Raw genomic sequence first — 72,089 nt, 5'->3', positions numbered from 1 at the left:
CCTGCAGAGTTTGCATGTACAGCTTATGGATACTAAAGGTATGCTTTTATTTCACTGAATGCTTTCATAAAGAAACCAAATCAACAGTAAGATTTTTCTACAGCTTCAGGAAGCTTAGGTGCATGAACTTCTTTTGGCCACATCACATCCACATCTAAGACTTTGCAGAATTGAAAATTTAAGGTAATTCATGCTTTCCTCCCAAGCTGAGAAAAACAAATAGAGGAATTAGTAATACTATCTTGTCTAAATTCTCTATTTAGGAGAAAAATAATCTTTGTTACAGTTTCCTGTACTTTAACATTCTTACCAATGAATTACCGGATTTGGTCCTGAAACATTCTGCAGCAAGATTTGGAAAATTTGTGCATACCTTATGAAATGAAACCAAGTTACACATGGTTTCTGAAGAAATAAAATAATAATTAAAAAAAAATAATTAAAGCTTGTACAGAATCAAAAGAGGCAGCATGGGTTATGGAGAAAAAAATGCACCTCAGCATACTACAAGAGTAGGCAATATCACCAACACATCACTTTCTCATACATATTTATAAAGGTCCATACATAGAAGCACCTGCCCACAAATACACAACACACAAATCCACAGCTCTTTGGGAAATGGACTTTGTATAATCTGATAGAAAAACTTTACTGCAGCATGCTTGAAAATAGATTGAAAATTATTGCCCCACTTTGAACATTTCCTGAAATACACTGTAATATCAGTACAAAGCTGACTGCATCAATCAGGTATCTTCAGATGCTTCATTTGATTTTTCAGAGAGATGAGAAAGCAACAAAGTGACTAGACCAAGCAATTCCAGGTACTTATAGCACATTAATCAATTTGAAATGAACTCCTTTTGTCTGCTGCTGCAATGGTTTAGAAGATATTTCCTAAACAAATAGATAATACTTTCTTTTCTATTACAAGTGATCAAACTCTGAGACTTATATAAGAATTTTTTTAAACCCACAACACAATACTAGTGCTTTTCTTTTTTTATTAAAGAGCATGCTTACAATTGTGAAATCATGGTTACAGAAGTTCAAATAAAGCTTATTTTTTAAATTCTATCTGACCTTGGATTTGACAAAATTGTATATGGGTCAAGATTATGAAAGGGCTTTCATTACATGAAGTTATCTAAGTATTGTTCAGACTGGTTTTAAGGATGAAATACTAGCTGAAGTTTGTATTTACTTCATGTGCAATCACTTTAACCTTGCTATTTGCACAGCAGATGTCTTCTTCACAAGACTACAGAAGCTATTGACTATAAATCTTGATAAGATAAGCTGTTCATTCCTTCCTTGTCAGAGCACTCTAAAAAGTAGCATAAAAGAAAACAATTACTGAACTGAGGCAAATAGCAACCGTTGATCCTAGAGTTCTTATGGGGTCTTCTATACAGCAGCTTCTGACCAAGTCAAACCAGCAGAATTAGAATCCTTGCAGGAAGGTCATTAAACAGAATTTAACTCATTTGTGACATTTCATTCATATGAACGCCAAGACTGCAGTTACAATTTTTCCAATTGCCACTATTCCTGAAATCTCAATAGTTAAAAGAAGATTAAATAAGCATAGTAATTCAGCTACTTCCTTTATCCTTGCATCTTAGCCATTCAGTCATCAGTGACACAATGTGTGGTTATAGCAGGAATGGAAAAGCTTATATTCCCCATCCTAGTGGGGAAGAGAGTGGCCAAGGCTGCCAACTCCACAGTTTAAATTAACAACAGCCTCCACTGAGTGCTTTCCACTATCTCTGGAAATAGTTTTGGAAAGCAGGTTCCATCCATTTTTCTGGTTTACTGATTTAAAAAGTTTGTTCCACTTACAAAAACAACATCAAATCAGCATAAGAAAGTCTGAGGACCCCAGCTTCCTAGTGAGAGCAGAAAGGTAAGAAAAATACACAGCTGGTGATATCTTGGCCATGAGTGTCTTCACCAATAATGGTTAAAAAAAAAAATGGATAAGGTGAACTGCCCTGTGGAGAAGGGAAGATTGTTCCTTCATTGGAGAGCTATTAACATGTTCTAGGAAAAGTTGCTAATTCAACCCAAAAACTTTGGCATTTTTGAATTGAAATTAGTGGCCTTCAGAGAACTCACTGTAAGGACAAAAGTATTATCTTTTTAATCTACCTACATAAGGTGAAACAAAAAACCACCACTCCTGTTATTTCAATTATCTTCTACAAATGAACTTTCTTGAAATACAAACCTGATTACGCTTTTAGTTACATGATGCTAATGAGCTAATTAACAGCCAGGTTATTTCCTATTGACTTTCTGTGGGCTGCCAACTCATTGATGCTAAGCAGCAAAAGATGCATTATGACTGAAGTCTTTTTTTTAGATAGGATTCCATGCTTTGACATAAAATATTCTACAGCCTTTAGACATCTGGGAATCTCAGAACAAACAGGAAAGTTATCTGCAACCCTACCTTCAAAGATGACTTAATGGATGAAATAAAAAATAATTGGCAAAGCACACAAGAATGCCGTAAGATAGTCCCATCTTTAAAGCACATGTGCAAAGGGACAGGCCTCGAGAAACAACAATAGCATTACTATACATAAATTAGTCAGATAATCTGTGTATACTCAGCCTAATAAACTGGATTTACTCAATTCAAACAGGATTCTGCAGTGGTAAGACCATAGTCACTATTTGCATGCAGTGCAGCCTCCTTTGCCTGTGTGCTGTTGTTAAATCTTTCTGAAAAGCAGAGATTCCCTACTGCACTTTCTGAATTAAATGAAACAGAAATTGCAAAGGTATACAACCCTTTAATACTTAATTAGCTTTCCAATCAAGGAGTGAAACCAAGCAAGATTATATGATTATATACTGATGATATGACTGATCCATTTGGATTGTTATTTGTCACATTATTCTTCTCCAAGTGACCACAGAGACTTAACACAAGTAATGAGGAGAGCTATCCTTTGGTTGCTTAGAATCAGTTTAACACATTTGCTGGTGATTTTCCTGGCTTCCCCGTCAGCCCTGCCAAATTTCTTTTCAGCAAACTAATACCCAGTTATTTTTGCCAAGTCTTCAAGCTTTTAACTCAGTTAGAAAAGTATGATCTATCTGTTTTCAGAGGCTGTGAATCCACAATTTCCCATATCCTCACATGAGTGGCAGACCCTGCTATTTGAGCACCATAACCCCAGTGTTCTTTCCTAACTGCCACACACAGTAAAGCAATTGTTTTAGGTCATTTCAAAGTCACCTCTTGTGTGGAAGAAAAGAAAATAGTCATAAGATCAGATATGCAGCCTTGTGAGGATGGCAAGTTACATGGTGACAAGGTGGGTGAGCTGTAGAATTAAGTCTGTAACTGGGAAGCACTTCAATAGCCCTAGAAGCAGCAAACAATAAATGTGATGGTGCACAGGAAATTCATGATGCAGACCTATTTGCAGGAGAACATGCAGAGAGTGATTACTTCTTACAGCAAACATGACATAATACTATGTTTAAAGGAGGCAAATTTCAAACTAAGTTCAACATAATCTATCTATTCTTTTTAGCAAAACATCCTTGCACCTTAGGAAACAATCTCATTGCTAGAAAGCCACAGATGTTGTTTCTGTTTCTCAGTAAGTCGGGTGCATTTTCTATAGCCTTGTGGGACACTGCATCCTCCTACAGTTTTGTAATGTAACACAGGCCTGTTACCTCTTCACACATACAAAATTGTATGATCCAGATGCATCAGCCTTCCAGACTCTACATTTGCTCAAATACAGTAACTACCAACTTTTAATTTTGGTTTGCACAAGACATTCCGATACATATAGCAGCTACATCTGCACATATATCTCAGCTCAATTCCCACAAGAACTTTTTTGGGACCTTTAGTCAGAGATTGAATTACTTGTCTTGCTTGTTGTGGGCACAATATACAGACTTTTTCCAGAAAAGCGTTGTTAAATAAGATCTATGTGCTTCAGGAGGACATCCTGTCTTTCTGTTGGAGCTTTCTACAATGTCCAGTTCTATACTCCAACACACAAATCTAATGCTAAACCCAGAAAGCAGACTGAAAAATGCTACTTCTAGGGAATGTTTGCCTCCATTGCAATCCCTTATTCTTGCATTCTTACAATTTGCAAATCACCTTGCATATCGCAACCCACTTCTTACTCACAGGAGAGGAGGGAAAACTTAAACCTCACAATTCTACTTTAGGAGAGTAACAGGACAAAATTCAGTTTAGAAACACAGAAGAAAAAAAAAAAAGGAAAAAATAAGAGAAGCAATTGAAAAGATAAGAGAGATTTAGAAGTCCTTGAACACCAAAATTTTTCCCTGCTATGCCTGGTTCATATCTCCAGCTGCCAGGCTGTCAAGTCTGAGAATAGCTGCTGTGACTGGAATCTGATAAGAAAATAGGATGCTCTGAGCAGCCATGTTTAATTAAACAGTGGGAAGTTCACATTAGCAATAAACAGGGGAAGTATCAGAAGTCTTGGCAAAAGCCAAGCACAGTGTCACTTCTCTGCTCTGTACCTAAGTGGTCCTTTTTACTGCTTGTCTTTACAAGAGAGCAGAGACAGTCAGGACTTCTACATAAGGATTCTTAGGTATGCTAATGAAATCCCATGTGACTCCACCTGTCCAGAATAAGAATGCCTAATTCTGCTTCAGATGTTCTGCTTCTAAAGCTTTGATTCACAATTTCACAGAAACATGGATGCAGACATGGAGAGCTTGATGGACTGAAAAAATGCCTCTCTGTCAACTTCTGCTTTGGTGGCAGTAAATCTACAAAGAAGCACCCAAATAGTCCACTATCTGTTCTGCAGTCATTAAAGAGATGGAATTAAAATAATTTCAGATTAGCTACAATAACAGGACTGAAATTATTCCTGAAGATCATATGGTATCAGAGGTTAAAAGCCCAAACCTGAGTAGAACAACTGAGTAGAATGTTTTTTTACCTGTCAGCATGGAAATATGCAGAAACAAGAAGCCACATGCTGGTTTTCTTTTTCACAGTACATGCCACTAAAACAGACACTAGTTTTGATTAGAGGGGAATGTGAAAATCAGTTAATTTCAATCAGCTAAGAGAAGGCCAACCATGGAAATACCACAGAAGTTAGAATATGATAATAAGAATCATAAGAAAGAAAGTTTAAGAAGGAGTTAAACCTGAATGAACTACAAAAATCATCAATGGTAAGAATATACTGAAAACAAACCAACCAAAAGAAAAGAAAAAAGTGTGGCATTTATTTCTTTCAGGGAGTTAACATCTGTATGATCAAAAAGGGTTGAATAATCATTAAGATTAGATTTCATTACAATCCACAATTAAAGAGGTCATCCATGCTTGGAGATCTAGAAGCACTTTTTGATGAAAGAGAATAAGTTGTTTGCCCAATTAAGTCATACAATCCAGCACTAAGCTTATGAAATAAGCAATCTCATACAGTAAACAACGTAAAATGCAAAATGCCACAAGACAGATTGACAGAATTAAAACTTCATGGCATTGGTCTAATGAAGAGGGTGCACAAGACCAAAATTTCAGAAACTTGGAAGAAAAGCAAGCTCTTCAAGTCCAGGACAATGCCAAAAAACTCCAACAGTCCAGGATAATGCCAAAAACCCAACAACTCTGCAGGTCCTGCACTGTCCTATGGAAGTTGTTCAGGGAAAAGGCTCAGATCAGATGGATCAGCACCAGTACTCTCAGTAACCTGCAAAAAGACAAACACGCTCACCATTTTTGTATCCATCCATAACATTTTTAAAAATACATACTCTGCTAGAAACCAAGGAAGTTTACAGCAGCAGAAGCAAAGATGAAGCCTAAAGAAAAAGTGGTCAATGCCAAATATTTATTTACACTGCATGTCGATAACAGCCAGGTTCTGATGAGTACATCTTGAAAAAAAATTGAGGAGTATACATCAAGTACTGCCTCCCTCAGTGCACATGCTGACTGTTTCCTGGGACTGCTGCTGTTTGGCTCAGGCTTGAAACAATTATGTTTCATTACAAAAACAAGGCCTTTTCGATGGGATGAGAAATAAAATGGTAAAGATGTTTTCCAATATCAAAATCACTACAAAGACACAACAAAGCAAACCTAGAGAGGAGCAGAACTGAACCAGTACAAATCATCACAAGGCATACTCTCACAATGTATCTGCCTCAGAAAACAAGAAAGATTTCATATATGTATTTTTAATTAATTCAAAGAAAATTTCCACTGCTTTAAGATAAAGCACCATTCCATTTCACAGCAATTAATTATTTCTTCATGCACTGTTATCAGGATGTGCTACCTTGTATTTCAAACTTTGAAAGTTAAGCCAAAAGTACAACAGCTGAGGTTAAAATGCACACTGCAAGGAAACTTTACTTAGCATGTAGGGAAGTTACACAATTGTGATATTCAGTGGCCTGGGAAAGGAAGATAGGAATAGCAATCTGCAATTTTAAGTGACCAAGCTAATTGGGAAGAGGAAGTCTGGAAAAGTGCACTACAAGGTCTATGTTCCATTATTCAAGTGAATAATAAAAACAACAACAGTCTTGGAATACAATGCAACTCTTCTAGACTTTCAGAGCATTTTCTTAATATTAAAGGAGTATTTAGACATGAAACGAGGAGAGAATTCATTTACTAGGAAATTAAAGGTAGCAGATTAACCAAAACTGAAAAATTAATGACAAAAGTAAAGGACAGGGCAGTAAGCAAGTCCAATGCACCTGTTACATTTTCAAGAACAGGCAACTTTCTTTTGAAAAATCTAATACTTAAAATTTGGACTTAAATTATTTTAGTTATCCCTTTTTCTTGCTTTTCATTTTTAAATGTTTTTTGTGTTCTGCAGGACTTCAGCTGCTGGTTGCACAATTTTGGGCTCTATTCAGAAACTGAAAAACAATACCAATCACCCTGAAAGTGATTCATTGTTCTATGATTTTGCTTTCTTAAGCACCTCAGTTCCCGTTAAAGCCAGCTGCATAAGGGATGACAGCCATGGGCAGCAAGAAATTTGCAGGTCTCCTCAAGAACTTCCTCTTTTTTGCTTTTTCTATTTTGTCTTTTCAAGGTGTTCAAAGGAAGAAAGCATCAGACATGTCTGGATTAAATCTTTTCTTGAACATTTTTCTTTTGAATTTTTTCCTGTTTTCATAGCTGGGAAACACAGGTATTTTCACTTTGATTGGCATAAGAATTCCAGTTGCTTACAAAGTATATTGACATTAACAAATCATTCAATTATTCATTATTATTATTATCAAAAGTACAGCATCAGTGCTAGTTAAGGCATTTGGATGAAACAATCTGCAACTGGTATTTCTCTCATGTTAAGACACGAGAGGCATCTCACTATGTATCACTATGCATCTCACCGTGGACCGGACTCAGTACATAATTCACTGGGTATTTTGTGTATTTTAACTCCTTGACAAAGAATCAGAGACTTCATCCTTATTGTACTATTTATGCAATCCAGCTTCTCTATTTTCCCCAAAAAAACCCAGTAAGGCACTAAAACCAAGATTTCAAAAGCAGTTGAGACATTTGGACACCTAAGGCTTGCTTCCATTGAAGTAAACAGTACAAATCATCAGAAGAAACTGGAAAGAAAATCCAAGTTTGTACCTTGTCACATGTGCAGTTCCCTTGGTAGAGAGCTTCCTATGTAAAAGAAGAATTCAATCTTAAATTCTTAAGAGGCATAATTGTTACTAAAGAGTAAGAATCACTAAAGAAAAATGTCAGTTTTAGAAGATAGCCACTAGATGGAGCAATTTAATATTAAGATTCCATTTATAAAGATTCTTTTACCTTTCCCATTACCGATTGATTTTTTCCTTTTTATGCTAAGGACACTTAGAAATACTGTGTCCTTGCATATTATGCAAGTAAAAGGAAAATTGCATATGAATAAACACTAATGTTTCTGTGTTTTGCCTGTATTGAAGCAAAGACTGGAACCAGTGGAAGGTAAAGTGGAATTCTAAACTACTTCTGTTAAACTGTTAATTAATCCACCAATCTACATTTCCTAATCTTGAGAAACATTAGGCATTAAGAAATATTAAGCAGTTTATCAGAATACTATGCTCTCTATTCACCAGACACCTGAACTTTTTGCCAGCAGACATCATTCTATCCTATCCTGAACTTTGGCCAAACTACTATATAGTTAGAATTCTTCTATATTTGAGTATCAAACTCAGAATTAAGAATATTTTGTACTGACACAAAAGGAAAAGAGACTTGACCTCATTAGCTTGAGTCCCAATTTACATCAGTTGTATCTAAGATGGCTGTAGAACTACAGTGCCTTCTGTCAGTGTAAGATCAAAAGTTGAACCTTTGTCTATTTATATTTCTAATGTTCTTTTCAAGCAACAATTTACAGTTGTTACTATCCAAAGTACCTCCTGATAGCATCTATCTGTCCCTTGTGAAGGCAATATGTATGTTTAAAAACAGAATAATGGTGTTGTTGCTGAATGCCGCTCTGAGGCACCAAGAAAGTAAATCCTCAATGATTACATGGGTCTTACAATCCTTCTTTAATACTGGATTTGCTGGGAAAAGGGGAAGGAATAAACACAGTTAAGGACAGCCTGTGAACAGCAATCCCCAACTGGCCTCTGCTTTCTTCTTTTAAAAGACTTCTGTTATACCATACTTACAAAATATTCATATTTCTGATTGATAAGTATGATAATCTAAGCATCATGAACGGTCTACAGCATCTAAAGTCTGCAAACATACAGTATACCTTTTAATATCCTTCCTATTAATGAACTTTTCTAATGTTAAATCAACCTCTACCTGCATAGCAGGTGCAATTAGCAGGTCCATGGTGAAAGTCCATGCTTTTATTGTCTAGATGTGGTGCTTTCTTCCAAGAACTGTTACTATGATCTATGATTAATGATACACAAAATCCAAACACCAGGCTGTTTATACAACTATTAAGGCAATTGTGCATCTCTCTTAGAGAAGTCAGCCATGGTTCTAAGGTTTCTGAAGATGTATCATTGATATATCCCCATCATTTCCATCATTATCATGACCACATTTAGCACAGGTTCAATTAATCTAATCTCTTATCTCGCTTATCTCAATCAAATAGTCATTAAGGACATTGCTGTTCCATGGCTTACTAGATGGACCTCAGAATGAAGAGAAAGCATTTAGGACAGGAGGAGGGTAAACCTTATTATTTTGTTTTGAGATTACTACACTTCATTTTTATGCCTTGCTCCATCACTGCACTACTTCCAGGGAGGAAGAGGGGTGTATGCAGGCAAGAGAAGAAAGCAAAGAGCAAGCCAAGAATGAGCATGCTGCATTAGCTGGAGACACTTCTGGCATTTGTGTAAAAGCTGCCTTCATTAAAACTGACATGTTAACACTGCAGCACACAAAAACATAAATGAACATAAACAACATCCACATAATCACATTTCAAATATCAAACCAGTATACTTCAGACCTCTCCTCCATTAAGTCCACCTCAGCGATTGCCTCTGGCTGACTGCTCCTTGACAGGGTAGTGACAGAAAACAGATCAAGGCCCCAAAACATTTTCCCCCACATTTTCCAGTGGCTTCTATGCTCATTTTTCTTATAAAGAACAAACAAGTTCACTAACTGCAAACTACCTACTAGAAAAATCAACTTGAAAGTGGTTTAGATTTCATTATGTGATGATAATAAACAATTCAAAGCCAAGGCCAGACTGACAGTGTGGGATTTCAGTGAATCCATTTCAAGCAACTTAACCCAAACTGATTCAGCTTAGTCCTTGAGACCTCCAGGGTTAGCCTAGAACAGAAGAGCCACGACATAAAATCCTCACAAGAAAACACTTCACACTTTAAGAAAACACTGGCACCTATGTATCTAAGCATATTAAGAGAAGCACAAGAATTTCATTAATCTCTTAAATGCCAAATCACTTCACTTTCCAGTCAGAAGAGTCACTCCACAAGTAACTTTGTAACTAGGCTTCAGTACAGAAATCTAACCTAAGAAATCTCACCTAAGCCTTTCCACCTTGTGTTTTTTTTCAGAAAACATGAAAACGCCAGCAGATGCTCTCACACAAGAGAAAACACCTTTGAAGAACTTGAAATGTGTGGAAATTACAGCTAGTTCAAAAGGTGATAAGTGTAATTAACTTCCCTGCTCACTTGTGTTACAACCATCCCTCTCCAGGGATGGGGGAGAAAGAAGAAAGAAAAAGAAGGAAAAAAAGAAGAAAAAAAAGAAGGGAGAGAGAGAGAGAGAGAGAGATTAGTCTGACTTCCCCTTATGTTTAAATAACACTTAATTAAGGGGAATGCATTGTAACAAGCCATCTCTGAACCACAGGGCTCATAAGCAGAACATTAATGAAAGCAATGTAAAGTTGCACTAAATTACATGACAGCAAGTTTGCTACAGCCTAAGAATAAAAAGAAATTGAAGGTGAGGGATATAAGACAAGGAAGAGTGAGGGGGAAGTTCTAACATATTTGGTAGCAAAACTTTTTGGAATGTTTTTCTCTTTATATTGTTTGATGCAATTGTGATTTTCTCAGAAAGTTTTTAAGCTCTCTTCTCTCCTGGGGATGTCCATCCCAGCAGAGCAAGAATGCAATTAGAGCCAGCTACAAACCTGCCAGGTAACTCTTGTTCTAAGTGCTCATTAGATGAAGATAGACCTGCCCTTTTAATTCAGAGACATTGCCTACTAAGTACAAGTTAATAACTACTTAGGACTTCAGTCCCTGACAGAGTTACATATGTGGGCTACTGTCTCTGAGAAGAGATAAAGACATGCAGGAAAAAAACAGCCGTCAGGTTAATCATGACCAGAAATCATTACCATCTAAGCCTGAGTGTCTGATGAAGTCTGTTTCAGGACTATTCAACACAGTTATTTATGTGTCCACAAACATATTAGAGCTGAGAAAACACTGGTGTATAGATGCTGTACCACCAGACACGTCATGCAATGGACTCACTTCCTGGTTTTGTCAGTCTTTGCTGCAGATTTCAAAACAGCAAGTTCAAATTGGTTGAGGACTTCCAGAACACGAGGTGAGACAAGTCTGTTGATAGCACGGTGCAGAAGGAAATGGACACAATCTTCTGACTTCTTTATACCCTGCTGTAAGCTGCTAGCAAATCTGCAGTGTCATATTTCTGAAAGCAACAGACTGCCCATAGGCAGGTCAAACCCCACATCACTAACATGCCAGAGACATCCCTGCAGCAGCCTTTCAAGCACAGACCTCTTTTGTAAAGATTTCTCTGGGTAAGCCATGTCTGACTCATCCCTTGTAACACATTTCCCTTTCCTCCAAATGCAGACTGGGATTTCAGCTGAAGTTGTAAAACTTTTTTATTTGAAAAGCTTTTTAGAGGACTTGATTTTCCTAGAATCACAGGAAGTTGCACACCTTACTGCTGCACAAGAAAGTCCTTCGATTATCTCCTGAGCCTGAATTTTCTGATGTTTATTCATAACAACTTTAGGTCACAGTCAGCCACCTACATTCCTTCAGGAAATCAGCCTTCTTCATAACAGGATGACATATTTGTCATCTTGCCTTGTTTTTGTAACAAACTAAGATATTTTCCCCTAGTCACCATTTGAAGTAATGTGCTTGCAATTTACAGAAATAAAGCAACGAGACCAGGAACTACCCAGAGGTACAGCTACCTTGTTTGGACTGATTTCTTATCTACATTGTTGAAAATAAGGTCTTGATGTTACCAGTGATGCACCAGGCCCTATTCACTTCAGCAGAGTCAATGAAAGCACAAGAGTCCATCTGGGCAGCTCATTTGCAGAAACAACAGCAAGTATAATAAGCTGGATCCTACAATCAAGATTAATTAGAACCACTGGGACTTAGCATAGGTGTAGAGATCAATAATGTTCATCCACTTGTGGGCTCATAGCCTTAATGTAATGACATAATGCATTTTGTTATTACTTCAAATAATCCAAGCTGATCTCCTCTAGGGAAATGAGGTCTGATCTCAACAGCTGGTTGTGCACAGGTAGGGCTCTCCTCTCCCCAAGGTACCAGTGACACTAGCTGGCATAAGGCAGACTTCTCCTCCTAAGAGAAGGATAGAAAAGAAAAACAGCAGGCCATAATGAACAGGAAAGAACCTCCTTCCCCTGGAGCACTCTTTTATCACTGACTGTAAGTCTTCCCAGGGTCCAGAATTAATAAAACAGATAGTAGGATAAAGTTTGTTGCACTCCACACCTCATAACATATGCCTACACTTAGCCCTGGGTAATAGTATGTAAACATAGAAGACAAATTTTAAGCAGAAAGTGTGCAGCAATTGCTAGGAGGGTTATGATTACATCACAGTAATCCACACAGAAGTTGTAAGATTAGTTGTGCAATTAAAAGAGTAATAAAGGAATAGTTTACGTATACAAGAAATCTGCAAGCACCACAAAAGCTAAATAAATGTAGGTAATCATTTTAGTTTTCTGTTTGTGATGTGCCATAAACTCATCCCCTTCACTGGCACTGGTACATCAACATGCTCTCATGCTCTCAGGAGCCTTTTCTTACACAGATTTCCCTTGGAGAAATCTGAGGGAAAGGCAGGTAATTAACTCCTGAGAAGTGCTATGAAAGAAGCGAGTTTTCAAAAAAACAAAATTATCCACACTTTAAATTTTTTTAAATTTTTTATTTTCTCCTTTATGGCATTTTCTTTAATAAACACCTGGAAATTGTTGATCTAAGAAATATTATTATATACATTTATTTTTTTGTCTCAAGTTTTAACCTGGCCTAGACATATTTATTCCTAAATCTATTGGAAAATGTAATATTGGAAGCTTTATAAAACCAAGATTACTCCTATTCCCACAATTATTTGCGAAGCAGAACAAGAACATGGAAAGTACTATTCTTCACTAATATGCTATTTTTTCAACACCGTTGGGCTGAAGTAAACAAATAAAGGCAAAGATGTATACATTCTCCATCTCATTTTTCTGTGCCTCATAGTTCCAGAATTTTGTTTTTAAAAGATCCAACTTCAAGGGTTAACTATGCAAGAGTAACATTGCTTTGTCTAGAAGTCAGGGACAATTAATGGTTACATTATTAAAAATCTGTTGTGGTGGTGGTAGTGGTTTGAAGTTGTTTTCATTTAACTAATGTTGGGGCTACATTTGTTTTATATAGTTAGTTGCCTTTATTCCTAAGTGAAAGAACTTAATTCTATCCCAAAGCTGACTTGAAGCGTGAATTTTAGCATTCCTGCTTCATGAGACAAGGGATTCCTTTAACAGGTATCAATATTACTTGCAAAATCAAATAACCTTTACCCCACTCCATTAACAAGGTTACCAATTCTTAGAGCTTGTCCTGTGCTTAGAAAGGTGGTGAGCTGGCCTAGTATTGCTCTGCCCCACTCATCTATTAAGAGCATATGTAGCATCACATCCAATTTCTCCTTTCCAAGAGTTTAAATTTGCCCATATCTAGGCACATCTCTACATTGTTGTCCCTCTAGACCTACATCACTAATTTAAACAAGCAAGATTAACCAAAAGCCTAAAAAAGAAATTACATTTCTTTCCTGGTAGAGTTTTGCCAGTAGTAAGTATAAGCATATAATTAACACCTATCTGGTGCTCTTCACATGTCAATCCTCATTTCTATATGCATCACTAAGTGAAAGTAACTCTTTCTTAGGTGATACATTGGACTAGTTAGAACTATCCTAAAAATACCCTTGATTTTGCTTACAGTATCCCAAACATTTACATAAAGTGTTCTGTACTGTGCTTAAGGGTTCATAAGGTGTGTTTTGTACCAGGAACACTGAAAGTCTCAGCTATTCATTTTTCCAGGTCTTTGTGACAAAACTTTAATAACACAACATGAAGAAACAATTAAAGGGTTTAGCCAATACATTGACATCCATTTCATTCAGTTTGCTTTCCTAGCTTGCTAATTGACTGCAGGGATGAGCTAACAGAATAATGGCTGAAGAGATTGGTCTCAGATATTTTAAGGCACAGGCTGGACTCAGGATTCCATATAATGCTAAATTCTCAGAGTTACGTATTTAACTGCCTTCTATTTCGGGACTCACTCGGAATGTTCCCTCTTGCTCAGCAATTCACTGCCACAGCACTTAAGTGCAGAGCTACAGTTTTCAGGACTGCCTCATACGTTCCAGACTCCAAAGGAAGAATTCTTAAGAATCAGAGCTTTAGCTAAGCTAATATGTTTTACCAAACCAGTTTCTCTTTAGATTCCTGTGCCACTACACTTCCATCAAAGAATCTAGGACTGTGTCCTCCCAAGCTGTGCAAGTAACATTTGGAATACAAAAAAGGATTACACGCCTTGTCTTGACAGGAGCAATAACATGCTCTAGGCTACACTCAACAGGCAGCTAGGCCAAGCATGAACCAAAGCCAGCTGCCTGTTTTACAGAGAACCTCAAAGCTTCACTAACTTTGCTGACACCCACTCATATATCTATGAATTTTCTCTGGTGCACAATCTGTGTTTCCCTCTGACCACATCTTGTAAATGAGACATGCAAGCATATTGATTCTTTTTCCTTTGCAATGGGACCAGGCAAGGTGAGCTGCAGTAATGGAGCACATACGTGCTGACAAGTATATGAAGTCACCAAGTCACAGAATCCAGTGATTTCTGATTACCTCTTTATATCCTTAAACATTTATTCTCAAAACCAGTTCAAATGAAGTTTAAACATTAGGAATCATTCTATCATGGTCAAAATGAGAAATTATTATATAATAAGTCTTTCTTTCCCCATCCCACCCATCCCATTTGTACGCACTGTGTGCCACAAGTCATGGCATGGCTGTGGACAGGGGCCCAGGGAAACAGCACTGATTCATCCCACTGGCACTGAAGCTGGGCCGGCACACATCTCACTGGACAAGAGCCTTTCCAAAATAGTGACTTTTACACAATCAGCAAGTCAAGTTTTCCTCTGAGCCTGTAATTGCCTGGCCACACAGGACAGAAATTAAGCCATTGGCTTCACATGGACTAAGTCTAGACATAAATTTGTGTATGTGAAAGATTATGAACTGTATCAAACAGCTACTTACATGCAAGTCAGCGAAACTGTCACTTCAGTAAATATATGCATTGTTACTGTAGAATTATCTTAATATTTCTTTTATGTGAAACTGTGTGCATGTGTTCATAAATTCTTTTCTACTGCATGGTAGTACCTCAGATTGCCAGGCTTATTTGGTGCTCAACAGTGGAAGTATAAGCACACTTAAAATGCTTCAAATTTGCTAGGAGCAGTAGTGATAATTTAATGTTGACTTCTGCCATTCTTAGTTCCTCAAGAAAACAAAACAAGCCAACGCTCCAAATGCATTAACTTGCATTCCTAGAGCAAACAGACTACTATTGGTCTGTAGCCATACAGAGATGCAGTAGCATATACAGAGCCAATGCTGATGATGCTTGCATGAAATTGAATCTATTGAAAATGTCTCAGCTTATAAATTTTACATGAACTGCATAGAGGAAAAAAATACAAAAAAAAAAAAAAAAAAAAAAACAAAAAACAAACAAACAAACAAAAAAACCCACCAAACAGCTATAATTGCTTCCACAGAGCATTTTGCATTAGTCCAATCAGCCGAATCAAATATTAGGGTGAAATGAGAAAGTGCGTGGGTACAGAGTCGCCAACAGAAAGCACACGTTTAATGGATAGGTGAAGAAAACCACCAACCCTCGGCACAGGCAGGAAGCCGAAAAGAAACGGTCTTGTCACATGGCGCCACGAGGAAAGAGAAACCATTTCCTCCAGACACTCTAACCGATTTTGAAGCTCTGAGAAGCTTATTACTCTGCACATTAACTGAACAATGCCAACCCCCCAAAAAACTCACCAAGCATCCCAAGTACAAATGTTTAGCCCTTTAAACTGTTAAAAACGGCATTTACAGCCCCCACTCACCACAAGCTCCTGGGCCACTGCTCCAGGTCCCTAGGGCGGCAGGTGGCTGCTTGAGACAAGCGTGAACTCTCCTTCCTGAGCTACCTGCCTTCGCTACCCAACAAACTGAGGGCTTCACCTGTCTCCTGGGCCCGGGAGAGCCGAGCCCCTGCAGCCCCCAACATCAGGAATGTGCCACACGCCCCCAAAACCCCACCACCACTGAAGGAAAAGACATGATTCCCAGAGCTGGAGCCTGCCGGATGGGGAAGCGCAACTAGCGGAGCGTGCAAGGAGAGAGGGGCGAGGCGGCCGCGGGGCTGAGGGGAGTGGGGGGAGCGAGGGGCTGAGGGCAGTGAGGGGCTGAGTGGCCTCGCGCCCGCCTTCCCGCGCTCGGCGCCTCGCGCCGCTCGGCCCGCGCGGGGCAGGTGGGGCGGGGGGCGCGCGCCGCTCTCCGCCTCCGAGGGAGCCCGCTCTTCCTCCCCGCTCAGTCACGTGCTCCGGGAGCCGCAAAGCGGCGACGCCTTTGCGACAGGGTGACAGCCAAATGGTGCGACATCGGCGGCGGCCGCAGGCGCAGCAGCCGCGGCGGCCCCAGCGCTGCCAGGGCCGAGCGCCGCGCCCGGGCGGGGAGCGCACGGCGGGCACCGCTCGGCGGGGAACGCACCGCGTCGCTCCGCGCCGCTCCGAGCGCGCCGCGCCGCACCGCCCCGCGGGGAACGCGCCGCACCGCGCCCCACAGCCCACCGCGACCCCCATGAGAGTAGAGGGGTCGGCGGCGGCCCCCCCGCGCACCCCCGCCCGCCTGCCCGAGCACGGAGCGCTCCCCCCGCCCCCGATGCGCCCTTAGTCCCGGCCCCGGACCCGCCTCCCTCGCTCCCCTCCCCGCCGGCGGCGGCGGCAGCGGCAGCAGTAGCGCCCAGGTGCGGACTTCAAACCCCGGCGAAATGGCGTCCAACGCGGCCGAAAGGGAGATCCTCTTCACCGAGCTGCAGGTAAGCGGCGAGGGGCGCCGCCCCAGCCCCGCTCCCCTCCCCTCCCTTCCTGGCGGGGAGGACGGAGGAGCCGCCGCGCCCCGCCGCCCCCTGCCCGCCGCTCGGCGCGGGACGCCCACCCCAGCCCAGCCCGGGCCGGGGGGCCGGCGGAAGCCCGTGCCCACCCCGGGCCTCTTCCCGCTGCTCTCCCCCGGGAGCGGAGGCGCCGCCGCCCGGTCACGGCCCCACCCCGCCGCCGGCCGCGACCCGCTTTTGTCTGCGCTCGGCTCCCTCCTTCCCCCGCCGAGCGGCCGCGTCCCTCCGGCGGGGCCTGCCCGGGCCGCGCCCCCGGCCCCGCCGCGGCCCCGCCGGGATCTCCGTCCGCCCGCCCCGAGGCTGCCCGCGCCCGGAGCCCCTACGGAGGCCGGAGCTCTCGCCCTCTCCCCGCCCGGGGCACGGCGCTCGTCCGGGCCGGGCCCAGAGGGCTCCCGGTGGCCACCCCACGCCCGCGTCAGGGTCAGGCAAAGAGCCTCTCTCTCCTCTGGACACGGCACCGCGCAGGGGCCGAGCAGCTTCCTTCTTGTAGGCCTTGAACGCTGAGCTTGGGAAGAGGAGAAAATGGTGCGATCGACTTGATTTGTCACACGGCAAGGGTTCTTGTCACTACGAAAAAACAATCCCAAAAGACCCCGCAACACTGTTAAAGGTTGAAAGCTCCAGGCTTAGAGGTTTCCATCGCTGTAATTTGACCGGGTTTGGTTCCCTGTGCAACTGTTACTTTTCTTCTTGCCAGCTGCAAGGTTAGATGCAATTCCGGAGCTTCATTTTTGTGCCCTTATCTTTAAATGTCAGCACAACCTGCTACCTCTTCAGCTTCCTTGTTCTGAAGAAAGCTTGCTTTTCTTTTTTCTTTTTTTTTATTTTAATTGTACATCACTTAATCCGTGCAAATTGTTATGTTTACCCAGGCAAATAATGTGTCTCTGAATTTATTAGTTGGACAATGAACCAAAGTAAGAAGTCCATAAATGGAAAGTATTGAATTTAATGGTCAAATAAAAATTAGAAAGGCATGTCTTAAAGAAAAGTAATTTTATTTATGTAATGCTGTTAAGTTCTCCTGTAGTTCTGAATGTTGAAGGTGTGCTCACTTGAATAGCAAAGGAAGAGAAGGCACAATAGATGTAGGAGTCTTTTTAATATTGTAGCACATGAGATGGCTGAAGGCTAAGAATCCATCTAAAATGCTGAACTTTAATCAGTGGCTCAAAAGTGCCTAGGAAGAATCAGTATGTTAATACAAACTTGATACGATGATATATAAGCTTGTAAACCTGTTTGAAGTGGAGAGCTGTGTGAATAACTAACCATAGCAGTGTTTCAAGTAGGCTAAATGGAAACAGCATTTCTGTAGAAGTACACAAAGCAGGATTCCAATTACTTTAAACAGAAATGAGTGGAGATTTTTCTTTGGGGGGCATTGGAAAGTTGGTTTTGTTTTTGTTTTGTTACTTTTTTTCTTGAAAGATGAGATTGACAGTGATACTAATTAAAAAAACCCCAAAACTAAAATACCCCCAAAAATTCAGCCAAACAAAAAACCCACCAACCAACCAACCAAAAAGCCTAGGATGAATTAGATTCTTGGGTTGCACTATCTGTTCCATTATATATGAAACTTCTGTATTAATAAATACAGCTTCTTGCACACGACAGAAAGGTTAAGTTAACATGGGAATGCCAGTAGTGTTTAAGGTTTGTGAACTGCTAACTTTAAGGTATTTTTGAGAAGAACTTTCATATCAGAAAGAACTGCTGTAAAGATACTGTTGTTTGCCATGCTGTATATTAGCAGTGAAATACAAAGGCATCAATGTCGTTCTGCTTGGGAATACCTCAAAACAAATTGCTTTTCATATACCTGTACATAAACAAATTGCTTTTCAAATACCTGTACATCAAAGTTGCTTTAGTGGTATGGTCTGAAAGTAAAGGGAACTACAGTGGGGTGTGAGATACGCCATTTCACTCATGTTTCTTCAGGAGGGAACTTCCTCAGTCATAAGAACTCTAACTTTAAAAGTGCCTATATGTGAAACAGACTTTTGCTTGCATATTGCAATCCTGCACAGAAAGAAGAGGAAGTTGAAGAATTCATGGCTACAGTAAAAGTTTAAAGGGTCAAGTCCATAGGTTGATCTAGATCATGGGTGATGTGTGGTCTAAGTGTTTTCTTAATAGACGTGAAAACTTACTGAAAACAAGCTAAACCCAGTGTAAATGGCAAGCTTGTTCCTGCCACGGGCTCTAAAGCATCAGTCGGTGATCAATATAACACGTTGCTTTGTGCTGTGCTAAGGGCTGTGTGCTCCTGGTTATGACAGCCCTGTGCACTCCAGCGTGCTGTAAGGAAACTGTTAGCTTGGGGTGAAGTTGATAGAGGCAGATCAGTAGTTATGAATCAATTGAATGCTCCTGGCAGAAAGATTAGCAGACTGGCACAATTACTGACTAACAGGATGTGAAGTGGATTCTGAGAAAATACGAAAAACGAAAGAACAAAGTAACTAGTTGCTAATAAGCAAGTGGTGAAACATAGATGCAGTACGTGTCCTTGTTTCAAAGGCTTAATTAAACAGGCCTTAAATAGACCCTAGATCTCAATTCTCACAATGAAAGTTTTGTATTTTAAATAAGTGATGCCATATCAGAGCAATTGCTTATAAATCTCTGCTAGCAAATATCCACTTCATATTTCTGTTCTGCTTTTTCTACAAAATATTGTATCCATTCTTGTATATTTTATTTTGCTTTAAACATTTTCCAGACTGATAGTGGTATGTAGAAAGTATATCTTGCCACTTAGCAAGTTTTAAACTTAAGCCTGTTCAGGGTGAAAAATGCAACGCTTATTTCTCAGTAGCTAGCAAATGCAAAGTACAAGGTAAACTTTGCAATAAGCAAATCCTCTTTTTAGTTTGTTCTGGTAGCTTCACCAACGAAATTGCCTGATTACTAAAGATTGAAAGATTACATAAAACCAGATTACCCTTTTTTACCTCCTTTTATCTCTAGTACAGGTTCTTTAGTAGGAGGAGGAGTGAGCTTGGGTAAGAACCAGTATTGCTGATGTTGCCTTCCCTTCCAAAATTCTGCTGTCCTTCTGTGGGCTTGCATCCCTTAGAACTTTGAACACCAGGTAAACTAGCCTCTCCAGTGCTGGCTCTCAGGTTAATTGCACAGTCTTTAACTCTTTGCTTCCTGGTGGAAGTGCCAACTCTGTTTCTTCAAAGAAATTAAGCTCTAACATATGGTGCTATAGTTTGTTAAATAAGGCATCCACAAAATAAAATATTTTCAATTTTTTTATCGAAAAAGGTTTGGTTTGTTTTTTTCAAATCATTATTAATATTTTTTTTGTGAAAAAAATATGTATGCTTTCTTGGCAGTGATGGTAGATGTCAGCATAGTAAATTGGTATGGCTGGGTTGACAGAAATTATTGCTTAGAGTATTTAAATGAAACCAGTGTGTATGCACAGTGATTACACTTGTGTACTTCTAGGTGTTCACTACCACTTCTTTTCTAGACAGTACTGTGAATCTTCTAAACTTGGGGCATTTATGGTTAATGTTACTGGATTTATTTTACAAAAAATTTCACTTCACTTAAAGTTGTGTTTTGTAAAGCAATACTTGTTTAATATCAGGAAAAAAGTACATTACTTGTGTTTATTTGCTTATATGAAATTGTTTGGTCAAGATAGAGAACTTGGGCTATGCCTTGAAATGAATAAGCATGTAACAAACCCTCCATTACTTCAAATGGAAATATTAAAGTCTCTTCCTAGAGTTAATTTTTCAAACTCAACCATCCTACATATTTTTGATATTACCAAACATTGTGAAAAATGTCTTTATACTGGTCAGCATAAAGGGACCTTTTTAATGGATATTTTGTTTTAATACCCTAGTCACCTAATTTCCTGAGGTGCTGCACTTAGCGATCATAAAGCATAAATTTCCTGACAGAATCATGTTCAAAGGCCATGGTATTTTTTTTTTTAATAGTGATGAACAGTATCACAACTGAAATGTGTAAATTACGATTATATGATGGTACATCCAGTATAAGTTTTGGTTTGTTTTATTTTTCCATATCATATCTAGGGCAAGAATATATGTTAAATTAATGTGACTGAGCAATGCTTAGTATTTTATTGGTCTGCATGATACAAATTGGACAGTTGAGTCTGAGGTTGTACAACTATGTTTTGTATATAAATGTGTATAAAATTGGATGCTTGTACTTGTTAAACTATTAGCTGGGACTCTGAAAACCTGTATTTCATTCCTGGCTTCTCTGCTCTCAGCTAGGTGACATTAGGCAGATGGCTTTGCTTACTCATGTCTCCATTTCCTCATCTTTAGAATAGAGGTAATGATGCCTGCTTTTTTTAGAGTTAGAAAGTACTGGGTATTTATTATTAGCTGTGGTCAAGTGCCTAAGGACACCGTAAAAAGGTATAAGTAACCTAATTAATCTGTTTTGAAAAAACATTGTAATTGGGCTGAACACTGAGCAGTAAGACTGCCTTCAAATAATATTCAGCTAGGACAGATTAGCTTTAAATAATTTTGAATTACTCTTGTTTCTTCCGGAGGAAAGAATGTCACATTCAGGTGAAAATATCCTGAACTAGTCAGTTGCAGTTTAGAAAGGATGTACAGCTGCTTGGGACTTCTTAGGTCCCTACAAATATTTTCACAATTGGTGGATTTAGAAAAGTACTTCAGGTTTTTTTTTTCCATTTGTGGATGTATATACTCTTTAAACATTCCTGTGTTCAAATATTACATTAGCAAAATATGCATCCTGTTCTCACTGGAACATAAACAGTCCTTAAAATACCTTTTGGTAGGTGGATGGGTGGAGTTTTTTGTTTTGTTTTGGGGTTTGTTTTTTTTTTTTCTTTTTTTGAATTCTGTTCATCTTCCTGTTAACACAGGAACTTGTATATCATTTAGACTTGTATACATTTGACTGAATTTTCTTTATCAGAGTAGCTGTCTTTTTGGGACCTAGATCTGTTACTTTAACTCAAGATAAATTATTAGTGATGGCTAGTAGAAAAGTATTTTGTTAACTATATGTAATAGCTCTTCTGGAAGAGTTTTATACATTGTGAAGGTCATTCATTACAGTGTAACCTAAAGCCTGCAGTAGAATAACTAGATAAATATGTCCTTGACATTGGCAAACAGTGGTTTGAGGGTTTCATGTTGGGATTAGGATTTCTTCATCAGTGCCTCAGTGCTGAATTAGAGACTAAGACCTCTACATGGATTCAGAGTAACAAAGTCTCCCACGTGCAGTGGAGGGCTCAGGATTTTTTTTGTACATACTTGTACAGCTGGTACAAATTGGTTGATGGTAGGCTTTTTGTTTTGTTTTTTCACTACATGGGTCCAGTAAGTGAAAGGGTTCAGGAACAGACTGAGCTGAAGCATCTCTTATGAGACTTTACTGTAGCATGGACAAAGCATTTGTATGGTACTTTGAAGCTTTAATTATTAATGCTTGGTCTGCAGTTCCTGACACAAGCAAAAGAGCATCTTTGCTAGTGTTTGGTGTGGGTGGGGGAGGTTCTTTTTAAGGAAATGAGATTTATGTTGTAAAATTGAATCCATGGCTTCTGTTACTTTGAGATATGATTGAGAAGTAGCACATCAAAACAGAAACTAATAATACCATTAGCTAACAAAATGCTTTAGGCCTGTCCTTACAAGTACCAGCAGATATGATATGTTTGTTTATTTGAACTGCAGCAATACAGTTATGTCACAGTTACACAAATCAACACAATTTTTGTTACTGCCATTTTACAGCTACCACTTACTTACTGTTTGACACCTTACCAGTGAATTAAACTACTTGCATGGCAGTCTGGGAGTACATCCTTTGGAGCAAAGTACTGCTCGGTTTTCTCATGATTTTGTGGGATGATTTTCCAAACTTTCAGGAATTTGGTGACTGTATGTCAAACTAAGGAAGTTTTGTGGCATCCATCAGAATTTCCATGCAAATTCTGGTATCTGGTGAGGATGAGATGGCTGAGGTTTCTGTGGTGAGGAGACACATGAACAGGATAGTAGTGCACATTTGCAGGCTTATGTTCAGCTCAATGACCAGCTTTGCTGGGAGTTCTGCTGCTGTTCTGCTCTGCTTAGTGGAAGAGGCTGAAATGAGGCTGTTCGAGGTAGTGCATTCAACCTCATCCGTAGGGTGAGCTGAGAGGGTTCATGTGATCAGTTACCATGGCTCACAAGTGGGACCACCAGCTGGGTAGTGGTGAGCTGGTTGTTTTTTAGAGCAGGCCACGCCTTACTTTTTCTTGATGTTAGGTATAGATACAGTTTCCTATGCTTTGTATCAGCATTATGCCCACTGTGGCTGTACTTCCTGTTTACTGCTGCTGCAGTGTACAGAGCACTTCTGGAGGGAATGCACGGAGATGGCAAGGCTGTGGTCTCAGTAATTGAATTTGTTACTTCCACTGGACAGGGAAAAATAGGAATATTAGCAGATGTGTATTTTCCTAGGCTAAGTATATCCCTACTGAAAGCCTTTGTTATTTTACTGTAGATACATAGCTAGCTATCAGACAGGTACCAAATAAGAAATGATAACTGGAAAAGGCTGGGCTGTGAAAGTTTGGTATATGCAGCATTTCCCTGTTCTTTTTTGTGTCATGAAGAAAGGCTGATATGTGACAAGACCCAGGGACAGTGTGCTCTGGCCCAACATACAAATCAGGGTTAGTAAAAACCTTAATGTGGATGTGACTAAATTAGTTTGCTTTTTCTACCTCCAATTCCTATGGATTCCTTTAAGCCTTGTTTTCTTCACTGGGGATGTATTGCTTTTTAAATTATAGGGAGTTTCTGACTCCTTCTCTAAATAAGTGCAGATCAGAGAGCTTGAATCAGAAGCCTTTAATACCTGGCTCCTGTCTTAGTGCTATGTGTGGGAGTCTAGTGTTGAAGAAAACTCTTTTTATTCTCTTGAGGTTTTTCTGACATTTGTTACCTTGCAACATGGTAGTAGGGTTGATACATTTTAAGTTTCCATTAAATACAAGAACATATTAGCCTGAAAATTAAAGTAGCAGAATCAGTTCTGTTTCTATTGAGAAGAACCATGGAGTTTTCCACTAACTTTCCACACTTGTTATTAGGATGTAACAAAATGCAATAGGCAGCAAATCTATAGCCAGGAGAAGGCATAATTAAGTCTGCAATACCAAGGAACTAATAGATTGTACTAAGTTATAAGATAAATCTCAGGAATACTGTGGAACTCTGTTTGTTACTGTGATGAAACACTTCCAAGCAGATCAGGTCAGAAGGGAGACCTTTTCTTGTGGGTAAATACAACAGTAGTAGTTTTCTGAGCCCTAAACCCAGAGAATATTACTCAGTTCTTGGAATGTGGGTGCCAATACACCTTGTGGTTGGCTTTTTTTTTTTTAGCTCCTAATACTCAAAGTACTTGAACATCTCTACCACATAAATTTTCTCTAATGCAACTTAAGAAGTAAATACACATATGTGAACTTCATAAATACATATGCACTCTCCTGTGTACTCATATTTGTTAGACTGTTGAAATAAATAGGCTATTTAAATTAATAAGAAGTAATAGTAATTTTAATTGTTATTAACCTGAAATAGTACTTGTAAATAATAGCAGTACATAGGTGTTTTGAAATTATTCTTCTATTCAGCTGTATGTATGTATATAATTTTTTTATACAAACTTCATGTAACTTTTGAAGAGAAACTGAGAGTTGATGTTTAAAACATCAGAAAAAATGTCCTTTTTTTGTTTTTCATTTCAAAGTCCAAAACACAAACCATCTAATTAACCAGGTAATAGTGATGTTGTTTAGTATATCACTGGTGCCATACTCGGCCTGTGAACTTAGGAACTTTAACGTATGTATTTTTGAAAACTGTTAAAAGTATATTCAGTTTAGTTTTCTTCGTTGCAGTAAGATGTAAGACAGGTCCATAAATTTATGATGGAAAAGTTCTAGTTGGTTCATTGATGATGTCTTGTGCTAGAGTTGGAAGCTTTGCCCATACAGAATTGAGTCTGTTGCTCAAAGAAAGTGTCAGACTCTGTCAGCTGGTACCACTGCTGAAAGTGAGCATGTGCCATATTATGTTGCTATACATTTGCACAGGCAGCTATATGGTGAACAGATTTTGTTGGGTTGTTTTGGTGGGATTTTTTCACCCTTAGATTAGTTTTCAGCCAGATCAGGTTCAAAATTGCAGTTCACTGTGTGGCCATATAAAAGTTTGTACTGCATATATCAGTGAGTGGTCTGGAACAGGAACAAACTGTTAGGGGAGGTCAGGACTGCTTGTTCTTTAGGATGCTTTTTATTGCCTGCAGTGGTGGTTCATGCAGTAAAATGTTTATGGGAATACAGATTCACAGCTAAGGACTGTGTGGAGTCCAATTCTGCTGCAGGTGAATGTGCTGATAATGAGCAGTCCAAGACTGTCTGTGGCAATTCTCTTCTAGCTTGACGTTCTTCAAGCAGAAAGTCTCACAATATGCCTGTGACAGTGAAAACCTGTTTGTCTGAAAAGGCATTAAAAATAGAATTGGTTTGGACATCATGCCTGGATGGAAGATATAGTTACATTTAGTTTGATGTTGAAGGCTGCGAACAGTGGTAAGGTTTGGTAGCAGTACGAGGCCAGTGTAGGGCTATAAGCCCGAATTTATTAGCTAACTTTTAGAAGTGCTAAGTCTTTGCTGTTAAATCTTTCATGCACTCAAATGCAAGAAGAAATTTTGTAGAATCTTGAGTCTTTTTGTTATTTCTCTAACTGAAGTGGAAGAAAAAGTGAGTGTACAATTGAAATGGATGGGATTGAATTTTGGAGTGAAGACAAAGTACTGTGCAAGTAATACTAGAAATGTACTGCCCATAAAGGTAATGAAGAGGCTGAGGTATTATATACAGCTTGGTATGAATACATTTGTCAGTTAATGAGTAGCTCGATAAGTGTGAGACATTTGAATATTCAATAGGGAAATCAATCCCCTACAGTGATGAGTTGAATGTTTGCAATAGGAAAATATCTCTGAATGGTCACATGAGCATCAATTAAAGCACCACTTAGAGGACTTTGAACTACTGTGTACAAGATTGATTCTGTGTTTCAGAGGTCTAGCCAAATTTGGGGGAGAAGAGGCCTAAAAATCTTGTGCAGAAGTAAGAAGTTTGAGGTAACAAAGTGATTATATGTTTTCAATGTTCTTGTGTTGAATTAATTCCAAAATTACAAATTCTTATTCTCCTTGTACTTGCTAACCCTGAATGTATTCTTTTGTATTTGTGCTGTTGAGGTGAAAGATTATGTTTAAAATAAACAAGGAGATTGTTTTTGGTGATTCCAGGTGTTCCAGAGCTCTCTAGTAACAACAAGCTAATTTATGTAATGTAGGCAAGAAACTTTATGCCAGTCCTTAGAGAAATGGAAAAACACTTGCTTGGTTCTGTTTTTTACCTTTCTTACTTCTCTTCTGCAGGAAGAGGAACATAACCACTTCCTTTTATGATAGATTTTAGGACTTGCCCTATTTGCATCACTGAGCTTACTAGATATGAGATTGAAGTTTCTTTTTCATCATTGTAATACATGTTATCACTTGGATTTTTGAGTAACATAAGCCCAAAAGCATCCAAATCTATTGCTGAGAATTTAGAAGGAATGCAAATTGACTGTGTGGCTTGTTGCTTTTTACAAGCACAATATGTAAAACCATCCACTGCTTTTCAACTCTGTATGTTTATTTATATGGGAAGACACTGCAAAACAATGAAATGGAATATATTTTAAGAGGATGTTTCCTTCATAGATGGATCTGCTTATGGCATGACAAGATTCTTTCTTTCCTAATACTCAAATTGTGGAAGCTAAAATTATAAGATAAATTATGACAAGGAAGTGTCAGTTTTTCTGACAAGTGTTATTAACCTCTGCAGTTGTAAGGGTGTGTGCTGCCTGCAACCCATCCAGAGCATGTCGGGAATTCCATGGGCACAATCGGATGGGGAGACCCAATAGAGTAAAGCAGATTCTAGCAAAAGGTTACAGAAGCCAAAGTCCAAGTTCCAGAGACTTGTATGGAAAAATACAAAAACAAGCATACAGATCTACAGAAGACTTAAAATCAGCAAGGCCTTTTTGTAGACATATTCTAAACTTAGTGACAGCAGTAGAAAAGTAAAAGTACTGTAAATCGTACATGGCTGACTACTCATGTAGCATTCTTGAACTGCTGCCCATTTGGGACTCAGCAATCTCCTTTAATGGAAGCATGTTTTCTTCAATATTTGAGTTTGTTTGTTGCTTATTTATAAGCTCATATGAAGCCGTTGTTTTAGGCTGAAAATGCCTGGATGTCAAAAGTTATGAGTTGCAAATTATAATATCCATAACTAGGGGTCCTCAGAAAGATTATTTAAATTTTGTTATTGAAACTTAACTCATTATTGAGGGAGTTTTCTTCAAGTTGCTATGATTTGCATCTTTGGTTTCCCAAGAGGTGAGAACATGACATTTTGAAAATTAAAGCAGACAGTGCTTCAATACTAGAAAAACATAATTTCTATCAGAGGGTTTTTTAATTCTACTCTACTTCTTTATTCAGGCAAGTTAGTGTAAGTCAAACTAAGTATTTTTCTGTTGGGTGAAAAATTTAGTTTTAACTATTCATTTTTATCAAACTGGTTCATGTATGATTCCTCAGCATATAAGCAAGCCATTTCACAAAGGAACATCTTGATCTGACTTTTTTCCTTTTCATTTTGTATGCACATTTTTCAAATAAAATATAAATCTGTGGCAAAGTACATGGCATTTATCAGCAGTTAATTTTTTGTTTTGGGGGCAACCTCCTTTCTTGAATTCTGCGTTTACTTGTAACATGCTACATAATGCTGAAACAAATTACAATTGTAAATTTAATTGCTTTAGAAATTGGTCTTTATCTGTATTGGGATTCTGCACAAGAGAGCAAGTGAATATATTCTCAAGTTTTAATTAAATTAATTCTAACAGTTTTTTTTTTAATCCTTAGAAGATTCTTAAGTGCAGGAGGGGTATCCAGTATCATCATCTATTTTTCAGGTTAGCAGCCAGACTAACTCATTTGAAGTGTTTCTTTTTGGTGGCAGTAACTCAGTGACACTGTCAGGGCAGCAGTTTCTGTGAAATGGAAATTGATTTCTTTAACTCCAGTGACATTCTTGAACTAGATGATGTTGGATATGAAAGAAAAGCAAGGGAGATCTAAGTTCTGCTAATGATCTCCCATTTTTGCAAATTTTTATTTCTTTCTACAATAGACTACACTGTTTTATGAGCTCAGAGGTAGCATTTCCTTTCTTTAGCATTTGCCTTCCTTCGCATCTGCTACTTTAATTTAGTGTCAATTTAAGGTTTATACAGTACTTGAAGTCAACAGATTTTTAAAACTTAACTACAGGCATCCATAGATGTTTCCTTACTGCAATGAATATACTTAGTACAGAGTGAAATACAACTGCTGGGAATTCCTGGAAACCTGAGATACAAAGGCAGTGAGCATTTTAGTGGCATATACTGGCAATGAACAGAGCTGCCTCTTCCTCACTCAGGGTTAGCTGGCTGTGGTTGTGGCATCTTCAGAAAACGGGGAGGCCCTGTGCCTAGGCAGAAGCATTGGCTGCTGCAACCCTGAACGTTCATAATAATGCTGGTTCATTGTGTCCTGGCTGGGTAAAGCAGTGCAAAGGGCACGAAAAAGAAACCAGTAATGCTCAGAGAGGTCAGAGATGTTTAGAGTTGAGAGGATGGTAGCCTGACCTAAATATAGTATCTTAGCTTAATTTGGAAAATGTTGTATACAGATTGGGACTGTACTTTATTTTTGTAGTTAAAATTCTTTTTTTTTATTGCAGAGACTGATTTTTATTTTTCTCTTGTGACTCTTGACATCTTTAATACAATACTTGAGAGAGCATCAAAAAAACACACCCCGCCCACTCAGAATCAGCCCCTTCCAAGTGCAGTTAGAAAATAGCCACAACCACATAACACATTTCAGAATATGAAAATCTCTTTCATCAAGTAGGAGTCATCTTCCTGCTGATATTTTTCAGTCAGAAGTTAATTTGTGTATTTTTGTCTCCTAAAGATGACATGCTTTAGATTAGACAGGTCATTATAGAGGAATACATTGTAGATACTCTGGGGAATGCAGCAGGTTAACCATAAATAGCTTCTGATTGCAGTAGTTTCTTTCCTTAGCTTAAGGCAGTTCTTCATGAAGGTTTTGCTCAATGTCATATCTAGAGTATTTTTTGGTAGTTCTTAGTTATTAATAAAGCAGAATATTCTACTTTTGCTTAACGGATTTTTCATGCTACAGTTTCTAGTTTTCTACAGAGAAAAATCTGAAGATTTTTCTCAGGCTGCTAACTGAAATGCTTATGAAGTGGAAAACTTTTAGTCTTGAAGAAAAATGCCTCAAAAGCGATAAGCATACCAAAATCAGATTCACATTAGCAACAAGTATTTCTAGGATGTTTTTTGAAATTGTGTATATGGAAACTGCTGTTTATATGCGCCCTGTAAAATAGGGTGAGGCTTTCAGTGTTAAAAAATTGATCAATTTAGGATAAACATGTTACATACCACATTCAAGGTTCCATTCATATGATTGTGGCTGGAAGACACATAGACTGCATATGTAACCTTACCTACTCTGAAAAGGGAGGAGTATTGAGATCACTAACAAGTATGTCTTGTGCATTTTCTGAATACTCAGCAGTATAAAAAACAACTAATCTAGTGCACTTGTAAGGTGAGACCTTTTTACCATTGTTATGTATACATGGGTTCTTGGGATATCCTTTAAGATTTAGTTTTATATGTATGTCTATACATGATGCACTGAAAAACTGTTGTTTTGTTCTGCTTTATTTCTTTTATGTTACAGGTCTCGTTGGTGCATTGGTTATTCTGAAACCGCTGCTTCCCATTTTCTATTTAACTGATATTGAGCTGTGCTGGTAGCAAGAGCTAGGTGGAGAGGAGTCCTATGCAAGTGTGTGTGCAAAACAGGAAACAGCTTACTTGGGAGATGGTGCTGAGGCTAAGCATAAAGAGTAAAATTTGTTCAATATGCAGTAAGAAATCCCTTGCTAAAATCCTAGGTTTTTATTCTACACTTTTCACTGTAAACTTCATATGTTAGTCATATGTTCATTTTAGGTCATAAAAAAGTAGATTTACTTAGAGTACTTATTACAGTCAGTGGAGAATCAGGGCTCCTAAAAACTAAAAAAATGTAGAAAGGTTTTACAATCAAAGCTTTAGGCATATTTGTATTTAGAAATGTACTGAGAATTTTTTGCAATCCATGTAGGAAGTGAATTCACCTGCCTCTTTTTCATTGCTGTTGCATATAAAGCAGTTAAGTCAGGCAATTTTCTTTTGGCTTCTGTTGCAGGTTAAGACAGGATACTATTTCTTCATTATTCTGTAATGCCTAGGGAATTCTTAAATAGAAAATGGACATTAAGAGCCAGTAAGAATCTTTCTACCGTATTGTAAGGGTCAGAGGAAGAAGGGTTGCAAAAACACTATTTAAATGTATCACAATGTGCATCAGTGATGCTCTGTAGAAGTCTCAGACAAATGGAACATGAAGTAATGCTTCTATAAATAACCCTGTATTCATACGTAAACTTTTACTGGAAGAGCATGGAATGAGATGCCTGCATCTCTACAAGTGGAATTTTGGGTGTGGCAGTCCCAGTGGGGAAAAGTGATCTTTTCTACTGACCACCTGTAAAAGATGAGGAAAGGATTTAAGAAGACTTTCCAATTCTCCTTTTACTGGTGGAGGTGAAAGCAGGAGCAGGATTTCCAGCTTGTTGGAGTGTAGGCTGGGAACTTGAGTAACTTCAGATAAAACAACCCAAGCTACTGTGAGAGAGTTCTCAGTCCTAGAGTAGGAAGACACAGATCCTTAGTATAAATACAAGCATACATCCCTTTCCTGCATAACAGATTCAGCTACCAAGCTGGGAAACCCATAAGCTCTGCTGAAGCTGCTGTTGCACACAGTCCTAGAAAGCAAAAAATCTGGTTCTTCACCAGGATCTAGTATTTAGCCACTTGGCCTCTTGCCTTATAAAACAGATGTTAGTATTATCTCTGATATGTATTGCTGCATTTACAATGTACAAAATAGTTGGCTGCTAAAGATGATGGCTTAATTAGAGTGGAATGTAGACGCTCAACTCTTCCATTAGTTTTGAAATGGCTAAAAATAGCTCCTGTAGAACACAGTAAAGTAAAATGGACTAACATATCAGATGTTTGTGCTGAAAGTTGGAATTGCCAGAAACAAAGAAATTTGAGGGTTTTTCTTTTCAATTGCTAGTTATCCATCTCAGAAATTGAGATTTTCATATAGAGACCCCTTTATTGTACTTTTCAGATTAAAGACATTGTGTATTGGTCTTCAGCAGTGTCCTGATGCTTGCTTGTGTTATTGAGAAATTCCTTTTTATTGTGAGGATTTGTTTTGCATCATTTCAATGTTTAAGATTTTTAACCTGCACTGAAAGACCACAGAAGTTCCAGCTGTAATGATTTGTTTCTGTAGTAAGACATTTTAGCTTTCTTCTCTTGCAGTTTAGTTAAAGTGTGTTACACTGAAGTCCCACCACTTAACAGATGTGGCAACAACTGTGATTTGTGGATGAGCAGAATTCTCAATCTGTTGCATTACCTGAGATAGATAATAATAGCTTTTTAGTGGTAGCTATTATCTAATTCATTTTTCATTCATAATATACAAGAAAAATACCTTACCACTTGGGATTGGACCTGATTGTCATTAAGCATTAATAAATTAGAGTTTGGGTTCCTTGAGGTTTTATTTTTGTATTTCTGCATAGTAACTAAAACTCCTTCACAAGCAGAAGTTTACCCACACATTTTTATCTTAATGTTAACATTACAGCTGTTGAAAATATACGGTTGCAATGAATGGTAGCTTCTCCTCCAAGTAAGCATATTTTTGGATGCATGCCCACCAAATTATCACCTTTATACAGTGTGCATTGAGTTTGAGGAGGAGTTATCAAAGTTATAAGACATGATTTTGACTCATATCTGTTGACTTGACCTTTTAACCTTTGAAAATCTCTTCTACCCAATTAAATACCACATCCTGTAGTTTGGATAATGTAGTGACATTATTTTTTCAAACATCTTGAGCTACATGTTCTGAATGTTAGACAGAAACAGGTAAATGTTTTGAATGAAAAAAATGCAATAAACATATTTATATTTGGGTTACCTGGAACAAAATTATGCTAACTTTCAGTAGCGGCAGAAATTTTTGAGTTTAGGTGTTTGCTTTAACATGGACTTCAGCAGATCCCTTACTGTTTGAGATGGAAGCAGCATGGGGAAGAGGGAGAGTGTTTCTCCCTGGTGGACTGATTCATTTCTGTATTACTTATACTTAGAGGCAAATTCACCACACAATATTTGCATGACCTTACCTTTATCTGAAATAGTTCTGTTTCCTGAGTAACTTATGTTATACTTCAAGCACTTCAAAGCATTATAACAACTGCTTGCACCAAACTTGAGCTTAATGTAACAGAGAGATCAGTCAAGTCAAATGAAGACAAATCTTGTGATAAGAATTTCTCTCAAGCCCCCTTCCTTGTTTCAGTCTCTGGCAGTAATTCAAAATGAGTGTATGAATTTCTGAAAGAAATGGATACCATGGATACCCCTATGTAGGGTTTGCCAAGTGTATTAAAATACACTGTATTTTAAATACATGCTGTATATATTCAAGAAATAAATTTAGGCCATTAGGATGAAGTTGTTCATTTATCTATATAGTACAGAAAACTGCAGGTGTTCTCATGAAAAAAACCCCTGCAATTCTTACGGGATTTTTGAAAGTGTATAAAGTAACAAGAAAAGAAAAAAACCCCAAAATTCACAAATTCCTAAGTCCCTCGCAATACATAGTTTTGCTATCAGTTTTAAAATTTAAGGGGTTTTTATTTTAAAGAAGCCTCAAGCTGTCAAACACACATAAGAATGCTCATTTCTCTGCTATTTACTAGTTCATATTTTCATATACTTACTTCAGATTTTTATGGGATCTAAAGATTCTTTTCACCAACACATTTCTCAAAAGAACACTAAATTTTTCAGTTCAAATTTAGAAAATGCAAAACAAGTTTGTGCATAAAATTCCTGTGTTGGCAGTAGGAGGTAGGACACAGATACCTGTCTGTTTTTGCTGCCCAGTCCAGTGCAGTAAGTGTACAGCTCCAGGATCTGTGGCTGGGGACTTAGTCTTGCAGTATTTTGTGCTACTGTGAACTTGCCTCTCTTTCATTTGTTGAACTGTCACTTAATCCACCTGTTTTTCTTATCTTTTAAAGGGGAGTGTATATATTTACCACATTATTAATATATGATAATGTTACAGGCATTAGATGAGAAATTATCGTTTCAGTGCTTTGATTGCCTGCATCTTGGTGAGGCTGCATTTTAGGGGAATTACTTCAGTCTTCATGGCACAGTTCTATGATACATCATTATTGGTGATATTTTCAGCATGCACTATGGTATTAACATTTCATAAAATCTTGTTCCCTGTACCTTGAAAGGGACTGTTTGTATTTTGGCATTTAATAGAGCTTCACCTACCATATGTGGTCTGCTTGAAACCATACTATTTACATAAAAAGCAATTTTCTTCTGAGTATGTTATTCTCATATGTGATGAGAAGCTAAATGAAAACTAAGCAAAATCTCATAGAGAATGGAGAAGTGGCATTATTATAGCCATAATTTCATATCCTGATCTTCTTGGGCACATGTTAATAAAGGTTGTGACAGCAGTCCCTATTGATGGGAACTAGGATTTTGCTCTTTCCTTTGCACATCTGAAACTACAGAAGGAAAGTTTTGTTTCCACTGTACTGGGCTCTACTGGAATTTTTTGGCTTGGAGTCGGAACTTCAATTTAGAGATAAAAGTTTGGAAACCACTGAAGTGTTTGTACCACGCCTGTTGCCAGAATATGTGGTCATGCTTCTTCGATACTGTAGCCATTTGCTGGCCTCCCATTTGAGTGCTCATCACCTGTATTGTGCCACAGCCTCCATCAAGCTTTTGTGATTGTGAGGAACTGTGTGAAGTCACTGACATATGACACATGAAGTCATATGGCATTGAAAGAAAATCTTCAGTGTGAAGTGTGAAGATTTTCAGTGTGAAGATTTTCTTTCAATGTCATATTTCCTTGGAAGCCTCCTTGCAGGTTCTTCTCCTTGTGTAAAACCATCAGGAGCTCCTGCAACAAGAAGCGGCCGAAGGCAACATTTCTTAAAATGTTTTCTTTCCCTTCTGTAGCAAAGTCTCTCTCTCTTATGCCCCTTTCTCTCATTAGTGTTGGCACAGCTCTGCATGGACACAACTTCTGGTTCTGTAAGCAAGTCTTTACTGCAGTTAGAGTACCTTTGGGTGCCATGCTCTTTGTGTTAGAAAATTCTGGCTGAATCAGGGATTTTTGATGGCTGGAATGGTGGATGATAGCAAGGACTCCCCAGGGAATTTTATTACCTGTCTAGATGAGGTGTTTTGGCTGAGTCAGGTCACACAGGTTTTCATTCAGGAGCTGTAGGACCAACTGCTGCAGCCCAGCACCTATTGTGTGAGTGAAAGCAAATGTTCCCTTTAAAGTATTCATGAGGACAGCAGTTCAAACTGGGAGAGCATAGCAGAGGTGACCAGCTGATTGAGGACCTCCCTATTTAAGGAACACATTTTTCCTTTCTTTAAAATAAATTAATCTCTTACAGATGCACTTGGGCACTCGCTGTTTGTGCACAGGAATTGAACCCCATTTAATCAGTGTCCTACTTGAATTCATCCATGTATAATATAGTGGACTGTGGATATTTCTGCCTTAAACAGCCTCTTGTTACAAAGCAGAAAGCTGTGACTTAGATTAAATTTAAATCCTGATTTGTGACATGTTAGCACAGCAAACTAATGCCAAAATCTATTAAGCCTCCAAGTTGGGGGTTTTTCAGTTCTTGACATTGGGTGAGTGCCGAGATCTTGACCACAACCACATTTGCTTCTGAGTAGGAGGAAATAGCCCGTGTAGTTCCAGTAACGCAGACAAGCCATCACATCTGGTTTTATGAATGACTTTGGGGGGAAGGGAAGTTTGCAATTGATTAACATTGTTTGTAAAATAAAAGACTACTCTAGTCTTTGGAATTAGTGTAGAGAACTTTGGGAACCTTGGCAGTTAGCTCAGAAAAGCAGGGGTTTTTTCCTTTTTTTTTTTTTTTCCTAAAAAATTATTCAGAAAATTATTATACTAAGATACCTAGTACTTCCAAAACTGTACTTCTAGCTCTTCAAAATTGAATTACATGTTAATAAGCATTTTGTCTTTCTGGGTAATGATAACTTTTTTAATCATACATAAGATGAAAATCCTATTTTTATATAGCATTTTTTACTATATTTGTCAAACAGGTTTTTAATTGTCTCATTGTCTATTGAAATTATTGCTAAAATTCAAGAGCATATAAAAAGAAATGCTAATACTTTTAGGAAAAAATGTAAGTAGTTTTACTGGGAGTTTTGATATGGTCTGGTTTGTGATTTTTGATTTTTTCTAAATGCAGGTTTAGTGTGTGCTTGTAGCACATCAATGTAAAAGGTAAATAATATTGTGCATGAGCAGTCATCAGCTGTTAAGTGTGGTTTAGTTTAAGGCTCCACTTACCTTTCTATAACAACTTCTAACAGAAATGAGCCATTGAAATTCTTGCTCTAATGGATATTCTCTGTAATGAATATATGGTATAGCACAGTCAAGTTGTACTGTGATCTTAGGAACAAGTCTTCAGGAGTTACTAATGCCCAGAGTTTTAGTGTTATCTTCTAAGAGGGAGCAGTTTGAGAATCTTTTAGAATTCAAAGCCATTTGGTTTACACAACTTAAACAGATTCCCTGCTATGTTCAGCTTCATGGTACTCTCTTCAGCAGTACCATTGCCACTGCTGTGCAGTTTGGATGTTTTATTCTTAAATAGGATTTTGGTGGTAAATGCAGTATATCAAAGCACCTGCTTCACCAGTTGTTTGGTTCAGAATTGATCTGAAGCAAAAGTGCAAGCCCCACATGGTTTTCATAAACAGTATTACCACTCTCTTTCACCACACCAGCCAGAATCAACTGTATTATTAAAAGACATGCTCAGACCACTACACTACTTATTATTTTCAGCGACTATACTTAAAAACAGTTATCAGAAGTACAGAAGTTGAAGGCTGGCATCTTGAATTAATCTATGTAAATAGATAGTCTTTGAGCCAGCAATCAATCAAAGTGAGGTTAAGCCCTGTGCCATGGGAAGTCTGCATAAATGGGCTCTTTTTTCCTTTTTTTTTTTTTTTTTTTTTTTTTTTTAATCAAGCAGTAGTATCTATGTGCAGTTGTTGATAGTTAATTGTGGTTAGCATATCTTGAGTTTCATTACACACTGAAATGTTTCAGTAATTTGCAGGGCTCAGAAGCATGTATTTAGCAGGGAGGTGTGCAGTGCTGCCTCTCAGTGCTGTCTGTGCCTCCCACGGTGGGTGGGTGCTGCTGCTCAGGCCGAGAGCCAGGTCCCCAGCAGTTTGTGTGGCACAAGGGGAAAGGATGCTGTGCTGGACTGTCCAGTACTGGCAGCACCCAGCAAAGACTGGCCCCTCTCTTTTAACCAGCACTCAAAACACTACAGAATTTAAAAAGAAACTGAGAATCAGTAACTGGCTGCCCATTCTGTTGCCTTGGATTGTAAAGCAATGAGGCCTGTTCTCTCTTTTGCCAGCAAGAGTGGTTTAGTCATTATCTGTTTTAGAGCATTTCCACTCTTAAGATATTTTATGTTAAGAGGGAGAGTAAAGGAAAGAGTTGTACAAAAATTCATTGATAGCTTCTTGGTATACAGAATGTGAATGGTTTCTTGTTTTTGCACGCTGCCTGCTTGAGCACTGCAAAGGAAAGAACTTGAGTCTTGTCCCTAATTGTTGTTTCTTTTTGCACTTAATTTTCAGGTTGAGTGGGCAGAGCACCTATAACCTAAAGGATGTGAGGTTTATCCTGGGAAGGAGTTTATCCAAATGAGAAAAATAATTTTTTGAAAGAATATTCAACTCTAAGCAGAGACTTGGTAGTAGGTTCTCATCTAACAAAACTGGAATATGCTGTATTTTAAGTAACTTCAATTAAAAAGTATAGTTTTGAGTTTGGCATTTGGGAGGTGCTTTTCTTAAAGAAAAAAATCCTACCTCATTTCTACTACTGACTTACTATTAGACATTTACTATTAGACTGATTTAACTATCAGATGTTCTGTCCTGTGCCATTGTGGACATTATCTTCATCTTAAACTGGAACAATTTTGAGGCTGCTCATCTTTGCAGCATGAGGCTCTGTCTCAAAGCTTTGTTGCATCTCAGCAACAAAGAGTGCAGGGCCAGAGCAGCTTCCCTTGCAGAACACAGTGTTGCTCTGCCTTCACAGTGACCTTCAGGGGTCACTGAGTGCACAGGTGCCTCCTTGGAAGAATTTATTTCACTGTCACCTTTGTGCCAGGTGACACATCTGGATAACTAGGTGAGAATACTTCTTGCTCAAAAGTGTAATTAATTCTGGATGACAGGAGAGACAGAAGGAGTATCATCTGTGGCTTTTGGGGGGATTTACAAAAGAATGTTTAAGTGTACAGGCAGTGTGACCAACTTCCAGTGTTAGCACCCCCACTATTGAACTCTACTGTCTCAAAAGCAGATTGAAGAAGACAAGTCTGTCCTGAAACCCTTAAATCCAGAGACAAAAATGCTGCTGAGACTACTCAGGCTGAGGAGAACTTCAACTCAATTACTGCAAATTCCGAAGGCAAATTACTAATGATCATGGAGATTTAATTGCATTGAAGGCTTACTAGGGACTCTGTCTGGAACAAGGGCTCCAAAAACCTTTTTATGGGAGAACGTAACAACATTTTAACAGATGGGATATAGGGCTTGTAGAGGGATAAAAACCTCCCCTGTAACAAAATACATTATTGTTCAATGGATGAACAATTAACTGAAGTCTCTTTAGTAAACCCAAGTGAATAATATTTCTGAATTATTTAGATGTTAATTACATTGTTCTGTGTAAGTGTACATTCTTGGCATAATTTTAGCAAACTTCAGGTGCTATTACAGCATTGAAAAAAAGGTTTTCTTTTGGGTTTTGGTGGTTATTTGATTTGGGGTTTTTTTACATTTTTCATTTGCCTTTCTCCTATGAACTTTAAAAAGTATAATATCCTGCTTTAAGGAAGCATGTGATACATAAGTTTATTTCCAGAAAGCTTGCAGAACAGGCATGAAAAATTGTGGTGGAAAAATAAATACTTTTTATTCACAATTGTTTTTAATATCTCTATCCTTAAAGGCTGACTAGTAGCATACTAATCTTGTCTTTTTTTGATGTCCTTAATTTTTATGTGTTAGAAAGATAGGGAAATCAAAGATCTTAATCTGATTTGGATATACTTACTACTTAAATAGTTTGCCATACAGTTGTTATATCAATTTATTTTCAGTTTCAGTTTTCTCAAAACTAAACACTCAACTCATGGTGGATAGCTTCCTTCATTTCAAGAACCTTTGGACCAGTTGCTCATTGCTATTGATTATTCTATTTTATTTTTTTAAAATCAATTCTATTTTATGTGCCTATATATGGAAACAATGCCATGTACTTCCCAGTACAGCTATTAATAGCCTCTCCACATATGCATAATTATTTATTTTAATCTGCACTGACAGAAGAGCACTCACAAGTGTACTTAAAGTAAATTTGCATGGTTTTTTCCCTTTCATTTCTAACTCACTTTGCCATTTCTAAATTGCTTTCTTGTTCTCTCTTTTACTGATAGTCAAATTCTGTGGCAAGATGGTGGTTCTGACTACTTTGAATATTTAAGAATCTTTGAGTTGTTAACGTTTTGTACTAAAAGTGGAATCTGTGGGTAGACAAATTTAATGAGAGACTCGAGAAACATGGGAAATTATAGTTGAGGACTAGTAGATTGGATCTTGCTTATGGAAGGCAGTATTGCTGGAATATGCATGGATTGAAATAGTTTGACCAGCATTATCTGTTGACATGTAGGGTCCAGGCACAACCTTCGTGATACAAATTGTTTTGAAAACCAAGTTACTGTAGAGTGTCTGTAGTAGTTTTGTGTTCTGGACATTCTTCAGTTTATTAGCCTGGTGCTGTGCTCCATGAACTCCCTCCCAAAAGTCTTCTTCTGTTTACTGTGATGCTAACTGATTTTATGACACAAACTTTCTACATTTTAATTATGCTATAAAATGCCTTTTGTTCACCCCGTTTTTCAGAAGTCAAGGCAACTTCATCATAGTGTTTAAGAAATTTTGGTGGAATTTTGGTCTTTTGGGTAGTTACATGCAATGCAGGCCAGACATTTATTAAATAATTCTGAGTTAGGATGGGTTCAAATTCAGGTTCAGGAGAATCTTTCTTTATCTTCACTCATTTACCTCTAGCTGGAATTTTTTGGGTAGAACCTAATGTCTGCTCATTGTCTGGGGCCTGTGCATAAGGCACACAAATCTTGTTACATATGTAATTAATTGTATATGAACTTCACTGCAGTAGGTTCTATAATGTGCCCTTGTGCTCCTACTTCTCAATGATATGTGAATGTATAGTAGGCACAATTATGACCCCCTGTGTACTGGGACTCTGAAGACTTTTCATCCCCTGCTCCCTCACTACAACAACTCCTGTTTCATTAGAGCAACTTGTTTTTTTTTCATTTCAGCCTAGCTTGCCTGCACAAGAAAATAAGATTTGGGTTTTTTTAATGATTATTACTTTTTAAAGAAATTAATTTTTATTTTAAAATTAAAAAAAAAAAATTACTTGAAGGATTAAAAAGACCTGGTAAATGTCTTTCCAGTAAAACCTTGAAAGATCCTTATAGATATGCCAGTATTTCTTTAAACAACTGCAAGTATCACTACTTTTTTTTAACAATCTTTAAAAGGAACCTATTATAACGAATGTATAAAATTTCCCCATAGATTATAATTACTAGAAGTTAGTCTTCTTTCCTCTATCCATCTTATCTATTAAAACACAAATTAAATCTATAAAATCACAAACATGACTCATTAGCTCTGAGGCATATAACTGCTAGGCAAGCAGCCATGACAAATACAAAAGTATTTAAATCTCTTGCTGTTAAAAATAGGCATAGTAAAGATGTCACTCAATTTAAAATAAATCTGTTGTAAAATGTAGCTCCAGTTAACATCATATCTTGTGATATTGTTGCTTTAGGTCAATGTGAGTGTAAGCTGAGGTTAGTGAGTGGCCTTACAGGGTTAACTTAGACCTGAGTGCTGGGCACTCTAAGTGTGTGTTGTCAGAAACAGTGTTGCCTGGTGATTATATTACTGTTTTTCTTCCTAGGGGGATGCCAAAGGCCTTGTAACCTCTGAGAATGTGAGCACTGGCCAGAAGTTGGACTTCTCAGATACAATGGTACAGCAGAAGCTGGATGAAATAAAGGACCAAATCAAGCGAGAAATAAGAAAGGAACTTAAAATCAAGGAGGGAGCAGAGAACCTCAGGAAGGTCACAACGGATAAAAAGAACTTGGCATATGTGGACAACATTTTGAAAAAATCTAATAAGAAGTTAGAAGACTTGCATCATAAGTTACAGGAGCTAAATGCACACATTGTTGTAACAGATCTCGAAGATGTTGCAGGTACCACGCATTACTGTGAAATCACTTTTTCTTTATAGCTGAGATAAGCTCTCCCCATTTCACTTGAAAAATTTGCTTTGTGAATGAGCAAATCTATAGCTGGTGAGCTTGTTACTTATGTATGTCTCTTTGTTTTGACTCACAAGTCAGTATCCAGTACCTTTGAGTTTAAAATTCCTTCCCAGGGAACAGTGTCTTTTATGGATTATGAGTTCTTCACTTTCAGTTCTTAGCATACTAAAATATTTTCTCAGTCACTGTAATGTTTCCTAGTAACTTTTCTCTGTGTGAAAGCAAATTTCATGAGCTCTTCCAGTGACTTTCTCTGAATTACACCATAGACATCAGAATGGATGCACCATTTTATTCAATGGAGGAAAAATTACCACATTCATACTTAAAAATTTTTGTTAGGTTTTGGTTTTTTAAACTTAACTTAGAAAATGTTTTTCAGTTGTGCTGTTATTTAACTTATCAAACATTTCTTACAGTGACAATTCTTACAATTTATTTATTCTCCAGCCTTTTCCACAGCAAAGCTACTATTTTAAAGACAATTTGAAATTGTTTTCACAGAATGGTTGTAGTTGATGGTTTTAATTAGTATTTTCTGTGGCATGGCAGCGAGTCAATACTAATTTTGAATGTATTTTTTAAAAATACCAGGATTGGTATTTTAAGATGGAATGTTGGGAAAGTAAACAGTCCTCTTTGAGCTTTGTGGAATGGCCTGGGAGATACTGCCAGCATGGTGATTTCACATTGCACAGACTCTTCTTGGCAAAATGTTAATAGTGTGCTCAAGCCATTGAAGATTCATGTGAAGTGAATGCCAAGCCTGAGGAAGCTTGGGCAGTGGAATAAAGGTCTGCAGCATCCTTGTGATGCAAGGTTGGTTACAGTGAGAATTTAGGAAATAGTGGTTGGTGCTGTCTGCAGTTCATAGTCTGGCCCAGTGACACACTGCAGAGGTGTTCAGGTGGCCACGGTGGCCTGTGCTGGATTCTTTTTGGCATTTCATCTGTGTGAGGATACAAGAGGTGGAGCAGGGACACAGCTGGAACCAGTGAGGCTAAGTGGTTGCTGCAGCATGAAATGGAAATGAATGCAATCATGTATGCTTCCAGATAGCCACTGGGCTTTTGGTAGGCATGAAGCATTCTGTTCCATGTCAGCTAAAGTTTATGAAAATCTGCTTCAGTGTTGACAGGACTGTGGCTTTTAAAGGAACGGGAAGAGTGGAACAGAAAGAGAATTGTATACAAACTGTGTATAGACCAAATATTAAAAATCTGTGCAGATACAATTTGCAAAATTCAGCTAGCAGTAGAACTTGAAAAGTGGATGAGCACAGAAATAAATGCTCTTGTTTGAATGCTTCCTTCCAGTGTAGCATTTTTAAAAGCCTTATAATAATGAGTTAATGAGTAATATTGTCATTGTGCATGTCTTGGGAAATGCAGGAGGGATTCAAAGGACAAAAGATCATGGTTGATCTTATGTCCTTCTACATGCTTTTGGTGTGTGCTAAACTTCTTGGGACTGTTTTTAAATTCCATTCTGTTCTAGGTGTTAGTGGTAGATAAATTGTACAGTCTTAATCATGGAAAGTATTGCATCAGGTATTCCCATGCAAGACCCATTTAAATAGACTATTTTGCATAATCTTCATGACGAGGGGAAAAAAAGTAATCTTTAATTCTGTTAATACCTCTTTTTAGATAAAGATTTGGAAGCACCCACCCTCTGAAGTTGAACTGCTTGAGTTTTTTGTAATGTTTGCCTTGTATTTTAAGTGCTTGTCTCCTTCCTCATTCATGGTCAGTAGTACATGGAGGGGGAGCACTCTCAGTAAATGTTGTCTGTCTTGAGACAAACGGATGCAAGTCATTTTGGTGATATTTTGATTTTTAATACTGAAGCCTTAGGCTTGACTTAAGGTATTGGTGAGCTTGACCTTCACAAAATAAAGTTGGTAACATAAAAGTTGTGACATGCCAACTGTGTGTGTGCATGTGGATATATGTGTACACACACACACACATGGTATTGAGGAAGTACAGAGATACATAACCCTAAAGGTGACTGATCTGACATCAGATACCTCAGTGGACAGGTCACAGATACCTCACTTGGGCAATTCTTGCTTTTGCTAAAATAGGCAGTGAATTTAATATCCATTTACTGGTCAATATGGGAGCTCCCCAAAAAGTGCACTGAATAAAGAGATTATCTTTATTCAGTGTTACTGCTTTTCACTTTAGCTTGTGTTTGACCTTCTTCTGGTCACTTAGTAACAAGTTATATAAAAGAGGTGGAAATATATGGGAAATTTTTAGACTGTGCAGATCATGAATGCTGAAAATAAGGTAAAGAAGGTTCAAGAGCTGTATGAGTCAAGGTCTGTCTTCTCTTTATGTACTTTAATACATTTCAGTATTAAAGCCCTGTGTTTTTCCCTGTGTGACAGAATATACTGGGTAGGTTTTTTCAGATTCTAAAGTCAGGATTGAGATTCACTGAACTGATGTCTTTGACTTGTCAGGCCTGAACTGTAAAGATTTTTTTGACTTTTTTGTTGACTGGTTGAAAGACCATTTTGGTAACTTAGAACAGTCATTTAATCTTCTTGTGTTCCTGTATCTGAAAAGTGGGTGTGAACATATATTTGTGAAGTGCTCCCAATATAGAGCTGAGAAATGCTACACAGGCTGTTGTGGTTCTTTCTGTTGCTTATGGTATCAAGCAGTAACTTGTATTACTTTTTAACAAGCCACTAATTTTTAGTGTAACTGCTTTGTAATCAGCACAGTGCAATCAATACATGTTGAAATCATTAAATATAGTGTTAACAAATCTACTGTAGAAAAATCTGTTTTAATAACATTCCATTCCAAGCAAGTTTAGATGTTTTTGTGGTAGTTTGCCTAGAGCTGAAAGATCACAATTATTTGAAGAATTGGTACTAAACTTTAACCAGAAAGTGCAGTTTGCCAAACAGCTTTATTAGAGCATGTGAGGGTAGATTTGACAGTGGGTATGTGATTCAGAAACAACTTTTAGCACAACATAGGTGTACTTTACCTTATAGGGATTGCTGATGAATCTAAGTTTGTTTTAGAAGTGGGACTTTGTACCCAAGTCTGCCCTTGTTGTGCAGTGTATTAGTCACTGCAAGGATGTGGAATTCTAAAATTTGTAGGTCAACACTTAAAAGTGAAGCAGAATCCAGCAACATAAAAAGAGTAGGACAAGCCTAGCAACCATTATTGCTGCAAGTCTGAGAGATGTAATGTGTCCCATGGGGATGATTACTTCTGTTTCAGGGATGAAGAAATGTTGTGTCTAGAAAACATATTTCTATACAACAGCAAAGACTGAATTGGTGGATTTGTGTTTGTGTCAAAAGCAGCAGTACAGATTGTGGTCTCTAATGTGACTCAGGGAGGTGTAAGACTGAAATAGCTTACCTACAGCAAGTTACTGATTTAATTAGACATGTAGCTAATACATAGAGAACCTATAAATTGGCAAATTGGTCTGTTTCATAGAGCTGAAGTTAAGGGGGATAGAGAAGTGTAATGATAGGAAAACCTTTGAGTGAATTGATAAAATATGGACAAAACTAACTCAAAGACAAGTTAATGCCTTTTCTTCCATCCTCCTAACTGACATGGAAGCTATCCACTTTACATCAAACTTGGCTGTAGGCATTGCAAAGAAAATAAATTATTTTTTAAAATAATATGATTAGCTGGCTGTTTGGGGGATTTCTTTGTCCTTACAAAAGACTAGGTTAATCTGTTGGACACCAAAGTGTCCACATAAGACCAATTACTGGAAACTAGTAGAGGTAGCAACCAAACTGATAATAGGTAGTGACATTTTAGATAGCAGACTCTACCTACAAACTCATATCCATTGGAATTTCAGATAACTTTGGGACCCTTAATAGACTAATATTATCTATGCAATTTGAAAGAATCTCATGCCACTTTTTTAGTAGTTAAAATTAGCTGCTACCTAGTGGAAATTCAGCTCAACTTCAGAAGTTTCCAGGAGGTCAGCACTGGATGTTTTTAGAGTGCAGAATGTCCCCTGCTGCCTTGAGCCTACTGATGACTTAGTTCCAGTGCTGATCCAACCTTCTGACTCCCTGAGAAAAGCCTGACAATGCATCTTTCTTCCTCCCTTCAGCAATGACTAAATGCATTGCAGGTATTTCTGTGGGGTATGACACTGAGGAGGCTAACTGCAATTAAATATCCTCAAATAAGATTAAAATTAACTATTTACCAAAGGTACTTGCTGCTAATTGAGTACTTAAGCAGCAAGCTGCAGTACCATCTGGGAACCCAAATTCAGAAAGTTATGTGGGATCCTCGATTTCACACTGAGCTTACTGAAGAAATACTATATGTAGCATCTGGGGAGGAGATCCCAAAAGAATGAGCAGCAGTCTCAGAAGAGTTGAGTTATGTAACTGCTCTTTATAAATATAACTTAGATAGCAGTGATGGGTAAAAGGCAATTTAGAAGCAAGAAGTTTTTGCTGGTGAGCACTGTACAAACTCAAACTGAAAAGGTTTTCAGAAGAGCAAAGATCACGGTTCATATGAGCATTTCAGACTGAAAACTGCAATTGTCCTCATGTAATCCAAATATTAAAAAAAAAGTCATCCCTATTAACTTATTTTAAGTCTGGTGAGTATATTTTTATGAAAACAGGGTCTTTTAGATGCTAGGGAAGCAGCACTGTAGCTCTTCCAGCAGCCTGCATGTGTGGTGACAAGTTGCACAAAACTCACTGGTGTTAAGCAACAATATTCATAGTTGTTGAGCATAATAAGATGCCTATTTGCTTGAAGTTGAGTTCACTTGAAATGCATGTGTTGCTTCACTCTATACTCACTGTCAAGAACAATATCTGGGTCTGGGAGCCCGAACCTGTACCCCAGCAAAGCCCTTGCTGTCCTATGCAAAGCTGTACTTGAATGTATCCAAAATGGCAAGTCTTGCACTGCCCTTATTAACCAACAAATGGGGCAACCTGGAAAATCTCTTCTGTTCCCCAGTCCCTACTTTGAGTGAAATATCAATTTGGTATTAGTACTTAACTCTTGTATAACTTTAGGAGTATACATAAATTCCATTGATTGCAATTACGTGGATGAATTTATTACTTATTCGTACTATGAAGATAACTAAATGCTCTCAGAGGAGATATGACCCCCTCTGTAAAGTGCTTTAGATAAATAAATCTGAGATAACTAGCCATGCAAAGTCATTACAACCTTCCAGAACAAAGAGAAAAGGAAACAGCTAATACAGATGTAGCTTGTAGTGTTGCTGCTGAGACTGTCAATCCTTTCTGCAATAGAACCGGTTTGTCTGGCTGATTTAAAAATTAATCTGAATTCTATAAGAAGCTGCCTCGAGCTGCTTACTGAGTAGTAGTGGGGAGATTGGTTGGGGGATGGTAGAAGGAGTCCCTTGGAAAGCATCTCTGAAAAACTATTGTTTGGTTTTTTTTAACATAATATATTAAGAAGCATGTTGTTCCAAATTTGGGAGTTTAGTGAGCAGCCATTATGCCTAAAGGCAAAAAAATTACTTCTTCCTAGCAATTAGTCCCTATTGCACCAAAGTTTCCTTTGCTATTAGTTACTAACAAAGCACATAGTACAACAATTTTAACTAAGTAGTAGAGGGTAGGTTACACCCACAAGTACAGACCAGCTCTTGAGATGACCCAGGTAAGTGGTGTGGTTACACCTTCACAGCAGAGACATGCAAAGGCAGATAATGACAGCTGCCTGGGCAGCCTGAAACATGGTATCTCTAATTAGTCCTTAACTTGCAACTTGTGTGTTGTTTTAATGCAAAGAAAGGCTGCTTGTGTACATCCTTAAAAGCTGTGAAAACAGACTTCAGGAGCCCCACAGCCTTCACAGGGATCATCAGAGGGCTGGGATCTTTAAATGGTAGAGGCTTGCATCATATATCTAAAGTTGGTAAATATCATTTATATGATGAATCTACTTTACAAGGAGACCTGACACTGTGACTTTCAAGTTCATGTTTGTTCTCATTTTGAATAGATTATTAGATGAGGATTAGTTGAAACTGAAGACATAAGTGATAGGAAAGCATTTTGTTAATCTTTATTTTATTAATAACAGATTTTAGGTAAAGCTGTTCAAGTGCTCTTCCACAGAGGAGCCAAGCCAAAACATTGAGGAGAGGATCAATGAAAAAACAGCTGAGGAGTAATGCAGATTTTTTTTTTGAAAACATCTGGTATTTTCTGTGCTACCTTTAAGTAGTGAGGATGCAGTAAGAGACTTGTAAGTGGCTTGAAGTGAAGAGTGAATTAGCAGTAGAGGAAGTTAAAACTCCTTACTTGAAATCTGTATGTAGCCTCAGCAAAGATTGCCATTTAGGAGGAAATTACCCAGCAAACTTGGAAACAAAATGTGTTAAATCTCCAGAAGTAGTTATCAGAAACTTTTACAGAGAAAGTATGAAATGGCAGATAAAATATCTCCCCTTGATATCTCATAAGTAAAAATTTGTAAGTTACTCGTGCACTGCCTCTGTTTTCTGGTAATTGAGGATTTCAGCATTCCTCATCCTAGTTTTAATGCAAGGAAGATTATTACAACTGGAAAAAAGATTCTATGGTTCATATTCAGTAAATACTATCTTCAAGGAAACCAGAACTATTTGTCCACAGAGAAGGTATTCTCTTGGTTGTTGGGGTAGAAGAATTTTTTTTTTTTTAATTATTATGGTGGAAATAATTTGTCCTCTTTTACCAAAAGGTTGGAAGTCATTTGGACTGCTCGGGAGAATAGTTAGCTATAAGGACAGATGTGTTGGAAATAGTCCAGTTGCCACTTATTTTCAGTTTACTAACAGTTCATGTTGCAGAAGCTGAAATATGAAGTTATACAATAGACTGGTTAGGAAAAGTTAAGGAGCTTGACTTTATAATTTAATTGATAAAACTAACTTGCATTCTATGAAATAAATCCAACAAGAGGGAGACCCAAACACAGTAATACTGTCAAGTGAAAAAGCTTTCTCCTTCCCATAGATCAGTGAATTGTTCAGTAACCTATCTGACTATGTATCCAGTTATCCCAGATTTCTGTTATGACTGCACAGCAGAATACATTCAGCTTTAGAATAAGAAAAAGGCTTATTTTTATATGTTCTTAATTTTGACATGAACAGTGTCTGCAGTATTCGCACTAAAACGGATGAGGATCTACTCAAGAGCTGTATTCAGACAGTGCTCAGTAGTATCTAATACTATTATGCAAGTTTGTTGTTAAAACACTTTGATTTCAAATCGGGAGTATGAGAGAGCTTAATGGAAAACTGCATTTTTTAATTGACTCAAGACATTTGAGAAGAATTAAATCTCCTTTGAAATAAAAATAGGCTTAGCTGCAGACCTGCCTGTTTGCCCAGTGCCGGAAGTGATTCATGTGAATCAGGACATGTGTAGGAGTCACGGGGCTCTCGGGAGGCTTTTCATGGTAAGGCGCATTTGCAGTCCTGTTGCAAAGTAGCTCTGGACAGGAGGGTCACTTAATTCTCAAGTAGGATGTTCCAGTTCTGTTCAATCTGTAACTTCATAGAATAGAGTGTAAGGTGGGTTTTGGGGGAGTGGTTTGGGTGTTTTCTTCCTGTTTTTTTTTCTGCACGCTTATACCTTTTCTTTAATTCACAGATTGTCCTAGTACTCCTGATACTCCAAATAGTGATCCTCGGTTTTCTACGAACAACAGATTGATGGCCTTAAAGAAGCAGTTGGATATAGAGCTGAAGGTAAAACAGGGAGCAGAAAATATGATACAGATGTACTCTAATGGCTCTTCAAAGGTAAGGCTTTGGAATGCTTAAAGATCATTAAATGAACGTGGGTTTTCACATTGCTATAATGTGACTGTACAATGTATAAACAGTATGCAGCTTCAGTATTTTTAGTTCGGGCTATATTTTTGTTAAACAGTTCCATCAAATCTGCTACAATTTATTTTACCATTTTTTGTTGTGGTTTGATACCCACTGCAGGGATTGTGTTATCAGTTTGTGCAGATGCAGTTCAACCTAAATAATAAATCCGGCTTACTAAATTTAGTACATCTAGTAATCTTTGACCACGTGGGATTCACTTAGCAGCAAAGCTTGGTAGGACTGACTGGTGTCTGGTGTTTTGCCTAGCTCCACAGAAAAAAAAAAGATCCATTAGTTTAACATTGTAACATGCATGATAATTGCAACAAAGGCAGTATTGCCAAGTATATTCTGAACTTATCATCTAGTTGTAGTTAGCAGCAAAAAGATCTGTGCCAAATGCTTCAATAGAATGTGTGTAGTATTCTGATAGAGATGTCATAACCTTCACTGATACACATAAAATACACATTGAAATAAATTCTTTTTAGGGAAGTGTGGTAATCTAGAGGTAGCAACTGATAGAATAAAGTGAAATTAAAAATAAAGCCACACTTACTATTATATCTGAATTTTAAGTACTTGCACTCACTCTCTCTTGATAGCACCAGAATTTTTCCAAGGAGGTGAAAGGCAGTCATAATTCTCAAATGAGAAAAAAGGGAGGGAAAGATCCTCTACTTACATTCCCCTTCACCTTTCATTCATTACTCATTAACTGTTCTTTACCTGTATTAAATCATTAAGGAAATTAATTTCAAGACTAAGGGGAAACACAAGAGTAGATCTAACAAATAATGTGTAGTAGCTTGGTTAGATGTTTTTGTGTCCAGACAGTAGTAAGGAGAATCAAAATGTTTTAAGATCTTAGCTGAGCCAGCACCTATCTGGGTCAGTCAACTTACTAAAAGGAAGTGTTTGGCTAGAAGAGAAGGAATCTGGAAATTACATTGCTACCCCTTAGAACTGATTTTAACTAGAAATTGTTGGAAAGGAACTTCATATTTTTGACTGAATTTGGGCTAGGTGTTGGTGGAGAGGCAGATCACTTTGTATGTCTCTACTGTATGACTTCCTTATACCTTGAACAAATAGCAGGGAGCGCTGCTTTCTCACAGAAAATGAGTTTAGACTTGATGGACCAGAGGTGCCATCAAGTTCCTCCTGTCCCAGGCAGCCTTATCTGAAAGTGACCTGTAACATACTAGCTGGGGGCAAATAGAAGAAATAGCTGGAGTGCACATTATGACTAAGGTCCTGGGAATGCTGTCCATCCACCACAGTCCCTCAGCTCCTAGAAACCCTTGGAGTCTACATTCTCTGGGGCCATGTACTTAACATCAGGTACACTTAGAACTAATAATTAGCTAACCCAAATGGATCAAAAGACATACACGAATTAGGTTTCTAATAAACCCTTGGTAAGTAACCTTATAACAGGCTGAAAAACTTCACTAAACACTCAGGCTGTAATATTAGACATTGTTAGCAGGCTTTGATCAGACTAGGTAGAGAAGATAAATTCTGGTTTGCTTTAGATTGAGGTATGTAATTAAAATCTCTGATTGAATCTTGTATTTGTGATTGGTAAATGCTTAAATGAGCCTACCACATTGGGAGTATATAGTAACTGGGCTGGAGAGAGCAAGCTGCAAAGCACAAAAGCATTGCCAGCCACTTCAGCAAACAGGATGGAAATGGTGGGTATTCATTCTCTTTTTTTTTTTTTCTGCTCAGTTGTGAGTTATTGGGCAAGTTTGAACTGTAGCCTTGAGCATGCTGACTATGTTTTAAAAAGCAGAGCTTAAAAGAATCCAACCATCTGGATGGGGTGGGCAAAAGGGGCAGAAAATCCCCAGTTTGAATCCAATCCCAGTAATCCAGTAGTTCTTTAAAAAGTAGTCATAGGCCATCTTTAAACATATTAAACTCATTTGTGACATTTCTGCAAGTGTACTGTATGATCTAATTTCAAATCTGTTGTATTATTTTGAGACCTAAATTTAATGGAGGGAAGTTATAATCTGTTTTCTAAAAATGAAAAAGCAGTCTGTTAATAAACCCATCATCTCATGGGAAGCTTTTCCCTTTGTACTTTACTTGCTTCAGTAACATTCAGCTCAACCTATTTGGACTTGAACATTTCTGAGATAACGATCATCTTTCCTTGCATGTGCGTAGGTTCTCTGAGATCCCATGACAGCTCTGCAGATCAGTTTTACAGGCACTGTCGGTTCTTCTGTACTCAGAAGATGCATTGAAATACTTTGTATTCAGCCTCCAACACTAAGAGAGCTGCTGAGCATTACACATACATTTTGATTCGGAAGATGTGATCTTCTGTCTCTTTAAAACCTAAGGATATCTCTGTAACGCTGGATTGCCTCTGCTCTACACACTGAAGGGCTAATGCTGCTCCTGAGCAAGCAAATCCATTCCAGTAAGAGACTGTGAGGGATAATCAAGAGCAGCAAGACCAAAAATAAGATAAAAGGGAAGATACAGACAAAGAAACACTTCCAGCATATTTATACATCAGAATGATGCATGGATAAGGTTTAATACAGGATTTTAGAGTAACTTGTAATCTGTTCCTTAAACCCTATACTCTGCTAGAGTCAGTGATTATTCCAAAATTTCACATCTGTGTGTGAGAAAGTATTGATTTAGGAAAGTCAGTGTGATCATTAATTGGATAAGTAATATGGAATCTTAAAATATGAAATCTGTAGTATCTCCCTGTAATGTTGATTAATACTAAAACTTAAAATTGAGAGTTGTGAAACTATGGTATGCAGAGGGGGCACAATTTCTTTCCACAAAACCAAAGTCTTTTTATGTGTAGATTTTGGTATATCTACCCTGCAGAACAAAGGGCAGCATTAAAATATCTGAGTGAGTAGTAAGTCAAGGGGAGAGGTCATAGAGGAGCTCCGTGAAGGTCAATTTCTCAGCATACAGATCTTTCTTACAGTATGCTTCATGGTGCAAGTATTTCCAGCTCTGGGACCCGAGCTTCACTGCAGGTCTTTCTCTTCATTATGGCAAGGGAAGAATTTACTTTCTTTAACTTCTTAAGTAGTTGATAACTTCATTATAAAATCAAAAATACAATTATAAACCATGTCCACAGGAAAGTAACTTATTAATGAGGTTATAGAGTGGCTACAAAATGAGCTAACCAAAATACCCTTTGGGTTGTAAGGGTGGTACACATCTGCCCTGACTGCTGTTAATTACTGTGATTGATTGGTACTGCATGGACAGGACAAATACACTGCCTTAATTTCCTTAAATTTTCTCATACCTTGTTTTTGTTGTTGTTCATACTGCAAGTCAGATCACCTTTAAGCTGTCTGGTAATTGCCAGAACATAGAGACAGAGCCACGTGGAGCCATGGAAGTTTATGAAACTTCATCTTTAGGAATGTTCTCTTCTAAACAGCTTCTTGTGATACTGCTTTTGAAAATGTAGCTTGGTTATCTTAGTTTATTTAGATAAAAAAGTGCTGTACTCTACTTAGATTGCTGATGAAATAGCTAATGAAGTAGGCCTTGTTTGTTACATATTTATTAATGCAAAAAAATTTTAGCTTTCATTTGTTCAGAAAAATGTTCTGCAAGCTTAATGAGCTTTCTAAGCAACATCATATTTCTAATTTCAGTATTGAAAATCAACTCAGGTTAAATAGTGCAATTACTTTTATATGGGTTTAGTCCAGCAAATTTGCCTATTACAAGAGTTTTTACCATACTCAAAATAAATTGGAGACAATCTACATAGTTTTGGAGGTATTTTGCACTTAATATCTTCTCCTTTCTTTAGTATCAGATTACAAAATATTAATCTACATATGTAATGTTTCTAGATCATGCCTCCTTCACTGACCTTGAAACACAGTTTCCCTGGGAGTGGCTCACAGTCTTTAATCAACCAATGCCTCTGTCCTAACTTAATTTTCACTAATATGTTTATGTGGTTAGTTTGCCTAATGCTATACTAAATGAAATGCATAGATTTAGTTCTTGTTCCTAAGTATGTGTGGTTTGAAACTTTCAGTATGTCGTGTTCCGTGAAGATGTTTCTGATTTCAATTTGTCTCTTTGTTTTAACAGGATCGAAAACTTCTTGCCACAGCTCAGCAGATGCTTCAGGACAGCAAGACAAAAATAGAAGTTATAAGGATGCAGATTCTTCAGGCAGTCCAGACCAATGAATTGGCTTTTGATAATGGTGATGGTGTAGAAAGGAAATATGAATCCTTAATGTCAGAATGTCATATAGATATATACCCATATGCACACAGACTTGCCATAAATTTCTTTTAGGAACATTTGATACAGCTTGCATGAACCAAAAATAATCAGAGGCTAGGCAAAACTTTGTGTGTCTTGGGGTGCCAAAAACATCTGAAGGAATGTGAAGGAAAATACCTTCATTGTAATGAAGAGAAATACCATCTCTCTTTATCATCCTTTCTATACATTATGCTGTCCATTTTTGCTTTGTGGTCTAGCTTCTCATTTCATGCATGCTTTCTTCTGTCTTAATAATTAGTGATTTTTTTATAGCATACAATCTTTATATTATGATGCTAAAAAAAATCTGATGCCAGTACAAAGCCTGCTTGTCATACATACTTTAATAGACTGACCTTATTATTTCTAGTGGTAGGACAGATGGAGGAGAATTTCTCCTGGTTTTATAGGTATTTAGGCTAGATTGAGTGCTAAACAATTACCTTTAAAGCAACCAAAAAAAGTGTTATTTAAATGACCTGGCTTGAAATCCTCATGCTGCATTTCAGAAGTATTTTTAAACTTTCATTTCATTGAAAATCTTCAAATAATAAAAAAAAAATTACTCTTGAGCTCTAATAGCATGAGTGTACTAGAAACTTACAGGCATATGGGTATATCTCTAAGTCTTGAACTTTATTTGTGTGCATTTCTGAATATTGACATTGTGTGACAATGCTTGTAGTCAGGGCCTGTATATATCCTAGGTAATGAAAAATGTATGTTCATATTTTGTTTTGTGGTGTGTGAGGTGTTTGGTTTCTGTGTTTGTTTTTCCACACTACTTTTTAACACCCATTTTAGCACATGGATTATGTATATAATTTGTTTAAAAGGAAAAGAAATTCATGCTAGAAAGGGCTTTCAAATGCCTTTTTGTGTTCCTACTACTCTTAGTGCTTTAAGCAGAAAGGAATATATTTAGGAAGTGTTCTGGTTAGGATATCTAAGCACTCTGAGATGTTGGACATTAGAATGTTGACCCAGGCCATTTGGCAAAGGCAGTGTATGGAATCTCTCACATTTCTCTGTGCTGGCAGAAGCCAGATTCCATGGGATTTCAAGTGAGCCAGGGAGATTATCAGAAACTGATCAGGGATCTACTTGGCTACAGAGCAGTATAAAAGATACATGCTCATGGTGTAGTTCAGAAGTGTTGAAGTCCCAAAACTTCCTTGCTAGTTGAATACTGGGGATATTTCAGTTTTGTCCTTTAACTCCCCTGAAGGCATTTTTTTTTCTCCTCTTCCAGCAATTATAGCTCTTCAGGAAGTAAGAGCTGTTTATTGAATTGAGGCTCTGATCAATTATTTCTTCATTCAAATGTAGATGCTTAAAATATCAGTTTTTACTTTTATTACATACTTCAAGATTCTCTTTGGACTACCAAATATACATATCTCCTTGGTTTTTTCCTTTTTCTTCTCCCCTCTGTTTATATGGAGGAGGAGTTGATACTAAAGAAATTAATCCTGGTTGTTATCTTCAATGAAGATTGTTTGTTTATATCTCTTTGCAGCAAAACCTGTGATAAGCCCTCTTGAACTCCGAATGGAAGAATTACGGCATCATTTTAGGATAGAGTACGCTGTAGCAGAAGGTGCAAAAAATGTGATGAAATTACTTGGATCTGGGAAAGTTACCGACAGAAAGGCACTTTCAGAAGTAATTTGTCATTACAATTTCTGATACTTTGTTTTAAAGGTTCTTTAAGGGAAAAAAAATTGAACTATTTCAAATTCTTTTTGTTTTAAAAAGGCACAAGCAAGATTTAATGAATCAAGCCAGAAGCTGGACCTCTTGAAGTATTCACTGGAACAGAGATTGAATGAACTTCCTAAAAACCATCCCAAAAGCAGTATTATTATAGAAGAGCTTTCATTAGTGTCTTCACCCACATTAAGTCCTCGTCAGAGTGTAATATCTACTCAAAACCAGTACAGTACACTGTCCAAACCAGCAGCTTTAACAGGTATGATTTAAAGAGCTTTTTTGGTTTTCCTTTTTTGATCTTAATTATTGACTTAAAACCAGCCTTTAATGCCAATTATATTTCTTACTGGACATATGTAATTGTTGTTCTTTTCCTAGACAAAGGCATTTAGAGTTTCCCAGTGTCTATACACTGCAAAAAATGCAGATAAGTTTCTTTGATTTATTTGTTTACCTTTTTATAATGTTATTGAAAATGTGTTGCTCTGGCATTAAATAGCTCCTTATGGAATGATATTGCTAGCATTTACCAAATGCCTTTAATCTTGAGATTATCATGTACTTATCATCAAGGTGTATAAGTATCTTTATACCCATTTTACAGATAGGGAAGCTAGGTTGCAGAAGGGTTCAGTGAGTTGCCCTGATCATACAACAAGTAGGTGACAGAGCTGGAGATAGGCACCCAGCTTTTCTCCCAGTTCCTATTTTACCCACTGGACCTCAATGGATTTCTGGAAGGTGAGATTTATACTACCAAATCATGCATTATATTTGTAATCCAAAGAAGGAGGTCCTAACAAACATAGATGAAACCATCTATGGGAGACTCTGGTTTGTTGGTGCCAACTCTTTTCCTTGCAAATAAGATTGGAGTGATTTTTTTAAAGAGACTTGGCCTACTGTGAAGAACCACATTTATATATAAATGTGAATTCGGAACAATCTCATAGTTTGGGTTCACCTGGAATTGTCCTTCATTGAAAGTAAGGTTTCAACAGAGAACGATACTTTAACAAAAGTCTTGAACATTTGCCCCTCACAGCATTCTTAAAGAAAAACATGCTTCTGACTACTTGGGGGTATGTTGCTGTTCTAAAGTTTTTTAGCCAGTGGTCTAGAATTCCTAGGACAGATAGGTTTGACTTTATGTTTTGTTTCCTAACACATTTGGCATGTAACTATTAAGCCTATTATTAACAGAGTAAGTTTATAAGAAAAAAAAAATACCTGGAATTAAAATGTTACTCAGGATATACATGTAGAAATGAAACGGAATTTAATTCTCAAGTACTGTGGGGTTATATTTTGAAACAAAAAGAGGAACTTTTCTGCTAAGCAATAATAATAATAATATGGAGCAAGTCTATTTCTCTTGCATTGTGAAGCAAGAGAAACTTGCTGAGAGTCTCTCAGCTGAGAGTCCTTGTAAAGTTGTGTGGTAATAAGAACTTTTTTCATCAGATGAAAACTCAAATGATCTCAAAAACTCAAGTTTTTGATCAAGATGAAAACTCAAGTGACTGTAGGCAGGAAGTATCATGCCTTGCTTTTTTTTTTTTCTGTTTCCTGTAACACATAATGAAGAGCCAGATACTTTATAGTGACTATAATTTCTTTTTAAACAAGATTTCCTTATACATATGAAATTTTTTAAATGGAAATTGACAAAGCTACATGCTTGTGAAGTTCTTAATAGTTTCACTTTCATATTGCCTACACAAAGAGCTTTTGTATTGAGCAGGATTTAAATGAACAGTGTCTCTGTGTTTTGCCTCTAATGCTTTGTGAGAAATAGAGCAATGCTACTGTCATACATCTTTAAGTGCATCAACATGACTTTCTGATTTGCATCCATTCCTTATACAAGAGTATAGCTTTTCTGCTTATTAATATCTTTTTTTTTTCTAAACAGAGTTTGGGAATGGAGTATTCTTTTACCTTTTAACCTGTTTCGGAAGCCAATAGCATCTCTTTGTCTTCATAGCCTAATGCTTAGCTGTCACTTACGGCTGTTAGCTTCCTACAGGTTGGGATTTCTTCTTAGACTGCTTTCTTGCTGTCTGTTCTGTGGGCTATGATGTTGCCAGATCATTTTTAGGTTAAGTCTGACTTAAGTTTCTGTTACAAAAGAGTACTTTTTTAAGTGTCATGGTTAAGTACATTTGCTGTCAAAAGAAGACTGCATTTCAGAGCTGCATTTCTAACTGACACTATTATGAACTGGCTAATTTCACCACTTCTAGTAGTTGATTTTGTCAGTCAATGCTGTCACAGTTTCATAGATGTTATCTTGTACAGGATGAAGCCTACCATTCTTGTAACCATCTGTGGTATTCAGATGTTTTTGTGCTGCTGGAGGAAACTCTTCAATTTGAACAGCAGCCTTATACCTCATTTGGTTAAAGATGCAGAAGATTTGGAAGAATAGCTTGTTGAAGAGTAGCTTCTTGTCTCAGCTTTTATAAATCCAAATTCAGTCAAGTTAGAACAACTGAATGATTTTAAATTACATACTGATACAAATTTGACTTTAGCATGCACCAGGCAGATGTGATTTCTGGTGTGTGATTTCTTACAAAATCTGTAGTCTCAGTAGTTTGTTAATTTTATCCAGTATTAACTAGTTATATAAAACTCATTAAAAATTGTTATTGCTCCATCTGCAAGATTCATTGCTTTAATAAGAAACTTGAAATTTGTCAGTCTTAAAAAATGACGTTGTTTACAATTCGAACCCAACTCAGTTAGGGTCCCAAGTGAAGAAAACAAAAAGACTTCTGGAACACAACAAAAACTTATTTTGTGTTATCTTGGTGAACTGCTGCTCTTTTCTAGAAGGCTGAGTCCCACATAGTTGACTTTTAATGCTTTTATTTTCAATATATATGTGTGTCCTGGATTTGTCTTTTGATTTCATCTGATCTTTCTGTTATGCCCTGTGGGAGTCAGAATGTGAGCTATTGCCATCAATCAGTCATTAGTCATTCACTTGGCTTACTTAAGAGCAGAAAACTTTCATAAATCATTGTCCATCTTCTTCTAGGTACCCTGGAAGTGAGGCTTATGGGCTGCCAAGATATATTGGAAAATGTCCCTGGTCGATCAAAAGCCACATCAATTACATTGCCTGGTTGGAGTCCAAATGAAGCCAGATCATCTTTCATAAGCAGACCCAGTAAAAGTAAAAGTGGGAGTGGTAGAAACCTTCTGAAAACTGATGACTTGTCCAGTTCAGTATACCCTTACTTCTCTTATTTTTATGCATTGTCTTTTATTTAAATTTTCATGGGCATGATATGTTCTGTAATTTAAAATATTAAATTGATTGATTCAAAGCTTTAAACTTTAAATATTTCTTTACTTGTTATGCTGTTAACAAAAGCACAACCACGCTATTATGCCCATAAGAACCAATTAAATATGAGATTACATTTCTAAGGGAAACTTACTGGAGATTTTTTTTTTGTTTGTGGAAAATCCTCTTAAAGTTTTAAGCTGAGTTTGTGTACTTTACTTACAGATGAAGTCTGTGCTGTACTGAAGCTGGATAATACCGTGGTTGGTCAAACTAGCTGGAAACCGATTTCCAATCAGTCATGGGATCAGAAATTTACACTGGAACTAGACAGGGTAAAAATGTGGCCTGATTTCCTCAACAGCTGTACTTGATTCTTGTATTAATTTCATGTTGCTTTTTTCCCCTGTTGCTGTCATTTTATTCAAATTCCGTAAGTGCAGCATCCCCATCTTTACTAGAAAGAGCTCCCTGGGCTTAAGCTGTTGTGCTGGGCCAGCATTCTAGAAATCTTAACATTTCTGACTTACATACTGATGTAATATTTTTGTCAAGATCTAACCCTTAGTGGGTTTTCAAAGATGGGAGATGGGAGAGATGGTGCTTACTTTTTTATTTGGATAATCAGCTTTTAATTATTTATCAGTAAAGTGTGATATCAGATCAGTTTGGATGTTTTGGTAAAACTGCATCATAGAATTTTTAGTGTTTTTATAGAAGTGTTCTCATGTAAAGCTGGTCAGTTCTTCAGGAATAATAAATTCATTACTTGTTCGTTCTTATAACTTTAAATGTTGCTTAGAGGGCACAAGTATTGAGTTGCTACTTTTGAAGTAGAATTTATGTTATATAGATTTAGCCAAGTATTTTTTTAGATACCTGATAGTCCTAGTATTTTAAGGTATAAGGTTTCTTTTTTTTCTGAAAATTAAACTGTATTTTAGGAGCTTAAATTATCTCCAGTGCATGTTTACTCCAATACATGCTTCTCACATGAGAAAAAATAACAGCCACTTTCCTGTTTTTTTGCTTTCTCCCTGCAAAGCCCCAGTCCAGATTCCCTCCATCTAGGAAGGAAGCAATTTTAGACTTGCAAGTAGAGAAATTCAGGTTACAGTCAGGACTAGTGCAGGAAAAAAAAAACCAAAAAAAAACCAAGCAGCTGTGGAGCTCTGAAGCCTCAATTATTTTCAGATTAAGACTTAAACTACTCAGCATAGTAGCTGCTCCTGCCAGCCTCATATGTGTTGTGGGCTCTATTTAAGAACTCAGGTTTTGGTGCCAGAAAAGGACTTTGCTTCTGCTGTTCCTGGCCACGTATCCTGAGACTGGCTCAGAAGGTCAGAGCTTGGTGCCAGTGACACTAAGGTGTGGTTTCAATCCCCATATGGGTCATTCACTTAAAAGCTGGACTTTGATGATCCATGCAAGTCCCTTCCAACTCAGAATATTTTGTGAATCCTTCTGTGCTTGAAATGCACAATCCAAGCCCCGTTATTCTTTAATCTGGTGCTTCTTGACTTTTACTTCTTTTAAAACATATCATAGCCGTGGTAGACAGTAAAATGATGTATCATGATGGAACTGAAGTAGTAACATGCGATGGTGCTGTTACATTGCAGGATTCTTCCCTTTTGGGACAGGTTTTTGTAACACACATATAAAACACTCTAAGAATACATAAATCACATCAGCAAGATAGAGCAGTAGCTCCTGGTAGTTTAAAGTTTTTGACTCCTCTTTACAACCATATTACAACAGGTGTATGCATTTCTAGAGATAGTCTATAAGGTTTTGCATCATCATGGATATCCAGGTACGAAAATGTTTGCAGGCATCAAATGAAGTTGGTACTTGTAAAAAATATGGAAACTATCAAAACTGAGGTTTCTAAGCACAAGTTAAGCTTTGTTGTCAGAGCTTGAGCTAAAACATCTTGAACAAGCAGTGTTGTTAGACTGACCCAAAAAGTCTGGTTACTGTGGTTCTCTGCTTCTACTCTCGGGGAAAATTTTACATCTGTGCTTTTATTTTTACACTGGAGATCTCATCTGAACTGAAGTGAAATGCTGTGATCATCAGAGCTTCAGTCTGACTGGTTAGCCCTGACAGCCTTTTAAAATAACAGCTCTGCATCTTGATCCTTGAGTTCCTTGATCTTACAATTGTACCGTGGTGACTCTTGCAGAACAATTACTAATAAGTGATTTCCTGTGTCTGTGTTTCCTGTCATAGTCACGTGAATTAGAAATCTCAGTTTATTGGCGTGACTGGAGATCTTTGTGTGCAGTAAAGTTTCTGAGGTTGGAAGATTTCCTGGATAACCAACGGCATGGCATGTGTCTCTATCTCGAACCCCAGGGCACTCTGTTTGCAGAGGTAAGAATGTTTCTTTGAAGCACTTGAACATACTTGAAAGTATTACATGGCAGAATAGTTTAACAAGTTTTCCTTGAACTTTTAAGAATGCATTTTGTTCTGAAACTTCAACTATAACACACGTTATTTGACCTGCAGGTTACGTTTTTTAATCCGGTTATTGAAAGAAGACCAAAACTCCAGAGGCAGAAGAAAATTTTTTCGAAACAGCAAGGTGATTCTTTCATATAAACATGTAAAGCTTAAAACTTGTATAGATCTGTGAAATTTTTTAGACAGAGGTCTAATGTTTGCCTGCAAATTATACTGTTGATAATGAAGGATTTGGCATTGCATTTAGAAATCGTTTGTATAAGAATTCCTTATTATGCATTAGCATTTAATTGTGGTTAATTAGAAATTGCAAAGGAAAATTATAAATTTTGTTTGTTTTTCATAAACTATAAATTAATTCATATGAGATTTTTTTAATTATTGGTTTTGGTAATGAGTAAGAAAATTACTTGCATTCTGTTTTCTTTTTTCACAATATCTATAGGCAAAACATTTCTCCGAGCTCCTCAGATGAATATTAATATTGCCACTTGGGGAAGGCTGGTGAGAAGAGCTATTCCTACAGTGAATCACTCTGGCACCTTCAGCCCCCAAGCAGCAGTGCCTGCCACAGGCCAAGTGGTGGATGCCCAGCTCGCTGAACTGACCCTGCCAGCCGGGTAGGTCACCCCTGCAGCTCTGCTGTATCCCTGAGCACAGGAGGGAGCACTGAGAGGCTTCTGCCCTCATGTACAGAATGTGTGCACAGTTATCCTGAAAGGCTGCACACCTTTCCTTCTTTTAGTTGTGGAGAACTATTCTGTAGCTAGATCCAGACACACATGTTTGGTTTAGGAGAAATCTACAAGTGTTAAAATAGTCTTTGCTATACACTGAGGAGTTATTTATTTTCTTGCCAGTGACTCTCCTGTAGCCAAATTGGACTTTGAACTTGAGCCTGAGCCTCCACCCGCTCCACCCCGTGCATCTTCCCTTGCAGAAATTTGTGAATCTTCCTCTGAGATAAAGGCTCCTGATGTGCCTTCTCAGGTAAGTACTTTTTAAGAGTCTTGGGTTATACAGTTTAACATGGTTGTAGTATTGGCATCTTTATGATGGATTTCTGCCTTTATAAATCAGCACATGCTCCCTTAACTTCCACACACAGAATTGTGTCAGTAGAATGCTCTGATTGCTCTTGATGGCAGACTGTTTCTGTGGTTGCTGTGTTTAACACTCTATGTAATTAATTCCAACACAGAAAAAAGCCAGAGCTCCAAAACTATTAGAGTATTCAGGATAAAATGGTTTTATTAAGAGAGAGCAAAATTACTGGAGCAGTAGGTTTCATCAGTCTGCTAAAATCTTACTTAGCTGAATCATCTGGAAATTCGTCATTTTAGCCTAGGCAATGGGTGTATTAAGAATTTCATGTGCTTTTAGTAAAATTTCTGCTTTCATTTGCCTTCACAATCAGTTTTAAATTTTCAGGTTTCTTTTTCTTCACAGGATGAAGTAGCAACTTATGATTTTGAAAATGGCAGAAATAGTATTGTTCCAAAACACCAGCCTGAAATAATCTGTCAGTCTGATGTTCCAGATTCAGACATGAAATACACCAACACCAGAGAGTCTGAAGATAGAAGGTAAAAAAACAGTGGTTTTCCTGTTTTGATCTGAATAATATTTCTTACAGCTAACAAACTAGAAACTTTGTGACCAATTTTTATTTACATAGATCACAACAAAGATTCCAGTTCAGTCTGAAGGATTTCAGATGCTGCGCTGTACTGGGCAGAGGACATTTTGGAAAGGTAAATGTCAAAAGGCTGTTTCAAGTGTCAGGGCTTTATCAAGAAGTAGATATAGCTCTTAAATTTATCTCCTCTGTTTTAGGTGCTGTTGGCAGAATACAAAAACACAAATGAGATGTTTGCTATTAAAGCCTTAAAGAAAGGAGATATTGTGGCTCGTGATGAAGTGGACAGGTCAGTTTGTACGGTATAAACATGTGGATTCTGTAAATCAGCTGTGTGCTCTGCCAGGGAGCTGCTGAATTGAGTGGAAGAGCAAAGTCAGTTGTCATCTCCTTTTGTAGCTGGCTGCTGTAGATGTGTATTCTTTCTTGTTCGGGGGCAAGCAGGAAGCAGAGTAACCCCTGGTTTGTTTTAGTGCCCTTCTTATGCCTGAACTACAGCTCTGACTTAAAGCTGATCCTGTTTTTGATTTTCAGGTTCTCTTGCAAGTATTTATTCTAATTACTTCCATCACATTAGGGGATAACAGTGACTGTTTGCTTTACTGGCAGAACCTGTTGCTGTTTCTGAACCTGTAACATACTGTCATGCTCTGTCCATCATATTTCTCTTTGTATACTCCACTGTTGGGTGTTTTTCAATCTTTGACCCAAAACTCAGGTTCTGTTTTTTGGGGCTTTTTATTTGCCTGGATGCGAAAGAGCCATTACAAAATTGTTTGGTTTTAGTGCAAGAAGGTGTTTTTACAGTTGCTTAAGAGTGACTGTGTTCATTTGCAGGAAGAAAGATAGCTGTATTAACAATAACCTACAACTTAAACAATTAGTTTAAGGAGAAATAACCATGAATTACTATAGAGAGATATCTGTAATACTGTCACTGGATTTCCTCTTTATGTCTTGAAAATAATTAAAATAAAAATTGATTGAAATGAATGTCACATGATAGCAGTGCATAGTTAATGCAATCCAAGTATTTGGAAGGAAAATTGTTGGCACAATTTTCATGGACTGCTAAGTTTTCTCCTTTCATTTGGAAAAGCTAAATATAAATTTATGAAATCCTGATATTAAAATCTCTCTTGAACAAAAAAAATGTTCTTATCTTATCCGGAGGAACAGAGCAAAAAACATAAAGTATAAAATACCAGTAATTTCTGAGAATTGAAAAACTGTTGTTCAGCACTGAGCTTTATGTTGTTCCTGATTTTGTTTGCAGCTTGATGTGTGAAAAGCGAATATTTGAAACTGTGAATAGTGTAAGACATCCCTTCTTGGTGAACCTTTTTGCTTGTTTCCAAACCAAAGATCATGTGTGCTTTGTAATGGAATATGCTGCTGGTGGGGACCTGATGATGCACATTCACACTGATGTCTTCTCTGAGCCCAGAGCAGTGTGAGTATCCCTCCCTTCCTGTGGCATTAAGGGAAGGCTTTGCTCAGTGGATAAGAACAAAGGGCTTTATCACCACATGCCACCACATTATGCCACTTCAGTAAATGCTGCTTAAGGGTTGGAGATTCTAACTGATTTTGTTGTTAGAAGACGACATGCGGGTTTAATGTGCCTGAATCTACACTGAATTCTACACTGAAAATCTATATGCAAGTATTTAGTTTTTATAATACTTTTTTTAGGATCACATTAAAAATGTGAATGAAGAGTTAAAATAGTAGACAAAGCAAAAAAGGAAAGAATAAGCTCATTTAAAAAACCTTCAATGCTATAGCAGTAAACACTACAGAAAATTTATCCTCCAGCCCAGTCAAACATGCCACAGTTTGAAAGCAAGTTTAGGTGTTCTTGCCATCTGGCTTTAAAACTGGCCTTGTAAAACTAATCTGTACCCAAAAAACCAATTGGTAATCTTCAAAGGATGGCTCATAAAAAATCAATAAAAATGGACTTCACATTCTGAAAAGCAAGACAAAATTCCATTGAAATTTTAACTTTTTCAACAGATTTTATGCTGCGTGTGTGGTTCTTGGACTTCAGTATTTACATGAGCACAAAATAGTGTACAGGTAAGTAGTCATTTCCAGCAGATGAATTTCAGCTGTTCTGAACAGTACTAAAGAAACACATCAATGATGCAATTTTGTTCTCAAATGTTCATTTAGAGATTTGAAGCTGGATAACTTATTGCTGGACACAGAAGGCTTTGTGAAAATTGCTGACTTTGGTCTTTGCAAAGAAGGTAATGGCCCTTAAATTTTCTTTCTAGGGGAATTCCATAGTCTGTCCTACTCTTGACTGTTCCTTGAGAGTTTTGGACTGCCAGATATGCACAGGGTCTATTTACATTTTACAAGTAGGAAAAACATAGGTGGTTTCTTCATTCTAAACATCTTGACCCTGCACAACAAAATCAAGTGCCATTATAATCCATCCTGAGTTCTTGTTTTTTTACAAATGGACTATCTATTTTTTTAGCTCAGAAACAGTTGCAACTCTGAGTATATGGAAATGTGATTCTGTGTGTGACTCTTAGGAAAATGATATGCAAAGTATACTACAGCTAAAATTGAGAGATTGTCCCAAAAAGGAAGCCTAGAAAGTTACTTTCAAGCATCTCACTACTGGCAAATACCAAATAGAGGTAGTTATTACAGTGTTTTTCTAAAAACCCATTGTGTGGGCAAAGCGTTTTTTCAGTTTTTCTAGCCTGTCTTCCATATATTTTCCTTTAAGGTAGCCTAAGAGGAAATTGGGTAAACTCAGTATGTCTTCAGACAGGAGTGCCAGGGCAAGTCCTGTGACTGTAGCTACAAATAAGTTCTGTAAATAACAAAACAAAATGAGAAGGAAAGTTATTTCCTTTACTGACTGCTACAATTAATGGTTTTCCCAAGTTTTCTGCAGCAGCTCCCCTTGTCATGTCCCATCAGGCCTGGTGGTGCTGATGTCCCAAACTGTGCCCCTCTGGCAAATCCACAGGGCTTTTTGTGCTCCACGTTGTCTCACTACACTCCATGTTTTACTCTACTATATGTAATTTGCACTGCAGAAGCATCCAGAGGGGCACGTTTGGCTAAACTAGTGTGTACTGCGTTTTCTTGTGCTGTTAGAAATGGAGCATAAGATTGTATCTTTCCAAACAAAGACAACTGGGTAACAGAGGTGTAACTGGAACCTTAATCTGGCTCATTGCATATAGTGAGAGATAGAAAGATTTGAATGGAAGCACACGTGAAACAAAGGCATGGGGAGGAAGAAGGAGGGAATGTTTTATCTCATTGGCCTGAGCCTTCAGGTCCCAGGCCTTGGATCTACAGTATTGGTTGAAGTTGGTTCTGCTTGGAGAAACAGGTTGTGGAATGGCAGAAAATACTGCTTGCTTTTCATCATCTGTAACTTTCAGGAATGGGATTTGGAGACAGAACAAGCACATTCTGTGGCACACCGGAATTTCTGGCTCCAGAGGTGCTGACAGAAACCTCCTATACAAGAGCTGTAGACTGGTGGGGTCTTGGTGTTCTTATCTATGAGATGCTGGTGGGTGAGGTAAGTTCTAGTAAGGTACAGTGGAGTCATAAAAAGCAATGTTCAAAAGTTACAAACCTCAAGATACCAGCCTGTTAACATTTCATATGCCCTACCTGCCACAGTATCAGTATTCATTATACAGCATGCATAGGCATACCCAGCTTTACAGCCAGCATCTTAATGTGAGTCATCAAGAAAAAGAAGTGTGAAATACTGAGCAGCCACTCACCTGATATTGGCTGCTGTAACACTGGAGAAGTTGGCAAGTCATGTCTGGAGCTTGAATTATCAGCAATTGTAGAAGCCAACAAGTTGTAACAGATTTTTGCTTTACTCTGTTTTAATTACATCATTATGTCCTAAATCAAATTCAGTAATGGTAGTGTCTCTAAGAGTACAGTACATCTGTACATACAGTTTGGGGGAGCTAGGTTTCCAGGACACATCTGTTACCAAATCTAGATGTGCACAGCAATATCAGTCTTCTGCTTTCAAATGCTTTTGGGGAAAAAATAAACTTAACTCTTCTAGCTTGAATGGAAGTGAACTTTAACACATAAAACTGGATAGCAATGAAAGATTATGCCAAACACACTAAAATATAAAGCCTCAGTTCCATGTAAATGAGCTGGTATAAATAAATCACTGTTGAGAAGTTTATTTGCCATTGCATATACTGCTCTGCCTTCTGGTCCATTTTGTAACAGTATCTCCCAGGTGGCACTGTGATAGCGCGCATGCTAAAAACTCATAATTTTGTTCTTTTTCAAAAAAAGATGGTCATTCAAATTACTTCCACTTCCTTTCAGGTAAAAAAGGACAAAAAGCTTGTACAGTATCACATTTGTCAGGCCACTTCAAAACAGTTTGAAAACACCTGAGCTGCAACATGCTGAAGATTTTACTAAAACAAATTTGTCTTGCCCACACTATTTGTGAACGGTAGCTACCCCAAAGAAGAGCTGATAGATAATTTCCATGTACACCCACCTGAAGTTCAAAGAAGATCCCAGTTTTAGGTGTTTCTACCTCTAAAAGCACATTTTTAAAACACAGTCCTTCAGTAGGTATTAGGGGATGGCAGCTTGCCTTTTTTCTCTTCCTTATGGAAAGCCATGTATCTGTTTTTGGGAAGCAAGACTTCATTTCGGGGTGTCTAATTCCAAATATTCAGCTAAGTTTATGTTGTTTTCAATTGTGATTTTAAGCCTGTTTATAGTGGGGGTTTTTTTCACTTTCCTTATAGTCTCCCTTCCCTGGAGATGATGAGGAAGAGGTGTTTGACAGCATTGTAAATGATGAAGTAAGATATCCACGATTTCTGTCTACAGAAGCCATCTCAATAATGAGACGGGTAAGAACATTTTACTAATTATTACAGTATCTCCCTCTTGACCTGTTTCCAACAATTACTTTTGTGAGGAACAAAACAGATTAGGAACCTGCACTTCATGGTTTTTTTGACAATTAAATTTCAGACTTGCTTCATTTATGCTCTGCCTGTCACCTTAAATGAAAATAGTCTGTGCCATTCCACGTTATTAGGAGCAAGTTTTTCTTTTTAAAGTGCAAAACACTTAAGGCTCCATTTTCTCTCTGGACTCAGTTTCCTAGTTTTACCTAACTAGAATAGTTCAGCTCTCTTTTCTTAGCCAAACACTGCTGAATTGACCTGTTTGGTGGATTAGCATTGTCACATGAATATTTTAATTCAAAGACTTCTAAATCTTTTTGGTTACTTTCCAGCTGGGGCAGGGAACACTGTACACATGGCATCTGCAGTCCCATTCTTGGCAAGGAACAGCTGATTTTGGTTATGGTAGTTGTTAGTACTATTCCTTAGTGAGATGTGTCTGCTTATCAAAGGAATGCAGTTTAATCTAGGTTAGCACCTTATCACAATTGATAGAAAGGCAATATTGGAGGTGGTTCCAAAGCCTTTGGAATCAGCCTCTCCACATAAACGCCTGATGCTGTGTATCAGTTTAGCACCCAATTCAGCACTGTGCTGTAGCACAGTAACTACTGTGACAAAACTATCTAAGTAATAGCATAAATACTGGGTAACTTAAAACAAGTGCTTAGTCTCAGGGAGTGTTTGCCTAGAGAAAGCAAGCAGAATACAGATTTAAGGCAGTACCTGGGGAAGGTAGTTTTGCTGTGAAAATTCATGCCAATATCCACAAGCCACAGGGTGCTGCTACACTGCACCCACAATACACGTACTAGGAACTTTGTACTGGCAGTTTACCAGGTGGAGCTCTCTGCATGCTCTTTCCATCACAGAATTTCATTCAAAATATACTAGACATTATTTTTAGATGGCTGCATCTGAATATCAACCCAGCCTGCTGCTGGGCCCTGCCTGGAACAGGGGGCTGCTCACAGCAGTACAGTTCACAAGGGGGAGCATCAAACTTCTGGGGGTAACTAGGAAACCCTTTCCTTTGCCTGAATGTAAGCAGCTTGAACCTGCTCCTGGTAAATCAACTGCTGCGAAGGAGCTGAGCACTGAGACAGCAAGGTTAATCAATCTCTTCTCTGAGCTGAGCAAGAACCACTGGGTTAGGTAAATCTGCACCCTCACCAGCAAAGAGGAATTTTGCACTCTGTGACTTGCCCCAGATCACCTCCAGTACCAAGATGTGGCAGCACAGCTCTGCAGGGAGACAGATGAGTCTGCTCTGGCACTGGTACTGCCTTAGCTGCTGCTGAAACTGTGCTGGCAGGCTGAAAGAGCACTGCTAAAAGCTAAAAGCTTTCTCTGTCCATTCCTTCAAGGGGAAAGGACTACCCACAGGTCAGGCAGTATGGCTTTACTGTCCACCTTATCCTGCTGTTGGCTCTTACACAGTAACACTCATCCTTCCTCCTTCCTTTCCCTGCCCCTGAATTTCTCCACTGAAACTCTGCATGTTTTGTCAGCTGCTAAGAAGAAATCCAGAGCGGCGTCTTGGGGCTGGAGAGAAAGATGCTGAGGATGTGAAAAAGCATCACTTTTTCAGGGTGAGTACAAACTAGTATTATTTCTAAGAACCCAAAGGACTAGAGATGGGAAACTAAACATCAGTTCATTTATTTTACAGCAAACAGATTGGCATGCTTTACTGGCCAAGAAAGTCAAGCCTCCTTTCGTCCCTACCATTAGAGGAAGAGAAGATGTCAGTAATTTTGATGATGAATTTACCTCTGAAGCACCTATCCTCACTCCACCTCGGGAACCAAGGATACTTTCAGAAGAAGAGCAGGAAATGTTCAGAGATTTTGATTACATTGCTGATTGGTGTTAACTTCCACACACTGTGAAGCCCCAGCTGACTGGCTCACAAGAATGCCTCTCTCTGAAGAATACTGACCCTTCAATTGCTTTCTGTGCCACCTGCAGCTTCTGGGTTTTTTTAAATCACATGAAGATCCTTTTAAGTACTGCTTTAACACTCTTTCAAAGAGTGGCCTCTTTGTATATTGTTTTTTATCTGAGCACTGGAAAGCAGGTCTATGGCGTTCCTAAGCTGAGTTGGTGAAGCCAGGCTGTGTTGAACTTCCCGCACATGGGCGCACGTGGATCTGTACAGCTCCTCTCACTCTTCCACAGCAGATAATGCCGCTTTTTACAGTATCTGCCTTACGTGGGAAATGCAGACTTTGAGCTAGGTAATCTCCACTCAGCCACACTGAAGTAAGTTGGGATACTGGTGACACTCACACAGAACCTGGTTCTAGTCGGAGAAGGCAAATGATTTCAGCTAAACTTTGTGCAGTCTTTAAAACTACACATTTTTACGTACACCTTCATCTTGTGTTCTTAAAATAATGCTATTGAGAACAGATATGCCTTGTTTTGTAAATTTTCTATGGTATTTATTAGGAAAAATGTTAAACACCTTGCCTTTGAGATAACAACTGTGTAAGTGCTTCCATTACAAAGAAAAACCCAGAAAAATCCGGAGAGTTTACCAAAGTCACTTGCCAAACAGCTTTGCCTTCAAGCTCCTTGAGCATAGCTTAAGGCCCTGGTTGGGATGAGGAATGTAAGGAGGACGCTGCTCAGTGAAACCCCAGAGTGGAGCAGCTGCAAGGCCCAGGCCCAGCCCCTTCCACACTCACCTCGAGCCTTTCCCGCAGCCCGAGGGGGCAGAGAAGTTCCCAGTCCGTATCTAACCCCTCCATCCTCCTGTCTGCTGTACAGTATCATATCACTTAGGAAAAGTAAGCATTTTCAATGTATACATGCTGTGAACATGTATATTTGGAAGTTGTAATGTATTCTTACCTCCAGGCAAGTTATTTAACTGTACCACTTCACCGATGTTGCGTAGTGGCCAAGTGAACAAAAAAATGTATCCATGTAGGCCACTGAGCTCCAGCCCCTGGATTGGCAGTTACTGAGGGTAAAAAGCAATATATTGTAATAGAATGTATAAATATTTTTGATAAAAACAGTGTATATTTTATAAACCCCTTAACACTAAAAGCTGTACCTCAAAAGTAATTTAGACCAGACACTGTGTGTATTTGTAAACCAAGACCTATTTTTGGCATCTGCTGTTCTGTGGGCAAACATTGACTCTTGGAAAATAAATTTTCCTCCTGGTCCTTACCTCTAGCACTATTCAGCACTGTAACTTCACAGGTTCAACCTGGCCAGGAGTTTGCTGTTCATGGGCTAAGGCAGTGAGCATCGCACTCAAATGAATTTAAAACTGGTCATTTTATTAATTCAAAGAAGAAATGCAAACCACTGGAGTATGCAATGCTAAGGTGGTGGTTTAAAATCAAGATGCTGGACAGACCTACAGGGTTAGGCAGGGGAGAGGCTTAAGGGATTAAAAAAATAAAATAATCATTACTAGGTCTAAAACAGGCCAATCCCCCACAGGAAGGGGGCAGGCACCTTCCCCACTGCTACAAATCACGTTGGAAAGAGTGAGTCAACTCCTCAGCATTCCTTGTTTCCCGGTTCTATATTGACTAGAAACAAATTATGTTCCTGTATCTAGCTGAAACCAATACTTTTGAGGTACAGTCAGCTCGCCCTTTTTGGTTCCCAAATATATATATACACAAGCATCTCACAGGGTGCTTAATACTTACGAAAGTATCCTCAAACATACCTTTTTGTAACTACATCTTGTACAGAAATCTTTTTTTAATCTAAGCAAATCACTAAAAAAAAAAAATTAGAAAAAATTAGAGGGCAGGGTATGTTCACCCAGTTAAGCTGAAAAAAGCACTAATTTTATCTCTGTAGTTTTTTAAATATTTTTAGGCAGATTAAGATTTAAACCCTAGATTGTAAATATATTTTGCTATACTTTATCCGTATGTGGCTGCTCAAGCACTTTGTAAGGAAATTAGGATATTTTAGAATGGTACACTATGCATTAAATGAAATGTGCCTTTAACAAATGTCATTCTAAGTGTTTTGCAGTCATTAATATCACAAATTAAAGGTCTAAATAGAGTAATTTGTAAATTGTGTCGCAAACATGATTTTGCTGTTCCTTGAAGTGGCTGGTCATGTCTTCCCCACAGGTAACTTCAGAAAAGATCTTAATGCCAGGAGGGGACAGTCTCTTGGTGGCAGCTCAGTAGGCTTTTTTTTTTTTTAAAGAACATTACAAATTGCCTCTGAACAGTCTGGCTTGGAGCAGTCAGGACAGCTGGAGTCTGTCTGCCAGGCTCAGCATTCTCCCTCCCAGGCTTCCCCTGAGGGCGCAGGGGAGACAACTCAGCCCTGCTCCTGGGTACTGCTTCATTACAGTCTCCTTCCTACCACCATTCCTTAGCAAGCTGTGTAACCAAACCACAATCTGTACCTACCTACCCCTCACTGAGCTCGTTCTTTGAACAGTCTAGAGGACAAAGCTTTCTTCTGAGTGCATTTAGAACCAAACTCTTTACTTTTAGGAGCCACATGGAATTTTAGGCGGCCATTTTGCCCCGAGGCAGACACTTCACACCTGGCTAAACAATCGTTCCAGAAAGGGCTCGCTTGAGCATTTCAAGGATTTAATCTGAACTGCCGTTGAATTAACGTTTGAAGATGTTCCCCACACACTTGTGTGTGAATAATCCAACCCTTCATCGTCCTGTCCGGCATTCTCCGGGCCGGCTGCTGAGCCGCCCCCTCAGGCCCGTCCCGGCTGAGCCGAGCGCCCGGAGCCCGCCCTCAGCCTGAGGGCAGCGG

At 38.1% G+C, this 72,089-nt stretch overlaps 1 protein-coding gene across 2 annotated transcripts; it reads left to right on the top strand.

Moving 5' to 3' along the window:
• Nucleotides 1–16,774: 16,774 nt before the first annotated feature.
• PKN2 (protein kinase N2) lies at nt 16,775–71,375 on the top strand. Of its 2 annotated transcripts, none has more exons than XM_058809051.1 (22): nt 16,775–16,995; nt 40,666–40,966; nt 48,708–48,859; nt 53,051–53,168; nt 54,753–54,898; nt 54,992–55,205; nt 57,993–58,178; nt 58,470–58,579; nt 60,480–60,623; nt 60,762–60,837; nt 61,162–61,336; nt 61,577–61,706; nt 62,166–62,302; nt 62,395–62,470; nt 62,553–62,644; nt 63,632–63,808; nt 64,375–64,437; nt 64,534–64,610; nt 65,775–65,917; nt 67,146–67,253; nt 68,825–68,905; nt 68,986–71,375. In XM_058809051.1, the coding sequence occupies exons 1-22, from the start codon at nt 16,948–16,950 to the stop codon at nt 69,187–69,189; spliced, it is 2,958 nt and encodes a 985-aa protein (XP_058665034.1). In that variant the 5' UTR covers nt 16,775–16,947; the 3' UTR covers nt 69,190–71,375. The 2 variants fall into 2 exon arrangements, with proteins under 2 accessions (XP_058665034.1, XP_058665033.1); XM_058809050.1 differs by having other exon boundaries at nt 62,148–62,302.
• Nucleotides 71,376–72,089: the final 714 nt, after the last annotated feature.

This window comes from Ammospiza caudacuta, chromosome 7 (assembly GCF_027887145.1).
Source record: "Ammospiza caudacuta isolate bAmmCau1 chromosome 7, bAmmCau1.pri, whole genome shotgun sequence".
Taxonomy (NCBI): Eukaryota; Metazoa; Chordata; class Aves; order Passeriformes; family Passerellidae; genus Ammospiza; species Ammospiza caudacuta.
The sequence above is the reverse complement of the archived record's forward strand: the minus strand, read 5'-3'. Positions and strand labels throughout refer to the sequence as shown.

What these genes read in the sequence shown, in the direction of transcription:
- PKN2 (XM_058809050.1), top strand. Translation starts at nt 16,948, where the DNA reads ATGGCGTCCAACGCGGCCGAAAGGGAGATCCTCTTCACCGAGCTGCAG. An exon ending in TGAATTGGCTTTTGATAATG is followed by an intron (nt 53,169 to 54,752) that starts GTGATGGTGTAG and finishes ATCTCTTTGCAG; the next exon opens with CAAAACCTGTGATAAGCCCT. An exon ending in CTTTGGTCTTTGCAAAGAAG is followed by an intron (nt 64,611 to 65,774) that starts GTAATGGCCCTT and finishes TGTAACTTTCAG; the next exon opens with GAATGGGATTTGGAGACAGA.